Consider the following 60670-nt stretch of genomic DNA (forward strand, 5'->3'; position numbering starts at 1 on the left):
AAATAAAAAAAAAAACATTAAAAAAAAATGTAAATCAGTTTGCTTATCTTTTGGTATTTCAGAGCAGGTCCTCTGAAGACTTTTTCATCTACTGGGTCTGTGGTCTGTGTTTGAAGAAGTAAAGTTGAAGACTTTATTTTCGGTCTGAATTTGGTTTTATATCGTGTGCAACATTTACTTTTTCTTTTTTGCTGTTGTAAATTGAAAAAGTGAAAGAAATGAATAACTGGTTGGAAGCGTAATAGGAGTTTGTTCACTGTCTTTTGGTGAATCAGAAAATAAGATTGATATCACTCCTGTGTGTTTGTGTGAAGCCTGCAGCTGGAGGGGGGTGATTAGCCTAGCTTAGCACAAAGACTGGAAGCAGGGGGAAACAGCTAGCATGAATCTTTACAATGCTCACTCATTAAAACTTATCTTTAATCCATACATACATAGAAATGTAAAAACAGATGATTTTTGCGTTTTGAAGGGTAGTTGTGCTGTAACTATTTCCCAACAAACGTTATTCCTCCACCAAGCATTTCTGTGCTACTAAGTGTCTCAGAAAAACTGTTGTCAAGAAATTATGACATTGCATAACTCCCTTTAATTACACTTTTGTCAATGTGCGATTACAACATCATAAATAGTCCGATTTAGAGGTCCTAGCAGGCATGATTTTTAGAAAGAAGAAAACCAGGCTAGCTTTTTCCCTCTGCTTCCAGTATTTATGCTAAGCTATGCTAGTTAACTCCGCCCCCGCCCCCCCCCCCCCCCCCCTCCTTACACAGAAACAATAAGTGTGGCTTCAATCCTCTGATCTGACTCTTGGAAAGAAAGCAAATGAGGGTGGCTCACAATATGTAGACATACTAATGCTATAAGACGTATGAGGGCCAGAAAGGCGATAAAACTCACAAAATTAAAAATAATAATTAAAAAGTTCATTTTTCTTTCTACTATAGACAACTGTGATAACAGGGTGATAATGTTCAGGAGGGGTTTGGATTTTATGACACTCAAATAGTCATTTATATATCAGAATAAAAGGTTTTACAAAAAGGGAAACAATTTTTTTTTTTGTAAATCTGGGTGTTGTAATGAAATGCGACTGGCTTGCATTGAACTTCAATAAAAGCTTTTTTTGAAACAGTCTCTGCCTTGTCGGTGTCCTACTGTACTTCCAAAGCACAGCGCTATTGTTGCGCTGTGAAGGAAAGGGAGTGGTTTTTATTATTAATTCAAAACACATGTCGGCCCCTCCCACTAGATTTTTGAGGATGATTTGATAGTCTTTATATGCCCTGTTTTATTTAACATAGGTACCAAAAATGGGGTCTATAATTTACATTTTGCAGTTGATCGTGAAGAGTATGGATGCTAAATATCTCCTGGTTTGTGCTACAATAAAACAAACCATTTAAATGTAACTATTATTTTTAAACTATCAAGCAGACGTTGAGGAAAACAGATGAACGCCTCCCTGAAGACTGCGGTTGCCCTGATGTCCTGCTGAATGATGTTTTCACAGCACTTTTTTTTTTATTTTAGTGCATGTCAGACCTTGTGGGATGTTAAAGGAACCTGATCTCCAACAAAAACTTCCTTGCAAGAGTCCACCGAAATCCCTTATTCCTGCGGTCCCATAACTGTTAGTTCGGAACATTTGCTCTAAATCACTCGCTGTTTGCACCTCGGAAACTCGAAGAAAAGGCGTAAAATTTGCTGCTGTTTCTGATCTGTGAACCTGGAAAATATCAAATCCAGCATATATTCTCCCTTTAGAAATCCCTTCAAGATAACTCAAAACATTTCTCCTCTTTTTATTTTTTTTCAATCCATCTTGTGGTAGCGTGTGTGTGTGTGTGTGTGTGTGTGCGTGTGTGTGTGTGTGTGTGTGTGTGTGTGTGCGTGCGTGTGTGTGTGTGTGTGTGTGGTGGGGGGCCCTCCAGCAGACACATCGAAATGATTCCCACATGTGGAATCGTAAATCACCAACTCTGTTACTCAGCTGATGGGGGGGACGATGCACGGCGTAGTGATGCAGATGTCACCACAACTGGCCACAAACAGATACGGTGAGAAAGTTAAGAGACAGAACTGGTAGAAAGTGTGAAAAGATGAGGGAAAGTAAAGACCTAAAATCTACTGAGATATGTGGATATGATAATAATTGAGACTTTATTTGATCAGTACCTTTGACTCTTACCATTGTTCCAGTGCTTTTTTTTCAGTCTCAGCACCACCCAACCACCTTCACATCAGTTACAGTAACATGCAGCGCTTCATATTTCAGCTGCAGTCCCACTCAACCCGAGGTATTACTTTAGTAATACGGGAAAAAGTGGGCCGGGGAGCCACGGTCTGTTTAAACTGGCAGGAGTCACTTGTTAACTTTCGATTCGCCCTGTGCACCACACGCTTACTTTCCGGGTATCTGTGAGAAGTTTGGTCGAGGTCACCGGAGGGGGATTTTTGAAGGAGCTTAATTATTGTTCTCCGAACGTTATTATAGCGGCTCGACATATTTAATCATGGACTCCTGTAAACTGCAGTGGCAAAAAAAACAGCACAAAGGTTCATCAGGAGTTACAGTAAGATGAAAACCTCTGTTGTATTTTTGGCGGTTTAGTAAAGCAAACAGTGGTTTCATCTTGCTTTGAGTTTATAAAGTCGGTTTCAAAAAGGGTCTGTTTGGTCATGACCTCGGTTTTCTGTTCTTTTGTCTTTTCCTCGCTGCCACTCTTTCCTTCTCGTCCGCCACACCCACCTCACATGCTCTCCGTTCCCCATCGTACTCACCTGCAGCCAATTTGCTCATCAGAATTGCCGATTGTATTTCTCACCTTGCCCGTTGGACTCAGCCCCAGCTCACTCCTGGTTGTGTTTGGTTGGTTTTACAGTTGCCTGGCGTTACAGCAGTTCACGGAGAGGGCCCAAACCGGGAGGTTCATCGTGAACAAAAGCTTCACTCACAAGGTCAGGGACATGCAAAACAGGTGAAGGAAAATACCAAGATTTTCTGGGACTAAGTATAAAATTAGGTTCCAAAAAGGAAAACGAGACCAGTGATGGCGCTGACGACGAAAAAAAAAAAGGCAGCGTACGGTTGAATTGTGACGGTTTAACTGGATGTTTGTATAATTTTGTGAAACTACAACTCAAAAATCTTCAACAATCGTTTGCTGTGTGAAGGGAAAGAGACGTGCGAGAGGTGTGCGGTGTGCTATAGCTGAGCCACATGTGCTTTCCGAAACCTCTGACAAGTCTGAATTTACAGAGTGGAACAGACTTTTTCATAGAGAATAATTTTCTCCCCCGGCAGGCTGAAAGTGCTAACTTCATAATTGACATGTTTTTTTTTTTTTTTTAAAACACCTCTCTCCCTCTCTCAACATGAACACTTAGCGCCTGATTGGCTGCGATGTGCTGTAATAGAGTAATGGTTTGTTCCATAAAGCGCCCACAGGACCAATGCTTTCTGCTGACTCTGTGATGTGATGTCATGCCTGCTTAACTAAGAGCGCCGGCTCTTACTTCAGACTGTAAATAAGATTTCAGTAGGTTGTATGTTTAGATAGCGGTTCACTTACTCTGTGAAGTATGTCAACATTTTCTAAATTGTCCCGCAGTTTGCGCAGATATATTTATGTTATTTTAGAGGATGAATCATGCCGACTTTAGTGATTTCCTGACTTTTGTTCTAGTGCCACCATGAAGGCTTGTCAGAAAAGCAACAATCCCACATTTACACCTGCAACTAGTTCGCTGTGCCAACGTCAGAAAGTAAGTATAGTTTTTAAACTTCTGTTTTAGTTTTTTTTATTCTGTACACAACTGCTTCTGTCACCAAAACTAGTAGTTTTGTTTCAATGTGAAACTTTTCATGCGATGAGCAGTCAATGACGAACGCTGAATTTTGTTCTTGTCTGAATTAATGTACAGAACAGTTTACACATAAGAGACGAGTTCCAGTTGTAATGTGATGCAACTAAAAGCTCTGAAAACAGCCAGCAAAGGAACTTGACCGAAGCTTTCCAGAGTCAAGACTGAACTGGACTGAATTAACATTTACACAATGTCCCAGTTATGAACACTTTCTGTAGATGAGTAAAACAAACGAACAATAGATCTGTCACATCAAAGCCTTTTTCTGCCAATTTCACAGCCTCTCTCGAGTGATCTATTTTTAGCTGTAGGTAATTTTATTAAGACAGACAGCCCTTGAAACTAAACCATTTCGCTCTGTAATGTTGGTGTCATTCACTAATATAGCAGCTGTTTGATGCACATTATGTCCTTTTTATAGCTTTCCTCTTCTCTCTAAGATAAGATTCAAAATGACACGTTCCCGAACAGACATTATAAAGACTTTCAGAATAAAGTTTCACGCTCTCTCTCGGCCTGCTGCTGCTCTGAATCAGGTTGTGTAATTTCAGTTGTATTTATGTGAAAACTGCCAGAAGTGGGAGGTGTGCACAGAGAGACATTACCTAACCTGCGCCAACACACGCGCGCGCGCACGCACGCACACACACACACACACACACACACACACACACACACACACACACACACAACACACAACACAATTTGAGACGTTAGCTAACCGTTGAGTTGACAGGCCCCCAAAGAGCTCATTACGTAGACAGCTGTAAAAACATACTTGGCCTTTCACTCTGCCTCAGGTAACTCATATTCTGTGTGTGTGTGTGTGTGTGTGTGTGTGGACGGTGATCACACCTGCTGCAGAGTGTGTCGTGAATCAGCAAGTACCTCTGAAAATAAACCGATATTGACGTATGACTGAAACACGCAAAAGACTGAAAACGGGAGCCCCAGTTAGCGCGCAGTTCCTCCTCCAGTCACGCGTGCAGCCACTGCAGTCGTCTCTTTAGTGCCTCAAATTGTCCGCGAACAGAAAACTGCAGCCGACGCCTGAAATTTCCCATCTTGCCATCTGGTTTTCTGGAACGCCTATGTGACATGATCCTGTCCAGGAATATACAGTAAAAGTACAGCGCGTTGAATAATGAGATGTTTTTCGTTGACATTTGCTCCTCGTCCAGGATCTAATCTTGGGTTAGAAAACTTAATTCGGTTCGACTGAGAGCGCGGCGGGTCCACACCGCTGTCTGCTCTTTTCGTGCGAACGTAGACTCAGTGAAAACGTTGGAGAAACGGCGCGCAGAAGGTTTGTTTCGTCCCTCAGTAATCGCACATTTGAGTCAGCCAAGCAAGTTTTGTCAATCACCGGTCCGCCGAGACCAATTTTCCACAAAATTAAAATGATAACGTCGTCACAGTTATTGTTTACGTTGCGCAATCAGGAAGTTCTATTTAGAGCCTCAGCTCTCTAGTGTGCCCTCTGGTGGAAACCTCCAGTAACACACAAAGTGCACCGGGAAGGATGGAAGTCAATGTGAACAGAGGGTTAAAAAGCCAGCATGTCTTCAGACCTAAAGTCAGAAAATACACTTCTACAGCTGGTTGTAACACACTGTCTCATTGGTTAAACCCATAAACAGACTGGTAGAAATGACCATTTGTGTTTTTTTTACACAGAGTAATGTTGTGTTACATTTTCTTTTTAAGCAGCTGTTGAAAGCGGTGTTGTCAGGACGTTAACGCTGCAGCTCAGCCACTCTTAACTTTTTGCTTATTAAGAGATAGTTTCATCATTCAGGCTAATTCTTTCACAAACTGTTGCTTTTAACGTTTGGCTGCGTATGAATTAAACACACAAGATGCCATTAGTTCATTAGTGAGTGCAAACTAATGAACAATCTTCTCGGCTAACGTTCAGAGAGTCGGCAAAAAATGTCCGTTTCCTTCACACCTATTTGCTGTTGATGCGAAGTTGTATATCATTTTTGGAAGACAACTGTCGACCTTGACGCCACGGTGGTGAAACGCCTCCCTGCTGCTGCGATCAGGTCCGTTTGCTTTTGGCAGATTTCACAGGCCGAACGTCCTCATCGCTGGGTGGAAAGGTGGTGTTGATATGACGGAGAGCTGGTCAAAGAAAAAAACAACATAAATGCACGTGAGAAATCACACGAAAACACAGACTCGCAATTTCCATGTTACACACCTGTTTACCTTGAGCAGTGGCCGAGCTCCTTAATCCACTTCTAAGACTGCTCGAGTCCACCGAAGGAAAAACAACTGGCCTGCAAGAAAACAGGGCTTCCAGCAGACACGCTGGTCGAGTTATATCAATAACATTTCAAATTTAATCCAGAAACTAAATTAAAGCATTCTCTGTTTGTTTGCTTTGCATGGCAGCACAGAAAAAAATGAGGTTTTGTGTTATTATAACCATGTGTTTGGAGTTTGGAGTGAAGCTGCAGCCAAATGAGGAAGATTAGTCTGCACTCACCAGGCGGTAGAACATTTGATTTTCTTTTCCCATATTTTATTTTTGGCTCATTGACCCAGCGTGTCCCACTTTGGCTGTCATATGAAATTGTTTCGTTTTTTTTTAAATGCTTATTTTATTGACACTAATTCCAATAAAGTGCTTCTTCTCGGTTACTGAAGCCTGGCGAGAAATCACGAGTAATTCCTCAGAAGCATGAACCAAAACGTCATGTGGTTGACTGACAAGTAAAAATGTCTTCTGAACAACAGAAAAAATATATAACATAAATAATTCTCTCATAATCATATCCAGTTGTGGATTAATAACTACCTAAATACATTTCAGGGTAAATCAATGTAGAGTTTGGTTTATCTGCAGAAGGCCTGCTTTTCTGTAAACTCTTGGATTTATTTTTTTTGTCATTAAGGTACAATTTGGTTACTTGATCCCCCATTTTGCCATCTGAGATGTTTTGTTTATGAAACTTCACTCACCCTTTTTTGTTCTCCAGCTTTGTCAAACAACTAAATTGACTGTAATATCTAAAGCTCTTGGTCCTGGAGCTCATCACTGCAATTTAGCGGCAACCTGATTGTGGTGTAATTGTGGGTTGGTGGGTTTTCTCTCATTGCATTTCTTGTTTGGTTAAAAGCCGGCCATGTGCAGTACGAGGCCCACATGGCCGACAGCTGTGACGATGAGCCGTGACAGTTTCTGCACATTAAAAACCAGCAATTTGTTTATTGAAGTAAAAACATATTTCATTTTAACTTTGCCATAATTTATAGACGTCCCACATCGTCGCTAAACAGTTTGCAAACTGTCGTCAGTGAACAGTCAAAAGCAATTCAGTAAAGATTTGCCATACCTCAGGGATTTCTGGTCTTATTGTGATGGATGAAAGTAAACAGAACCATCATTTATCACCATAAAAATTCACTTTTCAGCAATTGAAATGCTCCCTTTGGTCCATGTTTGTTTACAAGTTTGTGTTTCCAAATTCTGTCAGTGTCACTGGAGATAATAATCATTTTAATAAGGCCGCCGCTGAAACTGCGGCAGCGTCTCCTTTTTATTTTACAGCTGATACTGTAGCTGAATCAGGAGCCATGACTTACCAACTAACATTATTCTTGACTTTAAAGCTGCATGTGTTTATATTCACAACGGATCAAATGCTTAGATTTAATGTGAAAGGGATCACTGACCCCATGTAACTCTCTCGTTTACCTTTTGCGTTACCTTGCAATGGGTTTTGCGTTTATCTCGCAATACTTTTGACACTTGAGGGGCTCCGTAGACTTTAATCTTTCTCTTATTTTATCTTATTGTACAAATTCAGCAACCTGTTCTCGTTCCCAGGTTTTAGTTAAAAGTCTGTCAGCTGCTTTTTGTACTAGTTGGAGCTTGTTCCGTGATCTCTAGTTTACAATTGTTAAAAGATCGTTGCAGTAAACCAGTCTGAGGAGACAAAGTTGTCCAACAAGATCTGTCTCTTTAAAACGTAAAACTGGTCAAGTCTTGAAAATGTTAAAAACAGGACCGGAGGGACTGATGTTTCCCACCACGGACACCAAGACAATGCTCGATCTGCACACACAGTTTTTCTGGACCAATGACAAGAACATCTCTCTGTTCAGAGTTCAACTGAACATCCAATCGTTCACATCTGCTACACATTTAACCAGACAGGACAGATCAGAGGTGTTATTGGGCTTTAAGGGGAGATATATTGGGGTATCATCTGCGTAACAATGAAAACCAAAACCCCGTCTACTTATAGTAAATGCCAGGGGGAAGCATAAAAAGTGCTTCCTCCCTGAAACGTGGTCTGTTTCTTTAAAACCTGAGCCCAACACATGACCTTGCACATACACACAGTCAGACCCTTGGTTAACCCTCATCCACTGTTTTTCAGAGGAGCTGCAATATATAATCCTCTCTTCATTTCCCTCCTTATGTTTGGAATAACAGAAATCCAGCTGCTCTGAATGGAAACTGCTGCTGACACTTTGCTCTGGTGTCTCTCCTCTGTTCTTTCCTCCCTGTTTTTATTTCAAGCGACGATCGAGCTCGTTGATTCAGTGCGGCGGCTGTGCCAGAGGAGGGAGGTTGGCCGTGGCACGTTTAAATAACCTCACTTCTGTGTTATGCGCCCACTGCCATACATCTTCCTACACTACCGCACGCAGTAAACAACACGCGTACGCATACAGTTTTCTGGGTTTCCTTTGCGCGTGTGTGAAATAAAGAAGACGTGAAAACGGAATTCGTAGGCCATTCATAATTTCACTCGCATTAACAATAAGAGGCTTTCAGAGGTAATTTGTCGAACACACTACCTGGACCGTGCAGGGATGTGCTCGTTCCTCGGGACCTCACCGCTAACATGGCTATGCACTTGCTGTCCTTCACCTAAATATGCTTTTGTATCTAAACATCCACCCAACGTGCTTCATCCTAACTAGTAAAAACTCACATTATATCGATGTCATCTGGGAAGTAATCATATTCAGTAATGGCAGATTCCTGTTATAGGGCTGGAGGTTTAACGTGAATTTTAAAATTTAAAAAAAAAAAAAATCACATTTACTGCCTGTTTGTGTTCAAAACAGGTCTGAAACAAATATTTATAATGCGGGATTTTATTCATTATGGTTGTCTTATTTGTCACACTAATGCGGAGTACCTTTTAGTTTTTGTGTTACGATTGCTGGTGCTGTTGTGGCAGAATGTCGTTTACTTGTCTGCTGTGACCATGTTTCACATAGGGTCCCATAGATTTCCCCACTGGGTATTCATGGAGTAAACTAATCAAATTCTGTGAAAATGAATCGACACTATGCTCAAACGTTGCAGTTGATGAAAGTTATGTCTTTTGCTTTTGAAAGATGCTGAACTTGTACACGCTTAGCGACCTACAGAGTAAACTGTAATCTAAAGTACAGAGGATGTGGTGTTTGCTGTAATTGAACAGCGTATAAATGTGCAGTGAATTTGAGTGGTGGTATTTAAAAAGAAAAACAACACAGTGACACAATGAAATCGGCTTCATCACAGATAATTATTTCCATGGGGAGCAGATCGTGGTGCACGTATAAACGTGACACGGCCTCAAGTGTCGTGACAGCGGTCATGCGACTGGGGGGGGGGGGGGGTGGGGGTGGGAGTCAGGGGGTCCCAGAGGCAATCAGAGATAATTATGCAATGTTTATAGTGTCATTGCCTGAAACCCACAAACATGAACACACACGCAGCCAACCACCCACATGATACATTCTCATGCACACACACACATTCATGTAAACACAGAAAGAAAAAAGAAAAAAGACACAAGATTGTCCTGTGGATGGAGTCAGAGCCCTCATATCTGGGAAATGGTTTTCAGGGTATTTAGACGCAAGTCTTCCAGGTTTTTAAAAGTTCAGAGTGTTTATACTCAGAAGACCCTTTAATTCTTCAGTATTGATGGATTTCCTCTGAATATCAAAGTGGGCATTTTTCTGCAGTTAATTCTTTGTGTTGCATTAAACGTTCCACTTTCCTGCCTTATATTGAAACCGCCTCGCCTTGCTGTTTAAAACATTCCTGACTCGCAGGAATCTCTGCTCCGTCAGGCGAGGTCCTGAGCCGACCTGGCTGGCTTCCATTAGCATTTGGAAGCCGCTCACATATTTGTTCCTGTAATTGATGAAAAGGGGCCTGCTTTCCAGGGAGAAGTCACGAGTTAAACTGCTGACACTTCCTCTACTCAAACTGATGCTCCGAGACGATTAAAGGCCCCCGTTTTTTGGCTCCAAGCTTCACGACGTAGTCAAGAAGATGCGGTAAATGAGTGATTGAGTGTAGATTTAGCCGTCACGTTGGAGGTGCACGATATTAACCGGCTGAGACAAACGCGTAGGAAATATCATTTGTGACAAGAAATCGACTTTTGTGCCTTTGTCCTGCCACTGCGGTGCATTTAAGCTCTGCAGCAAACATCAATTCTGCAAAAGGAAGCAGCAGATTTACAGTCAACATGTTGGATCTCCCACATGGTCTCCACATTTATTCATATTCAAGCATTTAATTCGACAACGAGGTAAATAAACGGGGGGGGGGGGGGGGGGGTTCGGGGAATTTCCAGCATCCTTACGGTAAATAGCCACATAATCATAAACATGTATTGCAGACGAACCCACACAAACACAAACGCCCGCCAGGTCGAGCAGCAGGAGGCCACATGCTCAAAAGAAAAGTGATCTCACTGAAGTTCACAGCGTAAGATCACCTGGTACGTGTTAGCGGCACGTACCCGATAAGTGAGTCATCACATAAACACAGGAACCGAAATAATTCAGACTAAATGTGGAGAAGAAAGTTCGAGCCACTGCAGTGAGGTGATTAACTTATTAGGATTAATTACTCTCCGAGGCGGCTTGACTTTGGGACGCTTTATTTCAGGTTATGTGGCGACATCTGCGTCTTGCAAGGGCGGTGAAGTTATTTTGTAGGAGGACAAAAATTCTACTTGTATTTCTGCCAAATCAAGAGAAAGTTAATGAGTCGTAGAGATAGACTTTTTAAATTATTGTATAATGGTGGGATTCAATAGGGATTTCACGAAGCGAGTACTATGGGCAAAATCATGTGTCCCTAGAAACTGAATTTAAATAATTTATATTTAAATTTGAATCGCCCAACTTGAATGATTCTATTAAAAACAAACTAAAAATCATCAATAGAAATGTATAAGTTTGGAATTGAATTACAATAAACTTGAAACTGAGTGTAATATAATGAGATTGGTTACATTTGCTCTGAAACTATATTTGACCCTCATTTAAAATTCAACCCTCTATACACACAATGAGTTCTCACAATCTGATTTCAGTTTACTGCGACAAGCATCCGGTTATTGAGGAAGAGCAATCGAGTGCAGATACATATTTCCTGTTTACGTTTTTGAAATTCACATTAAGTCTCCCCTCCATTGTTGTTTGGGCCACTCAGTGCTGAAAGTCAGCACATAAATTCATAATTTTTGAAGTCAGTCTAATAGTTTTGTCTCTTGATCCGTTGCTGCAATAATATCTACAGCGTATTGCAGTTATGGTTGCCGGGGTTACAGACCTTTAATCTGACTTGATGTGGACGGCACAACGTGGAAAACCGACAACACACACACACAGAGACATCATGTGAGTGGAAAACAAATGAGGTTTGACCTTTCAGACCTCTCATGGATGACTGGTTTGCACGCACAGTAAAGCATGCCTGTATGCACACACACACACACACACACACACACACACACACACACACACACACACACACACACACACACTTTACCAACAGCGGTGTTTGCTTTTGTTGGATAATGAAACTGAAAAGGCAACCCATGGCAGTGTGTGCTGGTATGTGTGTGTGTGTGTGTGTGTGTGTGTGTGTGTGTGTGTGTGTGTGTGTGTGTGTGTGAGGTCAATATGGTCAACACATGGTCTTGGGATGATTTACTAATATATTCATTACAGTGTGAAGACTAGATATGCAGGATTACTGGTGGTATCGATGGTGTTTATGTGTGTGTGTGTGTGTGTGTGTGTGTGTGTGTGTGTGTGTGTGTGTGTGTGTGTGTGTGTTTACCACAATGACAAATACTGAGATGGTCCGCTACACTTCCTCATCCAATCAGGGTAGGTGTGTGTGTGTGTGTGTGTGTGTGTGTGTGTGTGTGTGTGTGTGTGTGTGTGTGTGTGTGTGTGTGTGTGTGTGGTCCTTTTCTCCCATGTTTGACCACCAGCAGATGTTAGGGTGACCACCACGGGGGCATGCTATTTCCATCGTGTGGTGTGTGTGTGTGTGTGTGTGTGTGTGTGTGTGTGTGTGTGACCACCACAAGGGGTGGTAGAGGTTGTTGTGACTGGAAGCCTAGCAGATAAAACAACATGGCTGAGACCACCACATCCCTCACTCTGACTCTTCCCTGCAAATACACACACATAATTGTGTTTCCATCACTTCAGAGGACATTACATTGACTTACATTCATTTCAAAAGATTTACCCCAAATTTAAACCTGGTCTTCAAACTTAAACTCTACGATTTTTAAGTCGTGTTTTGTCCCCAAAAGGGAGGCGGGTCCCCACAATGTGATTATGTTAACAGATTTATGTCCCCACCAGTAACGGCAGTGCACACACACACACACAGACAAGCTGTGTGCAGACTACCGGGCACCATGGGTAATTTTACAGGAGTGGATTGAGAGGGGAAAAAAAAAAAGTTTCCTTTTTCTTATACAAAAAGTCCTCTGTGCCTCTCGTTTGTTGTAGGTGGAGAATGGAGAGGATGACAACATGTTTCCTTTACACAGGAGGACATACAGACACGCACAAACACACACACACACTGAAAAAAAAAAAAAAAAAAAAAAAACGGCCAAAAGGCTTCGTTTAAGGACGACAAGTTATTATCACTGAATCGAATACGAGGGTGACACTGCGGACGCCGCTGCAAATTCCACGAGTTTCTCGAATTAGCGTTGCTGACGAAAGTCCACCGAAACAAAGCTGAGAACGACATTTCGTATCCAAAAAAAAAAAAGAAAAAAAAAAAGGGGGGGGAAGCGCTGTGAAGGAAAAAGTGCCCGAAAAAGAGACGAGTTGAATATAACAGGCAATTTAAAAAGGTCAAGGGAAGAGGTCTTTCTTTCCACCTTTAATCTTCGGCGTTCCAGCCGACGCCCCGGCGCCGCAGAACGAAACCTACCTTTTCCGTCTGACGCTTGTTCAGGTGAACGTTCTCACTCGTCTGTTATTTCTGGCATCTGGCATTAAAGGTTTTCCACTGGAGAGCAGCCATTTGCGGCGGACCGGACAGTGACCTCTGGCTGCCAGCTGGGATAGGTGTCAGAGGCTGAACTTTCTCATTGTATATTTTCTATTCATTAAGGAGAAAGGGTGGGTGGGTGGGTGGGTGGGTGTGAGGTCATCTGTCAGCTTACCGAGTCGTAATGTAACGGAGCGTAGTTTATCATGAAAATCAAAAGGCGGGTGACATCCGTTACATCGCGGCCTTTACGTGTCGTGCGTCTGGGATTCAGAAGCGAGCGCAAAATTGGTTTGTGAGCTTCTGAAGCCTCGGGTTTGGATCCATGGCCGTCGCCATGTTGCTGTTTCGGAGCCAGAAGTGACCATATTTGGACGAGATGGGCGGCGGGGTGGGGGTTGTGAATGATGGGATTATTTTCAGTTCGGCCTCCAGAAAACTAATAAGAAGGAGCGACTGTAACGAACGACGCCGTAATGAAAACGGTTCAAGACTTTTATATTCTATGAGAAGTTGAATGGGAGTCTATGGAGACTCTGCGGTTTTGCAGTTTAGGCACTTTAGCATTAGCCTCACTTTTCAGACCCGGAAGCTACATCCACTTTAATATACAGCCTGTGGTTATACCTTCTTGGCATTATCATGTCAGCATTATTACGAGGAGCACGTTTGCATACTGATTTTGGGATTCGGCGCCACTGTGCCAGAGTACAGCCTCAAAAAGCACTGAGCGTTTTACCCTTGTTTACTTACAGCCCAGTATAACCAGATGAAAGAGTAGTAGTTGTGGCAATACAACAGATATGAAGTGGATGGGTAGTGAGTCTCATAAAGAGGTCATTTTCCCAGCATGCAATGGAGCATGTTATTTGCAAACTATTTTTTTTTTATTTTTTTACTTCAAGCCTGCCCCCAGTGCATAATGGGGAAAGAAAAAAATAAAATAAAACCTTAATAGGCAGGATAATATCCTTCTCTCACAGTAGTAAAACACTGGAAACGAGGACGGGGCTGGCTGACTTTTGGAGTGTAAGCTGCACCGTCCGCACATATACGCTGAACACATCACACGAGTTATGGGAAACGCGAGGAGTTTGGCAGAACAACTCGTCATTTCTCCCCATAAATATGAAATTAAACGCCAGTGACAGAGCTGGACCTGCTCACTGCAGGGGAAGTCCGTCCTAATATGCTTCTCCCGGACCGCTGTAGCTCCCACAGTGCCACCGCCAACACTTTCATTGTGGCTGATTGGGCACGACCCTTTCACCTCATGCTAATTATCACCTGTTTTTTTTTGTTTTTTTTTTACCCTTGTCACTTTTAATATTCAGTCCAAATGCCTGTGGCTTAATTTACTGCCCCTAAACACAAGAGTGCAATATTTCTGCACTCTTACCGCCTGGTTCTCAGCCTGCCTGTCGGTGTGTTCCCACCTTTTACCACCAGCAGTCCTCAACCTTCACGCGTGCTCCCCGATTCTCTCGTCTGCTTTGTCAACAAGTTTCCAATCGGGATTCAACAATGCAAGTGGACTTGAAGCTTCTCTAATCAGTATTTTGATTGAGAATTGTCCCTTGAATCTGCAGCTCTCCTCAGCTCAGTTTGAGATGTTTCAGCTCATTATTTTTGGCTCTTTGCCACATACTCACCGTTACCGCTCTGATTACGGGACAGGCAGCAAACAGTCGGCGGGGAACATAGTGGAGCGTTTATCAGCTGAAGAGCCAAGCATTTGCCTCAGCAGGTGGTCGGAAACCAAGACGGAGTTAAAAGGAGAGTGGATGTTCGCGAGGTGACCAGAATTCTGTTTGCCATAAATTAACATTATATATATATATATATAAGTTGCAGTTTACATCCATGTCCAGACTGATATAATATATATATATGTAGTGAAGACTAGAGATTAGTGTCGCCATTTCAGTGCTCAACAAAATGTGAAATATTGTCATCACCACCTAAAGTGCTGATGACCTGTGACTGTTTTTCCTCGTGTTTTCGTCCCTCTGTGGACTTTGGACTTTGTTCCATCATGCATCTGTAAGTCTTAAAGACTTGAGTTGTGCGTTCGGGTCCTTCCTCCTGCTCAGTTGTGACAGATTTATTTTTATATTCTGAAAGTAAGGCTGCAGACAGCCCCTCAACCACAAACTAACTACAAAGACAAACTGGTGTCTGCAGTTTGTCTTTGATAACCACAACAACTGGAGCGACACATTCCTACTTTATGAGACCGTTTACAACAATATCAGAACAAAGGCCTTCATTTTTCTTTCCCCACTGCCAGACTAATATATTCAGCGCAGCAAGGAGAAAACCCATACGTTTCAGAACATGAAACATGAGCACTGTCTTGTCTTTGGGTTGGATTTAGAAAAATAATCACTTTATTTCAAGTGCTTTTTTTTCTCTCTTCATACTGTGTGAAGTTTATAGAAAGACTCCTTGCGCCACCTAGTGTTGAAAAAGCAAACCTAGAAAAGATAACAGGACTGAAACCTGAGATTTCTTCAATGTTTTTTAATTTATTTATTTTTTGCAGGTGTTTAAGTTTTGTTTTTTATCAACCAAAATGCATTAATATATGCAGCATATATCAGGTTTACAGCATGGTATCTACTTTTACTTAAGATCTCGGTAATATTGGAAATATTATAGGTTTTTCCAGTCTGTACTCTCCTTAAATGTGATTTCTGGGAAGGATTAAGTTTCTTTTCAGCTGGAGTTTGTATACAATATTTATCACTTATGTAACTATAAAATACATTACATATATCCACAGAATTTCTTTTTTTTTTTAACAAGCATGTAATCAAAACGTTTTCATATTTATCATAAGCCAGTAACAACAATGCATCACTGCTTTAATTTTATGTCACGATATTAAATATTAAATCATAAAACTGGTATCAACAAACTTTGTTCATACCATACTTTCAAATGTCGTTGTTTGCTGTTGAACAGCTTGAAAACCTGCAGCTGGAGGTCAGATGTTGTCATTAGGGTTATATTTACTTCTGTTGACTCGTCTGTAAAAGATATTCAGCCTGCAAAAACAAAACACAATATACTTGTACAATTTGAACTGCTACTCCCTGATCTTCAGTGTATTATATAGTGGAGGGTCTGCTGTGTAAATACCAGAAAGTCGACAGGGTCGTCCGGTTTGATCTTGCAGCACTCGACCATGGCCTCCTGGAGCGGGGGCATCACGTACTTCATCAGGTAGTTCCTCAGAGGAAGAGAGCGAGCTTCCAGCAGCTCACCCTCCTGTCGCTTCACCTCCAGCAAATTCCTCTGCTAATAGAGCAAATAATTGTACTCACGGTTAGCGTGACCTCTGCTGGACCGAGTGTGAATGTTACGCTCGAGTCTTCCTCGCTCAGCTCACCCAGTCCTCATACTGAGCAACCATCTCAGCCAGCGCCGCCTCCTTCCTGTGTTTCCTCTCAGCGGCCTCTGCAGCCAGTGTCTGCTTCCTCTCCTCTTCTTTTCTCCGGTTCTCCTCTTCCCATTCTTCTTGATTCCGTCCGTAATTCTTGGGAACCCCCACCGTCTCTGCGATCTTCTCCAGAACGTCTGTGTACTCTGGATCATCTGTGGTGACCTCTGGGGAGGAACAAGTTGGACTTTAATGCAAAGAAACGGACAATAAATCTGCTGTATTGCACTGTAGCATAAATTCGGCGATCAAAAGGCAGAACAAAAGTAAAATGTGCAGCGCAAACAGATCTTTTATGATATACCACATACTGGAGGGAGTCATTTTTATCATTCTACTTATGACTTGCCATTTATGCATTTTTCTCACTGATGATTTGTTTTAGTAGGATTTTTTTTTTTTTAATCCATATTTGTGATTTTGTTCTTGACTTGTCTGACTCCTTGTATCCTAATATGTAACAATATGGCTTTGAGGGCTGTACCAATTTGTTCTGGGTGAATTTCAAGCTCATGAAAGTAGTCCAGCAGTGTTTCCTCAGCTTCACTGAGTTGTCTGTATGTCGCCAGGCGAGGGATGAATTCATTCTGGGTGTAGTGCATTTTCTCCGCCACGCTCTCTGGAAGTCCTTGTACTCGATTTGTCAGAAAATCATCGGATGCATTTATGGCAAAAATATGCCCTGAAAAACATATAAAAAATTTTTAATTGTTTGAGTGTTTTGCAAATAAGTTAATTCTGTTAGACTTTAGTGGTGATTTAATGTCAGATCGACAACCTGGAATGATGTTCTTGTTGCACGTTGGAATTTTGGTGATCGAATCCGATTCCTGGTTCTTGGCATCTTCATCTGAAACACGTGATACTCTTTAGCACAAAGAATTCAATTGAACTTAGCAACAACTAAATTCATAGATGAAACTCACCAGCAAAAATCACCTTTGCTTCCTCGTAAATTTTAGGGAAGCCATCAAGGACAAATCCCTGATTCTTACACGGCTTAGACTTCAGTTTTTCTTGTAAAATGCGAAAACCTGGACGGTCAACCACTTTACCTGATGGAGGAAAACGCTGGTTTAAACAAAAAGCGAGAAACTAAAGCACTCTGTTCAACAATACACTTAAAATACAGCCACGGAAACATCAAATCCAACAAGTTTCAGTAAAATAATCCTTTTCGAATGAGCACATCCCATAACAAACTGTGGATTTAACGACACAAGCGTCGACTCAAAGTGGTTTTGATAGTTCTTATTCACGGCTGTGTTTCTATGACCAACCGTCAGTTATTGCCATTCCTGTAAAAATATCTTCCAGTTGTTTCTGTGCAGCTTTCTGTTCCTCGTTGCCACCATTTTCAGTGTCAGCTTCAGCCACTATCTCCTTCTGCAGCACACAGAAAACGACATAATACATTAATGCTTAATGTTTATCATGTCATATGTCACTGCTGCCATAGAGGAGTGTCAAAGTCATAGATTTGACATAAAAGGTCAAAGTGACTCTAACTATTAATTTCCTCTTTAAGAACTTCCACAAGAGGGCAGTATATTTCCCATAGTTTCACTGGGGCAGTGAGAGACAAATGAAATCTGCCTTGAACACAAATGTAATTCTCTGCCTCCACTGACCAGTTGTGCGATCTTTTCCTCGATGATGACTTCGATCTTGATGTGACGTATTTGGTAACGATGGCAGAGCTTCTCTGCAATAGTGGTTTTCCCCACAGCTGGAGGTCCAACCAGGCAGATTCTTACTGGCTGCAAAATAAATGGAAAAGAAAGGAGTCACGGCCACATGCACGTACGACTGAGACATAAGTACATATTCTGGGATTTTGGGATACAAAGCATCAGTAGATGCTTTGAAGCCTTGTATAAACCGTATCCAGTACAAACTGGCCATATACAACTGCGAGTAATGATCGTAACTCTCTTATTTAAAGGACTTGTACACTCACAAACAGCCGCATGGTCTCTTTGTATTCCTCCACAATGCTCTCCATGTTATTAACCATCCCGACTTCAGACGTCCAGTGCATGTTGAAAGTGTCTTTGACAATAGAAGCGTCCAGGCGGAGGTTGATATTTAGGCACTCCAGTTCCTCTGGCTGAAATGGGAGACGAAAAAATGATTCACAATATGTTTAACACCAAATATTTCTGAGTGAAATACCGATGCAACAATGTACTGCAGAGGGGCAACATGATGCAGATGTTTATGAGAGGCACAAACAAACAAAAAATAATAACAACAATAATCACGGACTGCACCTTGAATGCCTTCATGTCGATGGCTTCCTGCATTGGTAAGTTGTGAGTTTGTTCTGGCCCAAGCACATCACTTATCATCTAACGAGATTGGAGGTCAGGACAGGTTGTTTTTGTGTTAATTTGAACAATTTTCTTTCTTTCATTGCCAAAAGATCAGAAACACATTCTACCACAGCCATGCGCTGCATGATTGTTTATTACAAAGATTACCTTTACGATATCCTCTAAAGTGTTCGTGGAATCATCGACGGCAAGAATGTACTTCAGCCTTGGCTTGATTTCGATGATGTTTTGTATCACTCTGTGAAACAAACACAGTCAGTTCAGCTCTGCATCGATTACCTCCAGATGTATGTAAGAGAACAGATGATTAAAATCACCCTCCGAGGTCGTATACGTGAATCATCGGAATACGATTTGTGCCCTCTCCAAAAATGGGAACTTTTGGAAGCTGCATCAACCAAGAAACCTGGAAGAAAATACAAAATTACACCGGCAGTATCAACAAAGACACGTAGTATAATGTGTCACCGAGGTTATTTTGTTAATATCTACCTTGAAAAAGTAGTGAAAGAGGTTCTCTCCCTTTCCGTACTGAAGACCGCTAGCCACAACATAACCTTTGAGTTTGGACTTTTTCTGGAAGAGTCAAATTCAGGACAGATGTTTTCATGAAAACAATTTGCACCGAATTGTTATGAAAGCATAATAAACTGCTACTGAAATGTTGTCATGTGTTTTGAAGAACATTGAGATTATCATCAGCATCTACGTACCGCTTGAGGCAAATTTAACACGAGTCTTTCCAGATCGTCGTGTTTTCTGAAACTGGGGTGAGGCCTTCTTCTTCGAAACTCTTTCTCTGATATCACACCATCTGTTTCATCCTTAGGAGGAGAAAAGAAAAGAAAAAATCACGTTTTGTTTCAGGAACCTGACAAGTCAACAGTTTGCCCCAAATCTTCCCCGTGCAGGCTCACCGCATTTCGAGGTTTGGTCATGGCCCACGTCATGACAGTGGAGACTAAGATGAATATTTTCCGAGAATTGAAGTTGTTCATCTCAGCCAAAAGTGCTGTTTGTAAAAAAAATATATATATTTTAAGAGATATGGATCTCATTAAGCCACCAAAACATAAGCCTGTATCTCAGTGCCCCACCTGTCAGTACCCACGTTGCTTCTTCAACCTGCTGCTGCGTTGCACTTTCTGAAACGTTGTACACGACCACGTCACACTCCAGCAGGTGCTGAAGGAGCTCATCCATGGTTGGTGACTACAAAAGGAGGTTGTGTTAGAATATTTTGGATGTTATTTGCAGAAATACAATTTAACTTCAAGATGTCCCTGTTTGGATACAATTTTTTTTTTAATCTCTTTTACAATTAATTCTTGCATTCAAATGTACTTAAATAAAAGTAAAAGAGCCAACAATGCAGAATGAACTACTCCTAAGGATCGTACCGAAGGATATCATACATGTGACATTATTATATTAACGACAAGTATTTGAATTTTGCAAAAAAAAAAAAAAGTGTATTAAAACTGTAGCAATTAATCAAATCATGTCCAAGTCGATCATATGCTTAAAATGAATTAACTTACACTTCCTTTCCACCACTGTGTAAAGCAACATGCATTTCTTTTAACAAAGAAAGAAAAAAAACAAAACAGCATTTAATATCCATTTTTTTTTAAATTATTATTTATTTATTATTTTATGCCTGACTTACCGTATACAGCTCCAGACAGCCTGACTCTTCATCCTCGGAGGAAGAGGAGGACACAGTTCCCACGACTTGGAAAACGGGTTCACCACGTGTAGCGGAATCCTCCTCGTCCTCGTCCTCAGACATCTCTTCCGCTACGTATGTTGATAAATACTGTCGAAATAGGTAAGAAACATTACTGGAGACTACCCGGTAGTGGGCTTTTTTTTTTTTCAACAACAATAAATACAGGCTTTCTCTTCTTCACCTTGGCGATGTGCTTGGAGGAATATCCGTCGACGTCGTTGATAAAAATTCGTTTGGGATGAGTTTCTTGCTTTCTGTCCTCCATGTTTTTCTTTTTCAAACTAAAAGTTTAAATGACTCGAATGACTAGATTTATTATTAGACTATTGACAACAGAAATAGCCAACATTTATGAGGGAAAAAATGTGCCATCTTCATTAAAAAAAAAAAAAAAACGTATAAGAAATGGCTTCCTTGTCGTCTTTACCGTTGCTAGGGACTCACTACGGTTGCTAAGGCTCAACTACCGGGACACTGGAACGTAAGATGGAAACGTAACGCGTCATTTCACGTAATCCACACTTATTGTCGTGAGTAAGGAACAGCTAAAAACCACAAACAAGGACGAGACCTGATTGGTGTTTTATTTCATATTCATCAACCATTCTTTACTTCTGTGAATTATATTTCTAAAAAAAAAACCATAATTTTCAAAGGGTACTATTCTGCAGAAGAAATGATGGTAGTACGCTATGTTAAAAAGTGCTCAAAATTAAACATGCGAGTACAAGCACAGTGAAGTGAGCATTTCATATTCATCCACCTCAATTATTTGGGTTTACTTAAACCATTTATTTAGAAATTGCAGATTTGTTTTTTTTGTTGTTTAGTTTTGGTAAAAGTAATTTCACGCTTGACTTTGCAGGGTTCAGGTGTGCCATTATTATCCAGTAGGCTGGTTACTTTTTAGTGTCTTACAATGATATCTATGATCATAGCAGCTGTGGCTTTGACGTGAATCCCAACAGCGTTATATTTATTTTTCTTATTGGCTTCAATTAAAAAAGTTAAAACATCCGAATCGTGAGTTACAATGAGGCCCCTACATACTGAAGATAAATAAAGATGTTTTATGATCCTGTTCAGATGTGGCACATATACTTGCCATATCGCTTGCACTTTTATGTACCTGGTGTCACTCTTTGAAAGGCACTGCAATCTTTCCTGCAGGGACCTCCTCACGGCTCAACATCCCACTACTGCACACTTACACACTATAACACACACACACACACACACATATACATGCACACACAAGTGGTCTTGTAGGTCCCCTCATGGCACAGGACAATGGAGCGCTGACATGGAAACTTTCAAAGCGCTCCATATATTTATAGAGCCGGCATTATCTGAGAAACCGCTGGCAGTCGATGGTGTCTGCTCTGCACTGCACTCACTGAAACGCACCTCGTCATGTACTGAAAGCACAGTGATAATGAAAGAGGGCTGCTCAGAGGATGATTGGTTGGTTTGCCATGTGTAGTGATACATAACATCTCATTTGAATTAACCACTTCTTTTTTTTTTTTCAATCGGTGTGCACACATAACCAACAATTACAGGACGTTACATGAGTGTGATAATAATTACTGAGTAAAACAGGGGGAAATAAAAGTTCAGTTTTCTGTAAAGAGGTGGATTATATATGAATTCCACACTTAAAAGGGAATATATATTGTTGCCAATGTATTTTCTGTCATTTGATTGATTGATTGATTGATTGACAGAAATTGAAATGAATCAGAAATTATTCATTGTTTATAGCATATCCACTATTGTTTACATGTTTATTCATACATATATTTGACAGTAGTTGTGCAGTCAGTTGAACATCATGGGACTGTTCACACAGTTGTTAGTTTATTTCTGTACATCGAGCTAAAACTAATAAATCCCTCCTTCATGAAGGTTCAGTTTTTGTGGAGACCGATTTAGATATCCCCTTGTGGGATTACTTTATTAATCCCACAAGGGGAAATTGTTTTAGCGAGCTGTTGATCATTTTTTGGCAAGACATGAGCTGCTGTTGAATTGTTTTGTGTCACTTTACTCGTGGAGAATGATTTACGATGACTAAATGTCTGCTGGTGTGATTGCGCTGATTAACATTTCAACCAACAAGCAGTTTGTCAAACGCCGCCGAGCCGTCAGCTGTTTGCAGCGAGCATGTGGCACATTACAATAACGGCTGTCGGTGCCAGGAGCAGAGCTGCAGGGCCGAGAAAAGAATACTGATCATTGTCGGGAGCTGCTTCCAAAATGTACTCCTCTGTAGGGACAGCGATAGTCTGCTGTTATGGAAATGTGCAAAACATCAGACGATCAGACAATGAACTCTTTTCTTTCTTTTCTTTTTTTTACTCAATCTGAAATACTTGCATTCATAGAAATTAAAAATATACACGTGAAACTGAATGTAACTGAAGGTCATCAGCTTGATTTCATCAAATCTTATAATCCTAAACTTCCAGCCGTCAAACACTGAAGAATTGGGAGTTTTTCTTTTCTTCAAATATATTGCTCAGGTGTCGCACAATGTTTTTTCTGAGTCAAATGGTAAACAAAACCCTGTCTACGTTAGAGACACTGGTCAGAAGCAGTTGTTACTAACAGCTGGTTAAGTGTGTGTGTGTGTGTGTGTGTTGGGAAGTGGGAGGGGGGGTGGGTGGGGTGAAGTGCAGGGTGGCGGCGGTGGTGGGGGGCAGCTGTCAAGACGGACAAACCGTGTGCTTCCTACGTTCCCTTATAAGGATGAATGTCCCTGAAAACCATGGCCCATTTCAGCCCTGATAAAGACTCCACTCTGCCAAAAAGTGCTTCTCCGACTTGAAGGGAGCTGTTGACAAAACACAGCAGCGGTTTCACCCAAAGACTTATGTGATGTCTCTACTTTTTTTTTTTTTTTTTTTTTAAACATGCAGCTCAGTTACAGAACAAGTTAGGTTGTGTTAAGCACACACTTGAAACATATATAGCAGAAATTAGTTCAATTGAACAGGTTTTATTGGTGTAAATCTTGTCAACTCATTCAGAATCCTACCACCGAGGTAATGATAATAATCTCACGTTGAACTGCTTTCTTTGTTGTCAATTTGTTTTATTCACCAGACAGTCAATGAAATTATAAATGATTGATGCTTTGCAATGAATTTGGACTGTCGTCGGTAGAAAATAATTAAATAGATTTACTCAAGTACTGCACTGGAGTACGGTTTTCAGGTACTTTTGAGTATTTCCATTTTAGAACTAAACTCCATGACAGAAAAAAAAAAAAAAAAAAAAAGACATATTGTACGTTTATCTCCACTTTATTGATTTCAGTTAGACTAACTGCTTAATTCTTATATTAAGACTTTGCAAACAACATGATGCATTGCTCTAGATTAAATGCAGAACGAGATGTGAAGCAGTTCGAATGAACTCAATCACAATAAGTTTAATATTAAAAGAACCACTTAAGTGTTACATTCTTCAATAATTTAAACCACTAATATAATATACCTTAAGACAGGAGCCACCCTGATACTTTTTTTTTTTTTTTTGATTTTTACAGTTCATCTTAAGGTAATGCATTGAAGTAAATATTTGAATGCTCTACTTTCTCTTCTCTTCATCCATAATATCTGATCTATGTGTGTGTGTTCATGATCTAAATGCTTCTTGCACTGCTGACTGTTGCTGCAGACCATCAGAGGGCAAAAAAAATACCTCCAGAAGCTCTGCGTTCACTGGCTCTCTCTCTCTCTCTCTCTGCTGCTGTAACATTTAAATATAGAAGAACATCATTGAGCTCAGATATGACCGCGTCTCGTACATTCAACGTCAACACGGGCCGAACATGCCTGTCGTGCTTGCTGATGTCATCCCAAATGACACTTTAACTGAGAGTTATTTCTCTTTTTTTGGGTGGATAATACTGAGATCGTTGGTCAGATATTTTACCCCCGTTACAACAAGACTCACAAAACTACACTCAAAAATAAGCCTAACTTGTACAGATTGTAGTGATTCACTTTACGCACGGTGTCATCAGATGCCCGAGACGCAAGATTTGAAGGTACCTGAGGTCTCCGTTATGAAAAAGCCTGGAATAGAAATAAACAAGTAGGTTAGTAGTGTCTCTTTTCTGAGGTACATCGCAGCACATGGCTACAAATGGAGTATTTCAGAGTGTTGATGGTGTGGAGGGTATTTACATTCTCATTGCACTCACAGGGGACCGGATAGGGCTGCAGCATGAGGTGACGAATCAGGAGCCCGAGCTGGCCTGCCGCTCTGTACCCCTCGGTGTGTGGCGACGTGCAGCCGCTGGCACCTGCTGCACTCCATTTCCCTAAAAGGAGACACTGGAGCCAATCAGAGCCGAGGACTGTTCCTAGACGCTCCCTGCACAGGCCGTCCGAGAGATCTGTCGTCTGTTGGAGGTCTGGGCACTGGCCTTCCCGAACCCCCCTTACAATATTGCCTCTCAGCTGTCTGGCATGTTTTTGGGCCCCCCCTTCCCCTCCCCTTTCCTCCATCCATCTTCACACATGCCACAACACTGGCAAACCGTCACCGGCAGTTTCCCTCAGACGGCTCCTTAACCAGATTGCTCAGGCGAGATCTCATATTACCATCACACCCGGCGATCGCGCACACGCACAGTGCCCCGTTGGAGCTTAGTCATATTAACACATCCTTAGGGACCTGAGGGGCAGCGCCACAAAGTATGAGTGGGAGAAAAGATGCTGCTACGTGTGAAGCAGGAATCTGAACTTATTACAGATGATATAGCTTTTAAATGTACTGATCTGCCTGCAGCTTTGAATTTGAAAGAATCCACATAAGTAATTTGCCACCTAAAGTAACATTAGATACAGTATTCTTGTGTTCAAATGAGTGTTTTTTTGTCTCAAAAGTTAATTTTGCCATTTAAATGTAACATAAAGGTCATCAGTCAAAGATAACATACATATATGACATCATTTATCACACATAACCTGTTCAAACTTTTCAGTCCTTATACAGAATCATCCATCTTCAATAGAAGTCCCACGTGCTGCTTTTTATTTCTTACTTCAGTCGGTGGCTTTTTCATCTCCAAGGCAACGTCTCTCCAGTTTGGTGGTGTCCCTGACACAGGATCCACTTTACTGAACCATTTTGCTGAGCAGCACTTAATTTGGGCTTGTGTGAACTCCCGAGCCCGCCCACCAGCCCCTGGCCTCAGGACGCTGAGACATATTTAAGGACCCCCTCGCACCCTCGCCCCTTTGTCCCAGTGGAAACTCCAGTCTTGTGGTTACAACTTGGTGAGTCCCCCTTTTTCAGTCTGCTTTCTGTGTTTCAGCTGTTTGGGGTCAGAGAAGATGAGTAGATGCTGCCACTAGGAGATATTACTGCCACATCATGGATATGCAGTATTTTATTTTACAGTTTGGAGTTGTTTTTGATTCTTGTTTGAGTCTTGTATGATTTGTTGTTAGCGAAGGATGAGAGCAGAGCAGGATGGGAGAAAAGTGGGGAGAATTTGGTGTTGAACGATTCAGAGACTGTTGCGGTATCTGGAGAATGTGAAAAAGGATGTGAGGTTAAGGATGCAGGATGTGAGATGCTTGCTATGGAGTCGCAGGCAAGCATCTCTAACTAAGGTCAGATACAACCTGAGAAAGCTTGAGGTTCAATTAGCGCTGATATACTTCTATAAATAGAATAGATAGATAACTTAAAATTGACTTCTTAAATACCAGAGGAGCTGAACAAATCAGTGTTTCACATGAGATGTAATCCATAGCAGGGAAAGTACTCCTCTGACATACTATTTATTGTGGGAACTTTATCAAATGGAAGTCTTATCTGCATTCAAATGATAAGAACTCTTTAAGCTCTTTACAGCTTAAAGTGAATGCTTTTCTTAAAAATTGAAAAAATGTGTTTTATCAAGTTGCACAATCTCATAATGACAATATTTAGTTATATGATGTCATAGGCACATTGAGGTAAAGTGTAATCCAATTTATTTTTATTATTTCATAAAAAATGCTTTTAAAGTTAAGTTTGATTGCAAGTTTTCTGTGTCTAACTCCTTTTATGGCACTAATTTGCAAAAATATACAAAAGTTAAACAATTTTAGCCTGAAATATCAGACTCAATCTTCTACACTCTACAGGAACATCAGGGGGGAGATTTTAGGCTGGATAGATAGAAGTGTGATCTCCAGGTATTGTCAATAGTGACATCATATTTTGCTCATGTAGACTTTTGGTCAAGCTGACAGAAAAACTGTCACTGTAACGATGCCTTCATCAAAGTTCTGCTTCATTAGTCTCATTTGCATTATGAGGCTGAATTCCATGAAAGCATTACAGTGAATACTACAGCAGCTATGAAACCGCTCTTCCAGTTGTGGATTTGAACGGGGAGGACTCCATGAAGGACGATGATGCTGCCACTTGGGAGGCAGGCTGAGGCCAGAGATCCTGGAAAGGATCAGAGCACATGGTCCGGATCTAAACAGAGGAGTCCACTATGTGGCGACAGCTGAGAGGACACACAGGCCTCCGCTGCCACTTGTCAAAAGACACACCGCCTCAGCTGTTAACCGGCTCTGGCTTAATGATGAGACACAGAGGAGGGGTTGTAGAGGCGGAGGAGGGGGGGCGACAAGAGTCCCGACGCTGAAAATAGACCCAAGAGTGTGTGTGGGGCTTTGGGCCATGTCCCGTTTTGGCTTTTCGGGCAGCTGTAAGAGTCGGAGATGAGATTAGAGCACTCAGAGGTGTTTTCACACTGAACATGGCGCTACATTGTTTCTCAGAGTTGCATGTTTTTTTGTTTTTGTTTTTGTTTTTGTGCGAAACGATCTTCCTTTTAGACTTTAAATGGAAATATTACACCTTTAAACATGATGGGGATCTTCTTTCCTGCTGAAAATAATCACTCTGTTCTTACTAAGAACCTTGAACTGTAATTCTGATCCAGACAAAATGAAGCATTTCTTTGAATCACATTGTTCCCGTCTCCATCCGTCTGTTGCAGAAGGCCAGCCAAAAACAGACCAAACATGTGTGACGACGACGAGACCACCGCCTTGGTGTGCGACAACGGCTCCGGCCTGGTCAAGGCTGGGTTTGCCGGTGATGACGCTCCCCGTGCTGTCTTCCCATCCATTGTTGGACGCCCCCGTCACCAGGTTAGACTAACGAAAGAGGACCCTAAGTTTCTGAAAGATCACATTTCTGCAGGTAGTTGTGGTGGTGTCCGTCTCGATCTTGAGTTTCTGAGATGCGTTTTCCTTCATTCGCAGGGTGTGATGGTGGGTATGGGTCAGAAGGACAGCTACGTGGGAGACGAGGCCCAGAGCAAGAGGGGTATCTTGACTCTGAAGTACCCCATCGAGCACGGCATCATCACCAACTGGGACGACATGGAGAAGGTGAGACGCGAGTGGCACTGATGTTTCTACATGGGTTACTTTACATGATTGGAAAATGAGTGGAGAAGTGCCACATCTGCTACAATTCCTCCTGCCTGTCCTTGTTTCACAGATCTGGCACCACACCTTCTACAACGAGCTCCGTGTGGCCCCAGAGGAGCACCCCACCCTGCTGACTGAGGCCCCCCTCAACCCCAAGGCCAACAGGGAGAAGATGACCCAGATCATGTTTGAGACCTTCAACGTCCCCGCCATGTACGTGGCCATCCAGGCTGTGCTGTCCCTGTACGCCTCCGGTCGTACCACCGGTGAGTCTCTGCCAAAGGTCTTTGACTCCTCAACATCGCAGAACAACTAAACTTCACACTTTATACGTTCTCCTCTGACAAACTGCGTCTTTCGTCGGACAGGTATCGTGCTGGACTCCGGTGATGGTGTGACCCACAACGTGCCCATCTATGAGGGTTACGCTCTGCCCCACGCCATCATGCGTCTGGATCTGGCCGGTCGCGACCTGACTGACTACCTGATGAAGATCCTGACTGAGCGTGGCTACTCCTTCGTCACCACTGGTAAGAAGGCTTCACAACCAGCAGTCTGAAACAATTGCCTGAAAACAAAAAAAAAAAACGGATTCAATTTAAGATTGAAATGTTTTCTAAAAGGTTATATTCAGTCACTTTTGTTCAACGATGGCACCTGAAATTCAATAGTAAAGTACTCAAATCTTTTACTGAAGTAAAAGTAATAATAATCCAAAGTAAAGTCACAATACCTCCAAGTCAAACCACTGCATTCAAATTTAACTCAGTAAAACATTACTATTGGTAAAATATTTTGCAGAATAGCCCTTTTCAGAGGTTATTTTATTTGGTTATATAGGCTATTTAACCATTATTATTATTCATTCATTTATGAGTAGGCAACGTTTGAATGCTGCAGTTGGTCGAGGTGGAGCTAATTTGGCTATTGTACATTCTATTGAGTAGGTTAGTTTTATTCATAACAATGCGATGTCAATTGTTTTGTATGTTAACTTTTGTGTAGTGCACAAAAGCAAAGTAATGTAACTAATTTACTTACAATTTCCTTAACTCCCCGCAACCAGGTACTGAAAATACAGGCTGAAACATAACAGAGGAATGAGTGAAGTCCAGGAACTGACTTCGTAACGTCCGTTAACCATAAGCTATTGGTCACATTAGGCCAAGTAGCAGCAAAAAGTAGTGCATATAATCATGAATATAAATGCCACTTTTCATTTATAAGAGAATGAATGAGCTGTTTTATACTTTGAAATCGTGACTGAAGGGGCATTTACTCATGAATTAATCTATTCATTTCTCAGAGTGTCTGGTTATTTGTCTTGAGAGACTGTTTGACTGAACTTTGACATTTTATTCTCCCTCCAGCTGAACGTGAGATTGTCCGCGACATCAAGGAGAAGCTGTGCTACGTGGCTCTGGACTTCGAGAACGAGATGGCCACCGCCGCCTCCTCCTCCTCCCTGGAGAAGAGCTACGAGCTGCCCGACGGTCAGGTCATCACCATCGGCAACGAGCGTTTCCGCTGCCCCGAGACCCTGTTCCAGCCTTCCTTCATCGGTGAGCCACCGCAAATACACACACAGTAATATTATAGTCATAATAATTGATTTCATAACGATAACAGGGTAGGAAAGTAATTTTTAACAATATCCAAAAAAATTGCTGATGATTTGGCCCAATAATCTGTGAAAAATAAAAAGTAGTAGCAGAAATCAATCACACTTTCCTTTAACATCCCTTATCTAGCATGTAGGCAGCATTTGATATTTAATATTAATAGTTTAAAACACACTTTAATGTAGTTGCAAGCAGATTGAAGCAAATAATAACAGGCAATATACAGTTGTTGTAATAATAGGAAATAGGAAAAGTTATAATTTATGACAAATACTGCATTGAATAACACATACATACAATGCTCATATATCTGCTTACAGTAACAGTATACTATGGTATAAAGTTGTTTGTTAAAGGTTTATAAAGTGCTTAAGCTAAATAGAAAAGACCTTCAGTTTCATATTTTGCCTTTTGATTTTTTTTCTTTTACTCCAAAACACTGCAAATAATATCAGGCTATGATCAGTATTTTGTTTTTTTTATTATTCCTGAGTTAGTACACACTTCATTATGAGGCGTTCAGGCGCTTACCTTTTCACATCTCACCTTCCCAGGTATGGAGTCTGCTGGTATCCATGAGACCGCGTACAACAGCATCATGAAGTGCGACATCGATATCCGTAAGGACCTGTACGCCAACAACGTGCTGTCCGGCGGTACCACCATGTACCCTGGTATTGCTGACCGTATGCAGAAGGAGATCACCGCCCTGGCCCCCAGCACCATGAAGATCAAGGTGAGCCCGACGGGTCAAAGCCTCCTGTGATGAAGAGGAAGTGGACGAGTTCAATATATATCACTATTGTGAATGTAATCTCGTACTCACCTCCACCTCACTTCCACCTCACCTCCACCTCTCCCCTTCCCTGCAGATCATCGCTCCCCCTGAGAGGAAATACTCCGTCTGGATCGGCGGCTCCATCCTGGCCTCCCTGTCCACCTTCCAGCAGATGTGGATCAGCAAGCAGGAGTACGATGAGGCAGGCCCCTCCATCGTCCACAGGAAGTGCTTCTAAATCTCCAACCAACACCAAAAACCCAGACACCGCCCACACCAGCTTTTCTTCCGTATCTATTTCTACTGTTCCTTTTGCTGTATATACATGTACTGTTGTAATAAAAATAGTTGCTTTTAACAGTATTCTGCAGAACTGGAGTCTGTCTCAACATGCAGGTGGCGAGCATTTCCATGACCCTATCCGATGATATATATATATCAGCTTGTTGAGAACAATATTTGGTTAAAATAGTGATCACACTCATCAGTATTTATTCTTTATGTTCAACTTCAACCAAATCCTGATGGACATTTTTTGAAAGCAGACATTAAACACACAAAAGGAGCAACAAGTTCAGGACAAAAAAAACAACCTGTAATTAAATTTAATTAATTACAAATAATTCTGAAAAATAGATACACCTACTGAAATGAAAAAAGAAATGGCAGCAGGTCAGGCCAACGATCAATGTGTTAAAATGTGGAATATTAGGACCAAATATAGAGTGGAAATCTTTTCCTAACCCGAGGCCAGAACTTTTAGCGTTATTTCAGAAAGACCTCAAGTCCAATTACAAAGAACATAAAAAAACCGGACAGAATTTGAAGCCTACATGGACACCCTAATTCATGACCAGTGATTCTCTGTCAATTTTGTAAGTTGTACCCCCACGATTTGAAACCGCAACCGAGCAAATGCAGAAGTAGGCCTACCATTTGGGGTACATTGAGTTAGACTGAATGTGCACAATAAATTCACACAAATGCTTTCACACTTGCATTTTCAGGGCTTGTTGTTAAGATCTCTTCACCCTGAACCACTGAAACGCGAGTAAAACTTATAAATCTCTCTGTTGTGTCAGACACTGTTTTCAGCAATTCTGCAAAAGTTTGCTGTTCAGAAGTGAAAAATACTAGTTTACTGTAGATAAAAGGCTAAAACAGAGATAAATGTGTGTTTATTTAATCATGCTTACAACATGACTACAAGTATTTCTTTAGTCGTGACTGAAAAATGGATCAATGGCCACCTAAGATCTGAATGGAGTTACGTTTGAAGCCAGAAAATCTCCTTTCTACCATCCTCCCCCATGTCACCTGAACGCACCACTCTTCCTTCACAGGTGATATTGATGAGCATAATAAAGTCCGGCTCCTTCAGTCGCAGGTGATTTTACCCTGTGAGTTAAAGGGATTATGGTGACTCAGTGAAACACTTTGAACTGCTTAGTTTTTTTAAGTTGTTCCGGTGAAATCATGGTTATCGACAGTAACGTGATTCGGTTTCACCTTCAAGTCCTGTACGGGATATCTGTGAAGACCTTAGAGAAGAAAAAAGACCGACTGTTAATCAGCGGTGAAAAGGTCTTTGGTGTTCCTCTGGGAAATTTGCCCCGGCGATACATTCCTGAGTTTGGCCTCGTGCCCTGGTGAGTGTAAAAACGGCAAGACTGGAAAGTTGGGTTTTTTTGGTATCATTTATAGGACAAAATATTAGACATAGACATTTTGAGAATGATTTGTGTCTCAGCTTTCTGGTGGATGCGTGCTCGTTTCTTGTGGAGCGTGCCGGGACTGTGGGCCTGTTCAGGAAACCAGGCGCTCTTCCACGCATTAGGACCCTCAGGGTAAGATTGTGACCTTTTTTGTTAGGTTAGAATAATTTAATCTTTGCTGGAGCAACAGCGACATCTGGTGGTTTCAGCAAATATTGGTTCTTTAATGACATCACAGTTGCCACCTTTTTAGGTACAATCACCTAAAACAAACTACAATACGACATTCCTGTTTTTGTTTTTTTGGTTTTTTTTAAACACTTGTAGATGTTGATTCAACTATGATCATACTGATGGCTATTTTAAATTTTATACCAAACTGGGCAGATTAAATAACAAAAGCATGTCTCTGAGTAGATGTAAATAAATTCAAAGTGCAGATATGAATTGTGATGTCTTTCCTGTCCGTTTTAGGCCAAGCTGAACTGTGGAGAGGGGTGTCTGTCCTCGGCCCCCCCCTACGACGTGGCCACTCTGGTCAAACAGTTTTGCAGGGAGCTGCCGGAGCTGCTGTTTCCCTCCGAGCTCCACCCAGCTCTGCTCAAAGCCCAGGCGCTGCCTGACCTGCACAGCAGGATGGTGGCCCTGCAGCTGCTGTCCTGCCTGCTGCCTGCCAGAAACTCCTCCTGTCTGCACTACCTGTTTGACTTCCTCTCCAAAATCTCCCGGAGGTAGGACACCACACAAATCATGAGGGGACGTTTTAAATCCTGAGACGTAAAATCAACTTCTGCAGTGAAGACTGGTTAACGGTTTACAGAGATAATTGTTTTAACACTAAATACTCACTTCAGAGGGACTGGTTGTATTTTTTTTCCGCACAATTTCAACTGGATTTTAAGTTGATTCGACTCCACAAGGATCAGACTGCTTCTTTTTTATTTTTTTTATTTTTTTTCTCTTTGCCTACTTATTCGGAGTCTACAAGTTTCCACACACTGCAAGGACACATTTATTTACAGTTAACGGACAATAATTATTAATTGTCTTGTGCTTTTATGTCGGCAGTGAACTGTTCGTACGATTTATCACATGAATTGTTATTTTTGGAGAGAAAATTTTGCATCACAAATTCCATAAAATAGTCTTTTCTAGGAAACTCTATTAGCTAACAAGATATTGGATTTTAAACCGTTTTATTCACACAAAAATGTCATAAAATACAATGCATAAGAAAAAATGCAGACTGATTTGTACCCGACTGTACATCTGTATCTTGACATACAAATGATGATTTCCGACTTTCAAATTAGAGGCACAGATACGGTTCGTCCCGCAGATACTTCGGATTACCTTAGAACGGTGTGTTTTCTTCACCATTGGTTGTGAACTGTCTCGTGACCCCTCAAATGAAGCAACGTCTACATGTTTACGCTGTAACCTCTCGTCCAGCTTATGGGCTTTAGAGTGGACATGAATTATGAGTAGATGATTTGATTTTACTTTCAGATATGTTCCATTTGTGTCGAGTACAAAATACGGAAAAGACAAAAATTGTAGTTATTTTGTCTTTTCCATCTGTGGACTGCTTGGATTAATCGCTGGGCCTCTTTTGAGAGCTACGACGAGCGCTGTAAAAACATCACGTTTTTCTCTTTCTTCACTCTGTGCTGACAGATGCTCCGAGAACTTAATGACCAGCTCGAACATCGCTACAGTCTTCGCTCCGTGTCTTTTACCGCCTCCAAACAAGGCGGAGATGTCTGAAGGACGACTTAAACTCAGGGTTCTGGTCTTGCGCACCTTCATTGAAAATCCTCATCTATTCGGTATATGGGACCAATTATTTAGTGTTCAATACTGTATTGTAAAAAAAAAAAAAGCACATTTTGATGGGCTTAATATCTGCAATGTTTTGATCCCAACATTTACTAGGTGTGATTCCTAAAGCTGTAATGGACAGTATGGAGTTTCTTGTGAACTTCCACTTTCAACACGTCTGCTCGAAGAAAGGAAACGGCAAGAGGCATAGTTTCCAAGGTAAAAGTCATTAAGCAAATCACTGTCGGCGGATTTAAGCCGGTAGTGTGTTCCTGACCTCCATCGTCTCCAATGTATGATAGTCATACGGTCTGTGAAGATGATACCCTGGATTCAGGGGAGGTCGAAGGTCAAGCGTCTGGTCTCGGAGCAGAACCAAAGGGCCAAATCAGAAGACAGACCAGCGCTGAGGAGAAGCCTCGGCCTGAAGATGTTCCCCAACGTCCAGCTGTTCAGGACCTGCGTGCCTTTTGCAGGTGAAGACAATAAGAGCAGTAAACGGCTGTAAACGGACGAGAATTTTCTATTTTGTGCAGTTTGTAATGATGTTAAAACTGTTTCTAGATCAAGGTTTCAGACCTGCAGCAGCTTTGTTGGAGGATTTTAATCCTGTTGACAAAGAGTCCTGCAAGACGCCACTTAACAGGTAAATTATGAAAGTAGTTTCATGGGATTTTTTTTTTTTAAATTGTCTCACACCAGTTAATCAGACAGCAAAACATTTCAAAGGCTCTTAAGCATGTGATTTCTACAAGAACTAAACAGAGGGGATTTTGTAGTCATGAATTCTTGTGACTTTTGGAAAAATGTCCGTTTTTATTCAAAGAGGACCATGTCTACGCATCTCTGCAGCGTCACAAACCATCATTCAGTTTTTAGAGGGAACACAGTCAAGTAATCAGCAAATATGAACTGTAGAAGCAACGTACAGTGAATCGTCACTGGCTGGTCTCGTGTCCCTGGTTGTTTTCAGAGATTCGGCGAGGTCGGCCAGAGGACACGCTGCAGACGGCTCTCCTGTGCTCGCTGCTGTGGGGAAACTGCAGCGCACACTTTGGAGAAAACGAACGTCACTATAATGTATCAAATATTGTTTTTTTTTTGTTTTTTTTTGCGCATCAGTTTAGGTTGTTACCTCTGATTAACAGGGCTACATTTATAAAGTGGCTCAGCGTAGTGACATATGACTATTTTAACAATCAACATTTTAATAAATTCATGTACTTCACCATGAAGGTGTGTTATGGGCAAAACGTTCCTCCTGTTAAGTGGTCAGGGTAAGGAAACATTAGTTTATCTGAAAAGCAAATCAAATAAATTACATTTTTAAAAAGAGCAGAGAGGCTCTGGCTTTGGGTGTCTCTGTTTCCTGTCTTATTCAGGCCTTATTAAATCCTGTGAGCTTTTGCAGAGTCCAGATAAAGGGATGGGGAAAAAAAAAAAAAAAGGGAATGAAACCATAAATACAGGCTAAGTAAAAGCACAGCACGGATATGCTTGTTTGTACGCTGATTTGTCGTGTCAGTGCTGAGCTGTTCTGGAGTAATTGGCACAAAGTAAGAGCCAATGAGGAGAGAGGATTTCTGGTTTCCTAGCAACTGCCTCTGAACCGTGTAGCGGAGCGGATCGCATCCTCCTGCAAGGTTGCATAATGGTCAGCTATGATGACACCGGAAGCCGAGGGTTTCCCTTCAAAATAAAACCGCAGACTAAGTCTAGAGCATTAAAAAGCGTGTTGATTTCGGCTCAATTGACTTGTAGTTAGATTGAATTTGGCTAAAACGTGCGAGACTCGCCTTCAGAAGCGTTTCTCGGTGTATTTGCGAAGTCAGATTTTAGTTTGGAAACCGGAAACGTAAGTTTCCGCTGAGGCTGGCTTGACAGGTGTCGCGCAGCAGGCAGGTCCCTCCTTCAGCGCGGACAAGGTAAGAACAAAATACACAGAAATCCCTTTTTGTTTTTAATCATTTGTGAAGCCTTTCTAACGGTAAAATCCTACATATGATGTATTAAATATAAATAAATACTCTATTTTTTTTTTAATGTGTTATGCTGTTTTTTTAGATAATGGGGGCTATTTATAGGTTATTTACATCGGCTTTAGTGGTTCTGTTTACTGAGTGAGTTGCGCACTTGAGCTTTTTCATTTTACAAACAATAGTCTGCCACCTTCCACGGTTTGTAATGACCTGTTACAACCGCTTCATATTGGTCCTTTTATTTAATTTTTTTTTTTTTTTTTTTTTTTTTTTATCTAATTAGCCCGTCACAGTCCGTCTCGTGCACATACGCGTTGTGTTTTTGTGCCCGCAGATGACAGAGATGTGCTCCGCGGCGCGGTTATCGTTGCTCGGCCTCCTGCTGTGCCTGCAGCTCGGCAGAGCTCCCGCCCGCAGCCCCCGCACGGCGGACCAGGTGTCCGAGGCCGACATCCAGCGGCTCCTGCACGGCGTCATGGAGCAGCTGGGCATCGCTCGACCCAGGGTGGAGTATCCGGCCCATCAGGCCACCAACATAGTCGGGCCTCAGAGCATTCAGGGTATGTGGCGTGGCTTTAGAAAAGACAGGCGAGAGTGGAGTTCACGTTAAGGAGCAGACAAGTGAAACAAAGAAACACGTCATCTGTCTTAATGTTGTAAGCTGCCGTTTTCCAACAGTTTAGCGTTTTATTTCCTCTTTAATCTTGTTCTGGTTAAATAACCTACTATTACAAATAACATCTAATACTGGGTTTTCTTTGGTTTATTACCATGGATACAAGGTAAATATTGCACATGTCCTGATTTGGCGCTGTAATGTGCCTTGTTTGTTGATATCTGTATTGGTTTCATGTGGATTTTTTTTATGTACCGTTTTCAGTTTTTTTCTGCATATAAATACTTATTTGTGATTATTATGTGTTCAACCATACAAAATGTGGTCCTGTAATTCTACTTTTGGGCCGTGTTTGTTTCCAGTGTTTTCTGTGACCTCATGTCGCAGTACAATGGTAATTCATTTACGTGGACCCAAGATTTCAGTGCATTAAGCATGTAATAATTTCTCAGAGGTTGTGTTAACACACAGTGACAGTAATTTTTTTTGTTTGAAATGGGGTTTCATTTTGTGCTCAATGCTTAAAGCAGAGGATGTAAACATAAAGCTATTTTTACAATGAAAATACTGTTAAATATGCCTGTTTTTCTGTGTTAAGGTTTTTCTGGCTGCTGTTGTTGTTTTATGTTGACTGCAGTGTGCCTTTTCTCCACCAGGTGGTGCTCACGAGGGGCTGCAGCATCTCGGCCCTTATGGGAACATCCCCAACATTGTGGCTGAGCTGACTGGCGACAATGTTCCCAAAGACTTCAGTGACGACCACGGCTACCCGGACCCTCCGAACCCCTGTCCCCAAGGAAAGACAGGTAGAAGCCCGGAGACATTATTTCTTACTCGTGTCTGGAGAGCCTGAAGGGTTAATGACTCCCTTTTGGGGAAATCATGGAGATTGCTGCTTTTTTCATTTTTCTCGGTGCTATTTTTAGCCTCCAAAAAACTAAAAATAGTGACACCAATACCTGCCAGCCTTCTCCAGGTCACACATATTGTAACTTTCCTGATGAACGGTAGAAGTGACGCCCTGTCTGTCTGCGCTGTCTGTGCCTGATTTGCATTCACAGCAGCAGACGGGTGTTTGGAAAACGCTCCTGACACCGCTGACTTTAGCAGAGAGTTCCAGAAACACCAGCACCTCTACGACCCGGAGCATGACTACCCAGCCCTGGCGAAGTGGGTGAGTACTCGGTTGGATTGCAGGTGTTGATAATTTGCATTCTTGTTTTTGTTTTTTTTACAATTTGTTTTGTCGATAAAATGTAGAAAAATCATCCCACCGAGCTTAAAATTACTTATTTTTTATGTAAACAAAAATCAGAAATGTTCAGTTGGTAATGCTTGAGATGGAGAAAAGCTGATAATCCTTAGAATTTATAAGTTTTTATAAAACTTGTCACAAATACCTTCCTGACACTGACTTCTCCAGTTATTTAACCTACAAATCAAATAAGTTTGCATTTAGCATTTGGAATACCTTAGTTACCATTTTATCTGAACACGTGCCAGTTAAAACATGTAGGGAACCACTCCTGCATTAATATTAACCTTATTTTACAAAACATTTGTTTTTGTTCAAAACAACTTACAGTAAGGTGTTTCATTTAAATGGATTGAGAGGGAGAAGCGTAGCCTTCCCAATCAAACTACTAAAACAGGATGTTCAGTGATATACAATTATTATTATTATTTCTTTAAAATATTTTAGACCTAGTGCCAGCATGGTGTTATGGTGGAGCAGTTTTATTTCAGGTGGACCTAATCTTACTCTGATTGTTGCAAACAGCGTTAAAGCAGCAGCACACAGAGCTTTGGTTTCTCACGCTTGTAACTGTTTAAATAAAATTTTTAAAAAAAGACTTTTGTAATTTGCATTGATCCACTTTTCAGCTCGTATCTCGGGTCTGGTCTGAGGAAGTTTGCCGCTGAGTGTATTTACTCACTGAAAACGGCATTCATACAATTTGTTGACTGTAATTCAGGAACAAAGCGTCTGGCTGCAAGACAACAGATATGTGATTTTATGTCTGAAATCTTTTTTCCTTTTTTTTGTTTTTTTTTGCTGTTTCCTTTCAGAACAAGGAGCTTTTGTACCAAAAACTGAAGGGAGGACCAAAGAGAAGAAAAAGGGTATAATCTTTCATGGTTGTCTTTTTTCATTTTTCTGTGGGTTTATGTCAGAGAAACCACACACATCACCAGCAGTGAGCTTTTACCCCTGAAGGGAAGCGCTCATAAACTCATTGATTTATTCTCTCAACATGGACGACTTCATGTACATGTTTACATTATGTATACAAACATTTGTATATCTCCGTCTGCAGAGTGCTAACCCATATTTGATGGGCCAGAGGTTGGACAATGTGGTCGCCAAGAAATCTGTTCCTCACTTCTCTGAGGAAGAGGAGGAAGAAGCACCGACTGACACCGCTGCCAGCAAATCCACGACCTAAACTCCCGCAACACTCACTGTAACGTTGACGTATACTCTCAGATAAACGTTTTTAACACTGCACATTTCAGCATTTTGATTAATAGGACTGTGACCGTGCAAGTATTGTATTTGTTAATGATTTATTTTGGTGTATTGCAACCATATTAATTGTCTTAGATCTCAGGCACTGATTAGACACAACATGGTCCTGTCTCTTTATTCCTAGTATCTAACATTATGATCCGAGAGCTCGGCCATGGACACAAAATTGTGACACTCAGCTGTCGTCTCGAAGGGCAAATTATGCCAAATTGCAGAGAAAACCTGACAAAAATAAATAAATGTCTTTGCCAACAGCCAGCACATTGGACCTTGTGTTTAATTTCTTTAGACAACTGCTATTCTGAAGTCTTAATATTGAACCTTAAAGCGCCAAAAACCGAACTGTCTCGGAGACCAAATTCATTCCCCTAAAATCTGTCAAAGGCTTTAAAGTGTGAAACTGAAACCGGAAAGGTGTGACCGACCTGCCGTACAGTAAAGGTTTCAAGCCAAATATGTTATACCTTGGATATTGGATTAGGTCAAAGTTCACTGATACCAGTTCCCTATAATCTAATTTTAAGACATGTATAAGTCACTTTGTCTGAGTTTAACAATTCAACCCAAAATACTAAAATATATGGTGTTAAATACTTGTGTACAGTATATCTACCACTGTATTATAATAAGTTGTATAAAGATATATTGATCTGGAGTAATGCTGAAACGGAGAGTTATTATTATTGATGACTGTACAGAGATCACTTTAATCACGGTTTGATTTTTGTATGTCGCAATATGAATTTCCTTCTAATCATATCCTCAACAGTAATTATAAATAGTAACAGTCTTGCTTTGTCATTTAAGGGATGATTGCGAAATACTTTACTGTAGCATGGCAAATATTTTAGAGCTTACTCGGATGTGTTCTCTTCGCTATACTGCAGGTATATTCATCTCTACAGGCAGCACTGACTTTGTTGTTACCTCATCTTGTCAGACATGGTTGTTTTCTGTTTTTGTTCTGTAATGTCAAATAAACGATTTATCTGCATTGACAAAGTTTGGGCGAAGCTTCTTTTTGTTTCCCTTGTCAGGAAGATAGAGAGAGGATAAGGGTTTCGAGGGGCGTGTTCTGTAAAAAGTAACTCGAGAGTTGGGAAAACCCCTCAATGTCATTCATAAAGCCACTGTTTAGGAAGCTGGCGCTCCAGAGGAAACGCATGCAAGTGTCTGACTGGAGAAAGTTTTCTTCAGAGGAGTTTAAAAAAAAAAAAAAACAACAACAACAGGTAACTCAACTTAATTATAATTGATTTTGTTTGTGAAACAGAACTCTTAAATTAGCATGTATTTGGTAAGAAAAAGAAAAAGAAAAAAAGTGTGCTGCTTGCTTGCTGCGTAATTCGTGTGTAAAGGTTGTGCGTAAAATCCTCACCATCAATAACTGACTTTTATGTTGTTTTCCTTTTAGCTTCCATCATGGAGACACACTCACTGCTCATCTTTTCAGTAGTTTTGCTACTCATCCCGCCGGGGAGTGCGAACGCTGGGACATTTCAAGGCGCGTTCCCATATCCCAATAAATACAACCCGAATGACTCGGAGAGGTGCCTACAGCCCCCCATCAGTGGACTAATTACCCGCGGGACGGGGCCCGTGACCTCAACCGACGAAGTGTTGGAGTCCAGCCAGGAAGCGCTGCACGTTACCGAGCGTCGGTACCTGCGGCTGGACTGGTGCAAGACGCAGCCACTCAAGCAGACCATCCACGAGGAGGGCTGCCTGAGCCGCACCATCATCAACCGCTTTTGCTACGGACAGTGCAACTCCTTCTACATCCCGAGGCACATGTACCAGGACGGGAACGCCTTTCAGTCCTGCTCCGCCTGCAAACCCAAAACCTTCAGCACCGTCACGTACACCCTGTTCTGCCCGGGACAGATGCCCAGCACCAGGAAGAAACGGGTCCAGCGCGTAAAGCAGTGCCGCTGCACAACTATTGAAACGGATTAGACCCAAACTAAGACATGCTGGTCGATAATATCTCCTCTGTAGAAAATTTTTAAAGGGAAAGAGTATTTAAAGGGAAAATAGGAAAGTGAAGAACTTGACTGAGCCTTTTTTTTTACTATGAGAGAAAATGTGCAACAATTAACCACCTTGTTTACTGGAAGACAGAAGATACAAGTTGTTAAATCAAATACCTGTGTTTCCTCTATGGTGATACTTTGTCCTGCAAGTGAAAATTTATGACCCTGACCAAATATCCTGTCTGTTATCAGTCATTGCTTCCATATAGTTTTTGTATACGTTAATGGATTTGCAAGATCTGTTGGAAAATGGTTTTAGATGCATTTGGGTGACCTTTTTACTCAGAGCTGGTGAGATTGGGTTTAAGCTAAAAGCAGAATGGTTTGCAACCATTCATAATGTCATATATGTTGCAAACATGCGGGCGAATGGACGTGTTAGACTTATGAGGACATGTGAGAAGGTGCATTGTTTCCACTGTGTGGGATGTGAAGCTGAAGACTTTTGTGATATAAAGATTTTGTATTAAAACCTGCACTACTAAATGCTACTTGGTTTTAATGGCTGTGTATAATTTGTGTATTGTAATGTTGCTTGTAAATAAAACGGCATTCAAGCTATTCCATGACATTGTTACTTATCTGATTGGTGATTTTATTTGTGGAAAAATATTGTACTTGACATGTAAGGATCAATGCAAAACATAGCTGCAATGTAAGAATCTATACAGAACTGAAGCTAGAGTTCAAATTTAAATACATTTTTGGTAGCAAGGTATACATAAAGCTGTCAATGGTTGAATAAAGTTACACAGAAGACACGTAAGAGTGAAAGACATGATAAATTTATCTTGTGTTCATCATGGAAAATGTTGCTTTGGTATCCTGGTCCACATCCAGTCTGATCCATCTCTGTGTGTGATTGTACATTTCAGAAGTTACTCTTTTTAGAGTCTCTTAGGTTGAAGACGTGTTGGCTTCCTTCTGTCGCAGTCGCTCTTTCTGTTGAGAGCAAGTTATGATTGAAGTTACAGAGACGAGGACACTGCAGAGAACTTTATACTAATTCTATCAGAGCAGCATGACATACAGATTTGCATGTTCAGTTTGGATTTGATAATATTCTCGATAAGTTATTTTGGTTGTTTAAATATCAAATCCAAAATTAATTTCTGCATTTTGATGCTTTCAACTGGATGCTCGCATACTGATCTAGTAAATATCTGCTCATTAATCTCTCTGCTTCCTCAGTAAATCGACTGAATCCAGACTCACCAGGCTGTTGCCGTTGATCTTTCTCGTCTCCACCTTCTTCTCTCCTGTGATCCTCTTCACTGACAGCTGGGCCTCTTTTAACCTGCGACATTTTTTCGAGGTAATTGGTTTGATTAAACTAAAGCAGCAAGTAAAAAAACATATCTCAGAGACAAGAGTTAGTCCATAAATTTGGGCCAAAATCAACTTCAATAAAGCTGATTTCAAGCTGACAGGGGCAATATTTCAAAATAATTAAACTTGCAGGTGTTTGTTACTGATGACTAAATGGGTACACGTGGGGAAAAGACAAGTTGACTGCAACCTTTAAAATTGGTTTTTTTTTTATTACGCCACTTGAGACGGTCCAGGGCATCTAATCAGGACTAATTCTTATCCCATTCTTCAGCACTTAACCCTGTTTTCAGCATTAAAACTGAGCACAACCAAATTAAAAAAAAGGGTGATTTAGACAAATACACACATATAAACAGAGTTTTTACTTAGTGTACCTCTCTTTCGAGATGTTCTTGTTCTCCTTCTTCCACCTGGCCTTGAAGTCGGCACAGAACTCAAACCAGAACATGAAGAAGTGACCCGTGGTCACCTCCTTCTCTCCCGTCCGGGGCTTCAGTCCGAAGTACAGAACCAAGTCCTGAAAACTGAAAGATAGCATAAACAAAGAGGAGAATAATTAATTAATTTGGGGTTTAATTTGCTTCTCAACAAGAAGAAGTGTGAGATCTTCTGCCACCAGCAGCTGGCTTCAGTTCATCATTACGTCGATCACAGTTTAACTGACATTGTTCCATCTGGCCATTTCGTCTGATTGATCGCTTACTCTGCAAACACTGACGGATATCTTTATCTGCTCTCCAGATGCCCTTGTTGGATCTCTGTCTCTAGGTACTCTTTAGTGATTATTGATTTGTGATTTGTCAATGTAATTTTACTTCGGGCAGTTTAATTGATGAGAAAACAGTGCTGCTGGCCATAGAAGCTGCCAGGAGCTAATGCGTTGCTGCTCATGCAATCCTCTATATAACTGTTACTGTCGGGATATTTGTGATGCATTTCACATTTTTCACTTTTACTGTTGTGGTAAATACATTTACTACATTAAATGATTGTGTGACTTGATGTTATTATTTCCCTGGCGATACTTTGTATTTGGCACGAGGAACAATGTCATATATTTGACTCTCTATACTCTTTAGTGGATCCAGCTTCAAAGAAGCAAAGTAAATGACCATAAAAAGCCTCAAAATGAACCAAATGAGATGCAAAACAATGTGTGCAAAAAGACCAGGAAATGACTGAAAGACGATACTAAAGGATCAAAAAGCTTTAAAACCACCGAGACGAGATGCAAAACAACTAGAGAGAACTGCAAAACAATTCAAAAGAGCCATGAAACGACCAAAAAGCGATCTATAAGTATCTTAAACTACTTACTAAAGGCAGAGTCCTGCTCAACCTTTTAACCGTTACAAGTGTATCTAACTAGGATTACTGCATGGCTGTGCATCGGCATGCATAACGAGGAAGGAGGAGGTTTATAAAGACATGACAATGAGCCTAAACTAAAACTAACAGGTGGATAAAAGTTGAATTTGATATCCTCATTTATAGTATCTAAAAGTTTTTCGAATATCAAGGACTGTTCTAAATATTTCTATCGATGTCTTTTTTTTGCTTGCTCGGGCTGATGCTGAACTTTATGACCATGTTTAGATCAAAGTCCGGTGTGTTGCACATAAAAGGACTGCACAGTTTAATTCTCCCACCTTCTTTGTGCAGTTGTCAGCTGGTAGGAAGCTTCTGCGTGCTCCTTTCGTGCTGCAGAGAAGAAGAACAGACAGGGAAATGGTTAATTTTACAGACCCCTTAAAAAAATAAAACACAGACTACATTTTGAAGAGTCATAATTCCTGTGGAGAGTGTTGATATAAATACTTGTAGGGACACAATGAGAACCTTTTGTATGATGATGACCTGGCCTAACGGTGCCAGACGACCATTTGGTCTCTTCAAAACAGCCATTACACGCTCATTCAACAATGGTGCCATTCTTGCTGCCACTTTCAAATTGCAACGCCATTATGACAAAATAACAGCTACGCTGCGTGTTATCTGTGTCCATCTCTCTGAAACCAGTCAGACCTCAGAAAAATATCCAAAACCACAAATTCTGAAGAAGGCAGATTTTTCCTCTTCTCTTTTATTATTTCACAACTTTAGACCCAGTAGAGAAAATGTTTTGGAATGCAGATGATTGTCTTAAAAAAAACACTTTAAATCTTGTTTTATTTCACATCTACAGCATTTTAAATGGAAGAAAATGTTTTAAATGAACTTCACATGTTCCAAATAACCAAAAAATGGCAGAAATCCTGCACAGAGTTCGCTTGTCTGTATTGGTTTCATACTGAGGAAAATAAATGGGATACGAGAGACAAAATATCCAACATCAATGGATACAAGGTCATCTGAGTAGACCAAAGTTGAACTGCTCTTTCAGAAACATTTTGGATTTTTATTTCAAAGCTTGGATGTGACAGCTTTCGAAAGGATGGAAACCGTGACGATGCTCAAAACAAGAAACCAATTTAGCACAATGAATGTTCACCATAGAGATGGATCAATATCAGAGTCTTTCTCAGCATGGGATGGCTGAGTAAGAAGGATGAATATTTTTGCGGTGACAGAGAGCCTGTGTGTCCCGGGCAGCCAGGAGTCGCTCCGCCATTGCCAAATCTGTCTGATCCCTATCTGAGTGTCTAGCCGTTACTCTCAATCCATCCTATCTCCCTCAAACACACACAGATACAAAAGACACTCTGTGAAAAAGGAACATTTTCAGGCCAGTAAAAGGATGGAAACTGAAGGTACGGAGGGGTTACTGAACAGGCCTGCTGGGCTTCTGGAAACATTTCCAAAAAGCGACAGGCTCACCTCGTAGAGACACAAAATGTGATGTATAATGACAACAAACATATGCAAAATGACCAGAAAGACATCTCTTTCTCTAATGTAGGAGGTGTGGGGGGCCTTCGATATGTCTGCACTCAGGGGCCCATTGTCTTATTATCTTTTTATGACTACAAATGATGAAATTATATATAAAAAAAAAAAAGGAGGAATCATGGTGACAGAAGGTCCAGAAGAGCAGACAGGTTGTTAAATGCAGGTTTGCTTTCATATATTCACTGCGGGGGAGGATGCTTGAGGATTTCAGGATATATACGGCGTGAACTAAGTTTGGATCGGTAAGTCCTTAAGAGGATTTCAAAATAAAACTCAAACATTCAATCGATTTTCAGAAGTTTTGCAGCTGTACAGAATGTAACCGTGGTTACTCACCACTGAGAACAAAAGCCTCCATCTTGTCCTTAAACGGCTGAAGATGTTCTTCAGGAGAGTCGCAGCAAACTCTCTGTACGTCTTTCTCACATCCTGGATGACAGAAACGACACAAAGACTTGGCAATTAGAAGAGAGAGGAGAGAAGTGCAGCTGTGGACAAACATGTAACACTCATCATGAACATGCAGGTGATGGATTTGTCTGTGGATTGTTGGCAATAATAAGAACAGGAAACATGAGCAGCGATGACGACCACATGAAGGACATCTCAAGAAACAGCCGGGGAAGATTTGGGGAACTTTGGAGCAAAATATACCTGCTGTCTCCTTCTCAATTATTCCTCATCAACACTGAATGGACAACAACCAACACTCTCTGAAGAAATGTGTTTACATGCAGTATAACTGGGGGGTCTTCAACATACTGACATCTTTCATGTTACATTACATCCTTAACTGCAAAATGCTTGAATGATACTTTGTCATTTCGGGCTGTAGATTTTTATTTATGTGTTTATATTTGACCATGAGCAAGTTTTGAGTTTGGGAGTATTGAAAGTTTTTTCTGTGTTGATGTGATGCCGAAAAAAAAATGTATGGTCGCAACTGTTAAGTTATTTTTGTAATTATTAGTGAAAAAGGCCAAGTTTAATGCTGCGTTACAGTGATTTTAAGTTGTGACTCTGAAGGTGCAGTTACTGAATTACGACACAAGGGGGAGCATCTGCTTCTGTGAGCGCGAGTTGTGGTGAAGCTGCGCGAGACTTCCGCTCCTCAGACGAAGAAGAAGGAACACGTCTGACGTCTCTTTTCTCTCGCTTCCCGTAACAAAACAGGTCAGTAATGATTGTTATATCATCACAATGTAATTGTAAGTAGTTTAAGAGTGTTTTCTGTGTTGTTTCAACAAGGTTTTCTGTCGAAAATAGTTGGTTTGGTCTGATTTAGAAACGTATCTGTCCACCACAGTGGAGTCCCGGTTAAACTGTGTTTTTCCGCGGGTTTGTACACAAGGCCTCCAGCTGTAACGTGTTAGCTGTGTGATTTTATTTTACCAGAGTTTGTTTAAATGAAAAGAGAGAAAACTGAGATAAAAAAAACAACAACTTCTGTTTCATAAAGACGGAGAACAGCCAAAACAGGACTTATCTTCTGCTTTTGCTGGCGACTCCTGTTTGAGGCCTGTAACATTTGAAACCAGTATTTAAGATGTAAATCGATAAGTCATCTTTTTTTTTTTTTTGCCTTGAATTGAAGAATTTCAAGAAATAACACGAGTACAGGGTTTCTGCAGGGTTCACAAAGTCAAATTTAAGACTCCTAAAGACCCTTTTAAAACCACGAAACAGGCAATTTTGTTTGTACTGGCGGTAAACCCAAAAATCGGAAGTAACTAAAACGATTTAATTAACACAACGCGGTCTCAGATAAGCCATTAAAAAAAAACAACAAGGAAGCTCCCATTTCAACAAGATAAAGACACTTTGTCCATCGCGAGCCGACGACGACAACCCGCAACCTACAACCGGCGTTGCCCTGGAGACGTTTGGAGACAATTCAAGGCGTTTTAGGACTTTTTCGGTTTCGGACCGACTCTGAACGAAACGCTTATCCGGACCGTTTCCCCGGTTAAACCAGCTCCACCTGCGCCCGAGCGGGGAGGTTATCGGCGCGGCTTCCTCTTTCGGCTATCACTTATTGAGATTCGCCCTGAGATGGCGGCTGTGAACTCGGCTCCCTCTCCGTCTCCGTCTCCCTCTCCGTCTCCGTCTCCCGTCCTGCCGCTCTGCGTCCAATCAGTGGATCAGAGGAGCCAGTCTGCGGAGCCAGTCATAATAGAGGCTGCGGAGGGAGCCGAGCCGCCCCCCCCTCCTGCCCCGATGCTCGATCAACATCTCCCAGATAAGATTACAAAAGAATACTGTTTTCATTGGGGGGGGGGGGATTTGTGTAAACTGTGGAGGCGGGTATCTCTCCCTCTGCATTGTGTGGGAAGCCTTTTTCTTTCTTTCTTTTTTCTTTTTTGTGCTCGTTTCAGACCGAAGAGGGGTTCGCCGAACCTTCGCGTAAACGCCAAGCCCGGCCGACGGCGAAGGGCGCGCTGCTTTCAGACGTGAGGGCTGCGATTACACAAACTGCGCCCGAGGCGACGTTTTTTTTTTTTGGGGGGGGGGGGGATAAACGCTCTTTCTTGAAGAAGAGGTTTTCTTAAGGGGTTTTACGATGATGCGTCTGGACGTCCGAAATCACGTCTTCCGTCAGACCCCACGGTAAACACGAATCCGTCGGGAGAAACCAAACACGGACTGCGGGACAAGAGGAAAAAGCAAGAACGTCTTCAGCAAAGAAACGCGACATCTTCGCAGCCCGTAACGCTCATTTAAAATAGCACAAAAGCAAAAATAAAGAAGGTCTTGATAATAAGAGACACGACACGCCAGCAGCTCTGCGAGGCTTTCTGCAGGGACGGAGGTACTGAAAGCTAAAAATAAATCGACTCAGCTCGGCGTTATTAGTTTCGCAGATATTTGCTCATAAAACCAAAATACTGGATGCCAATCCTCCCCGGAGGAACAGACACATCATTTGAGATGTTTCGCGACAGGAAAAGTTCAGGGGTGCCGGGAGGGTTCATCGCCTGGCGACCGTGACCATTTTTTTTGCAATATTTCCTGACGAAGCATCCACTCGCTGTCGAGATATTTCAGTGTGGACCCAAGAGGAGCGACACCGGAACGGAGCCGCAATGCGAACATGGCTAAAAACATAACGGATAAAGGATTTAGACGTTTGGAGCACGCTGCGCTTCTGGAAACTTTAACATTGCCGGTGACTATTTTAAAGCCCGTTGTATTGGGATTAAGGGAAACGTCTGAGAGACATTTATCTAAAAACGACTCGACACCTGAAGAGGCGAGTGAAAAATATTTTCTGCCGATTTTTCTTCTTCGGTGAATAAGCTCAGTATAATGTCATCTGGTCTCAACGTGGATGACTCGAGAGAGAGAAACTGAAGCTTCAATAAACAGAAACACGTCGGACGCAACCAAACCAAACGCGAAACACGGGGAGAGCGACGAACGACAAAAAGCCGAGCTCCGGAGGAGTCGTGAGGGCGGTTCAAACGGGGAAGAACAAAAGGAGCCTGCGACCCAGATTGCACGGTGGTTTGGGTAGACGGCCCGATAAGACAGAGCTGCGTTGAGAGCTAAAGAAAGCTATCTGCGGCACACATCTGGGTGGTGCGGGGGGGGGGGGGGGGGGGCACCACGCTGGAGGCCCAGGTGATACGGCCGAGCGGGTTAAGGATCCGTGCATCTCTGCAGAGATTCCCTGCCGATACCGCCGGGGTCTGGAGATTACGTAAGTGGGGGAGCTACGGAGTCCCTCCGCCGGCGACGGGGCCACAAAGGCACAACGATGGGAGATCTGATGGGCGGCAGGATTAGGAGCTGGATCTGGAAGGCGCCAGGCCAGTATCAGCAGCCAGCGAGACTCCTGCCGGTCTCCGAAACGCACGGACTCAAACATGCGCCGGGACACAACAATGAAACTCGCGCGCGGCGCAGCGCAGCGCCCCGGTGAGCGTCGAGCGGCTCCGCAGCCCACTGGCACGAGGTCATATGGGCACACTTAGGGAGCGAGAAGAGACGGCGAGAAGGATAAGAAAGGACGAGAGGAAATCTTTTGTTCTGGAGGTTTAGTTAACATGAATGCGGTCGAACAGGCAGGCCTGTAGCGCTGAGTATAAACAGCGACTCAATGGCTGGGGCCAGTGATGGGAAACCAGGGTGGTGAGTGTTTTTTTGGGAGGAGGTGGTGGTGGTGGTGGTGGGTGGGGGAGGGGGAGGAGGGCGTCTAGGGGAAAAGCGATGCCAGACTGGGCTGGAGGTTTTTGGTCTGTGGGAAAACCTCCGGAGAGCAGCGCAAAATCCCAGCGATAGAGTTACACAGGCTGGCTTCGGTTTTCAAACACACAAAAAAAAAAAACCACACAACAAAATGACCGCAAGTTGAGGCTGTTCCCAGTCAGCCGGTCGGACGGAGGCTGAGGCTCGCCGTCTGTCTGCTCGCAGTGGAAGTCGCGTCGTGGGGAATGTGTGCGAACCTTTGAATGTTGTCAACCGAGAAAAGGAGGAGGGGGGTGTGTTACTTTATCCTGGAGTTTATTTGAATATCCTCAGACTAAAGGAGGCGGTGCGGCGGGCGTCACCTACTTGTCAGATCTTGTCCGAGCTGTCTCACGTCCCTGGTGAGGTCATCGAACTTGACCTGCGCGGCCAGGAAGACGTCCTGAGGTTCAGGAAGGGGGAACGTGCTCTTGTCTGAACCGGCGTTCTGTCGAAATACAACAAAAGACAAGTGAAACATGTCCGGTGTCTAATCGATTTGAAATCCTCCTCAAACGACGACAAGCGTAAACCTTTTCTAGGTTTGTGTTTGTGTATTTTATGTCCATCTGGAGTCTGACGAAGACACAGTAGCGTGGACACGTTTGTCTGTTTTAAGGCTCGCGTTCATTTGGTGTCACAATTATCGGCTTTTAAAACGCACTCGCAGGTTGTTGTTCTTTCTCCTCGAACTTGATAAATAAATACCAATAACATTCAAATCCTCATGAGAAAACAATATAAATACGTCAGTTTCAAGTAAGATACAGAAAACGACAACAACAGCTTTGTGTTTTTTTGGATACCTTGTCCACATTGTGCAGGTAGTACGACACCACGAAGTCCACCAGGCTGATCCGATTGTCCTGACAAGACGACATCAGTAAGTTTGTACCTTCGTTAAAACCGTTTGATCAGATATATTTTCTCTAAAAGAAACTTCTCTTTTCATCAGACTGAATCTGAGGTGCAAAATGATTCAATTAAAGCTGCTGATGAGCTCATTTAGTTGACCTTTCTGTTAGTTGGTGTGTAACAACAAGCTGAAGTGGGCTCTTTTGCCCAGCGTTTTGTCTCTCAGGGGAGACACTGAAGCCCTGTGATTGGTGGAGGCTGTTGCAAAAAACTTCTGCCATCTACTCTGTAGATTTTTACTTACAAAATATGTAAAAAAAAAAAAAATCATGCAATTAGATTTATTATTCTCCTAAAAAAATAGATGTTGATGATGATGCATCAAAAAATATGGCAACGCAGCGCTCCTTTTTGATAATTTTTTTGGCATCAATAAACAAAACATTTTACATAGAAGTGATTATTTTTCTTTGATTTTCCCTGAGTATGGAAAGATCATTCATCATTCAGCCCTGAAACCAAACCTTTGCCCTCTTGCCCGTTATTACCACCATCACGGATAGAAAAAAAAAAAAAAAAAAAAAGACTAAATGACTTCTAAGTGAATAAATCAGTCCTGTCTGAATATTCTTGCGTTCCTCTCCACCTACACGGCATTAGTTTGTTATTTATTTGGGTTACGCTGCACCTGCTCTGCGTTCTCGCGTCCTTTTAAGTCCACCATCACGTCAGATTACATTTTCATGAGTGACAAAGCTTGCATGCTTCGCTGCTTCCCAAAGAAAAACGTCTGAATTGAATCGCGAAGTGCCGAAGTTGCGATGGAAGGCGGAGAACAGAGCGACAGCATCTCGTTGGGAACGGAGGCCGTACCCTGCTCTTCACGTCCTTCAGTTTGGGGAGGATTTCCAGGCCGAAGCCGTCGGCCTGGCCCCTGGTCCTGCTGCCTCCGTTCATGTGGTTGCCCAGAGCCAGCACCAGTCCCATCATCCGCCTGACGCTGTCGCCCTCCAGCAGAGCCTGAAAGCAGCGAACACAACACGCGCTTAACTGATTTTTTTTTTTATTCTTTTTTTTTTTTTTTTTTTTATAAGGCTGATATTCCCTCACATCTCGTGGATATCCCTCGATTTACATCCCCGGTACCTCGGAGACGGAGGAGACCGTGTTGAGCTTGCGTTGAATGGAGGCGATCCCATCGACGAAGGCCGACTGGAAGATGATGCAGCGCGCTCGGCCCGCGAAGTCCGGGATCTGAGACAGTTCGTACAGGAACCTGTTCACAGAGAGTCCGTAGACATATTATCATCCGTCCCTTTTAAAAGCGCTGCCGGCGGTGAAGTGTGACACTTCCTCCTATAAACTGAGACACTGACTGTTCGGGTTTGTCCAGCAGCTTAACGTCCTCTTCCTCCGACGTCTCGTAGTGTTTCTTGATCGTCTCCAGCTCCTCGGGCTGCGCTCTCTGACACGGAGACAATCAAATATTAATACGAGATTCATCATTGAATACTTGTTGTCATACTGCGGCAGAGTGAGCTGCAGTACCTACATTTTCATACAGAGCTTCGATGGTCTCCAGGTCCACCACGGAGTGACTCACCGTCAGGACGGCTCACGTTTGAACAACAGATTAAACAGTTAAAAGGGCGGCATGGTAAAAAAAAAAAAAAGCTGTGATTAATATACAAGCTGTTTTCATATTCACACTAGTTGGTTTTTATTTAGGTAGGATTTGACTGGAAATCGTAAACTGCTCAGAGACGTGAAAATCAATGTATGAATGGTCTAAACTGTCCAGCGGGCAACAAAATCCAGAACTGCTCACTCGGAGCAGTTTCAGAGACATTTCTCCCAACGATTGATCGCCTATTGCAGGAACAACTGTGACTGTGGCACTTTGATCAGTGTCAAAATATTTGTATTATGATACTTGTGATACTATATATATATATATATGACTTAAACTCGGCTGTCTTGGATTTGACGATGTAGTTCGGCTGTATTTTTATGTTTGAAATGAAAGATAAAGTACAAAATGTAAATGTTTCAAGAACACAGTGATCCTGTAACGTGGCCTGAAATCAGAGTCTCTTGTGTGGTAATAACCTAATGGGTTTTTTTTTTATTTTGACATGAGACCCACTATTCCCAATGTTGACCTATGCGGTTACCTAGCAACACATCTGAACGAACGGCGTGCCCTCACCTTGTTGAATGTCCTTCATCTCCAGGTGGAGGCTCGATATGAGGATGCCCACGGCCTGAGAGCGCTTTCCCTCCAGCAGCTTAATGATCTAAAACACACACACACACACACACACACACACACACACACACGGTTACCGTGGCGACGTCACCATTAGAAACCATTAGCGAGTCATTAGTGGAGAGTCTATTGTGAAAATGGAGCAAAACAAACAAAAGGTCATATTACGTTTGGTCTGAGTGCTTTTGATGTTGACATGTTGGAACGAACGAAATCTTCTGTCATTTTATTCTATTTGAATTTGACTTTAATTGTCCATTAAATGTTTTACAACAGTGAGTCTTATGCACATCACTGTCCAGCACGTTCTTCCATGCAGATACACTCGATAGCTTTGGCAACACAAATCCAATCTTGGTGAATAATTGCGGTTAGAGGACGTCGAAATTTCCGCATTAACAAGGAAACCGAGCGAAGGGAAAATATTCCTCTACTGTACGGAAAGTAAATAAATCACAACTGTGAGTTCAATATAGCACGTCTAAATTGACTAAAAAAAAAAAAAGAGAAATAAACAAAATGAAACACTGCGAAAAGGACATTAACTGAAACATGGAGGGATTTTGCTTTTCATAATTTTTTTTTTTTTTTTTTTTTTTAATCTCAGACTCCACCTGTAATTTTTAATGCTCCTTTAAGTCTGTAAAGATCAGCAGTCTGTAAACGGCATCAGCCCCCCCTAGTGGACGAATGACATTAAATTGATTATCTGCTCCAGAAGCTGAACTGTGTTTCACACGATGTTGAAATTCATTTCTCACCTTCCTGGCTTTTGCTTTCTTCTCGTAGGCCTCCGACAGCGGCTTCCTCTTGGTCTGTGTGCTGGTTTTGGCGAACAGATCCTCAAACTCTCGGGTGTTGATGATGTTTGGTTCTTCTAAGACGTTCCACAGTGTTTTGTTGCTAATGGAGAAAAAAAAATAGAACGTTTAACTAGTGTGTCACATTTACTGATAGATACACAGATAGTTAGATAGATAAATACTTTGGCCAGAGGTGATTGGTTTCTTGATATGATGCAAATATAGGCATTTTTCTATTAAAGCAGGAAGTTGCGAAGATTTTATTTAGTTGCGTTTGTGCCATTATGTTGGAGTCCAATGGAGAGTTTTAGTGCAACCAGTGATTCATCTGCACATTGTGCAAAATGTCATAACAGCAGTGTTTGATTTTAAATACGCTGCTGTGCTCTGGAGTGAATATTTTTTTGGGCGGTGAACCTACTTGGTGTCCTGGACCTGGATCCTGGTCCAGTACAGAGGCTTCATGGGGCAGGAGGGCTCCACTGCAGGTTTCCTGGGAGGTTTATCAACCATGAATCCCCCAAACAGAGGCGGAGGAGGTGGAGGGAGAGCGAAGCCTGGCATGGAAGGAGGAGGAGGAGGAGGAGGGGGTGGAGGTGGAGGGCCATTTGATGGCTGCATGTGGTTTACATTTGGTGGAGGAGGAGGAGGAGGAGGTGGAGGAGGAGGAGGGGAAAGAGAGTCTGGTTTGGCTGTCTGGGAGGAGGCTGATCGAGGGAGCGAGTCTCCAGCAGGAAGAGTTTGAAATGATGTCACAAGAGACGAGGAGGAAGAGGACGGATCGTTCCTCTGACCAGCCAGGCTGAGGCTGATGGAGGCCAGGTCCAGCTTCCTGGGCGTCACCTTCTGCAGCTGAGGGCTCGTGCAGGCGCTCCCCGTACCGTCACCATCCCCAGCAGCTTTGACGAAGGTCTGTCTGTCCGTCTGGATGCAGACGGTGCGGAAGGACTTGTGCGAAGAGTCGTCTGCCGTGGACACGGCAGCGTCTCGGAGCTGTCCTTGACAGCGCGTCCCGACCTGAGAGAGTTTGGCCTGCAGCTCGGCCAGAGTGAACTCCAGACGGGCGACATTGTCCCGGTTCTCCACCTTCAGTCTGGAGAGCTCCAGGCCATAGTCCTCCTGAAAACAATGTTGGTCAAAAGGTTTATCTCCCGTCTGTGTGCCCGATTTATTTGAATTGCATTTAAGTTGCCGAGCTAAGCATCTCTCTGAATAATAATGAAACGTGTGACTTCCCGAATCTTATCTTTCGCTGAGATTGCATTTGGGCATATTGCTGCCATGAAGATGTTTAGCAGGTATTTTCACCTGTCAGCTTGCTAACATAAATTAAAAAAAAAAAAAAATCCAGCTGTGGCTGATGATGTCATCAACTTTGCAGGTATTTGGTGGTAAATCAAAGTATTGTACGATCAAATTTGGAGCCACTGAAGGAAAACTAAAGATGTTTTCAGTCTTATTACAGTTCATCCTGTGAGGGGCCTGAATGTTTCAAATTCATGGAAATCCATCCGGATGTTTCAATCCCATCACAGATGTCACCCTCGTGGTGGCGCTAAAGGAAGATATCTCCAGTAGGATTCATCCTCTGAGGACCACAAATTTCACATTTTACGGCAATCCGTGCAAAAAAAAACCCAAACGTTATATATTCCCCTAAAAGTGTTACAAATACATGCCCTCAGAGGACCACGACTATCCGTACAAAAACTTCAATCCCTGTGCCGGTTGTTGAGGTATTTCTGGCACTTAGCAGTATTAATAAACAGCACATGTCACCGTACAGCGGTTCAGCACTTCACTTTCTTCCCACCGACCTGAAGCTTCTCCAGCTCCTCTTTGCATTCTCTCTTCAGCTGCAGGAGGGCCGCCTGGTGCTCTGAGAGGAAACGGAGCAGAACATCAACCAGACGGAAACCTTTTACGACAGCGTTGCGTTCTTCCCGGTACCGCAGCAGATGTTCGTGATCACCGCCGTGGTGCCCCAGCGTGTGTTTTTGTGCACCGAGTACATTGGCGACGTGGCGGGTTACAAGCCGCAGACGGAAAAAAAAAAAAAAAAATCCGAACCGCCACGAGACACTTGAGAACTGTGACTTATTTTGCATGACAAATTACCAAAAAAAAAAAAAATAATGTCGTCCTGCTGCTGGAGGCAGAGGGCTGTTTGAGGATGTCATTACTTTTTACATCAAAAAGAACGATTCGCGGTTTTACCAGGCGATGGCAGCAGAGCCTCGGATGTGACCTCGGATGTAACAAACCAGAGGTCAAAGGTTCTATTTGGCTGCCGTCTTGAGCAAACTGCTTAAGCAAACATTTATCTCCTAATGGATGACTGAAGGTACTGAACAGTCTGCGAGAAACGATATCGACTGTGACCTTTCTGCCCGTGTTTACAGGAAGTGTGTTTCCAGGGATGAGGGGTGTGTAGACACGAAGCGCACGGTTTTATCGCTGCTCAAACAACCTCGGATAATCCCACCGATTAACAGACGTCAACATTTTACAAGGAATGCTGGGACATTTTTATCAACCCGTCCGCTGAAATACCAACAGATGTTCACCGACCTAGTTTTAGTGCAAAGTTTAAATAAAAGTGCTGCTGACGACTGATTTCTCTGGATTATTACAGCCACAAATGTTTAGACGTCTGACGCACTGAATGTAAGTGAGTAAGAAGGGAAATAAACAGCAGTGGGGACGTCATCAAGTCAGCTGAGCTCCACAACAGTAAGAGGCCACGGCGGGTCTGCTTTTGTATCGTTACACTTTTATGTTTTGTTTTACCCAGAAAAATGTCAGTTTAATTGAATTTTCCATTTATTTTCTGCTGCCGAGGTGAGCGGTGTTTTTTTTTTGTACTTTAAATGACCAGGAATTCATGCAAAACTAGTCCTATTTCACATACTCAAAATGAAAAGTACAAATTTCATGCAGCGGATACATGTACATATCTCTCTGAAGTCTGACTTCTTCTTTGACATCTATTTGATCTTCTTGCAAACGCATCAAATATTAACAGGCGGCACTATAACTGCCAATAACACAAGGAAAGGCCTTTTATTACATTGGAATTTAAAGCTGCTATTTGCCAAATTGTTTTGTGATTTTTAGTGTAAATCATTGTGGTGGGAAAAGCTTTTGTTTCAGCATTTAATTGCCTGTTGGATGCAGTACAACCACTAGGTGGCACCGAAGCTGAAAAAGAAGAACGGCGTCACGTGTAAACTGCAGAGTGCAGTCGGGTAAACACTTCCACAGGTGGAGTCCCGCAGACTGTGGACACTGGACAGGGTGGAGCTGTGTTTACCTCGTGATGTCACAGAGCACACACCACCTCTCCGTATCCGTCAGGAATATTCACAGTGCAGTGTTGCACGCAATTATAGCATTTCTATGTGGATGTTTTAAGTTTCATCTTACAGGGAGAAGACGCAAGTCTTTCAGTGCATTTAGCAGATATACCCCGAATTTCTGCAATTTCTTTTTTTTAACTCTAAAGATCTGATTGGCATCCGAGAGCTAAAACAACATGAACAAATTTAACAAATTCATATTTTGTCTTTTTTTTTTTATATATACATATTTTAAACTGCATATTTTGGAAACTCACTAATTGATGTTTTACTTCGGTTTGCGGTTCTAAAACATGGTTAAATATAATTGATTTTCATATTCTTATAACTTTAATATTAATGTCTATTCATTAGTATAAATTACCTGCTTCAGTATACTTCAACCCAACTTCTTTTTCCTCCTTAAGAGGCGGCCAGACCGCTTGTAGACGACCAGGAGTTCGCTCCTCTCCGTCTCCTGCGGTGGACGCCTCGGACTGAGGGGACAGACATCGAGATTTTTAACATCATTAATATTACTTCTGCACATCCGGCCATCCACAGGACTCCAGGTGTGACTGTTCAACATAATAAAAAAAAAAAAACATGGCTCTGATTGGCTTCTGTCAATACTTTTTTATACGATTTGTGTGTAAAACACAGTAAACACGGCTCACAGATGGAACCAGTTTGATCAATACTCTTAGATTTGATGCTCCCTTATGATCATGTGATGCGTACTTGGTCATCAGGTGGTTCCTTCTGCTCTGGTGTCTTATTGGAGGTTCTCTCAAAAAGCAATGTCAGCACATCTTTGTCGGCTCGTATCCTCTTCCTGATTGCCTCCAGGTCGACCTTGTCCGCTGGATCCTTTTTCGAAGGCTTTGGGGTGAAGAAAGCCTTGAAGGCATCGAACGCTGCCTCGGCACTTGACACGGAAGATTTTGTGGACTTAAATGACTCTGAACCCTTTGCCTCTTCTTCCGTTCCAAACTCTTTCTTCTCACCCTCTTCCTTTCCATTCACTCTGCTTTCATCCTGGTTCCCCTCAGCATCGAACTCTTTCTTCTCACTTTCTTCATTTCCATTCACTCTGCTTTCATCCTGGTTCCCCTCAGCCTCGAACTCTTTCTTCTCACTTTCTTCATTTCCATTCACTCTGCTTTCATCCTGGTTCCCCTCAGCCTCGAACTCTTTCTTCTCACTTTCTTCATTTCCATTCACTCTGCTTTCATCCTGGTTCCCCTCAGCCTCAAACACCTTCTTCTCTTCCTTCTCATCTCCTCTCTTTTCCCGACTCAGAAACTGGGAGATCTGGTCCAGGAAGCTCCCCTGGACCTTAGCGTCCCCCTGCTTGTCGGTGAAAACCTCCCCCCTCGCTCCCTCAGTGGATGGTTTAATCTGGGCCACGGCGTTGTGCTCGGGCCCACAGACTCCCTTCCTCAGGACCCTCAGGCCGCTGAAGAGTGCCGGGAACTGGATCTGCTTATCGGAGGGGGAGCTGGGGAAGAAGGTGGATTTGGTGAAGGTGGATCCAGGTGGAGGATTCACAGCTCGGGCCACAGATGTTATGGTGATATTTGGTGAGGTGGCACTTGGGCTGGGACGATGGTTGGTTTCTGTGAGAGACTCTGGAAACACATCTCTTTTCTCCTCTTCTTCATCTTCATCCAGCGTTGGCTGCTCTTGGACAGCAGGTCCCGTCCAAGTCATAGTTATTACAACATGTTTGGTTTTGCTTTTTGGAGATTTCTCAGGCTCAAAACACGCCTCGGATTCCGTACCCGTGACAATGTCTTCCGGGCGGCGTGCACTTTCATCTCCGTTTCTTTCATCCTGGTCGGTTTCTTTCGTGTCGTCCTGCTCGATGCTGATTGGTGCAGCACAGTCACAGTCTGCCTTCGTGCAGTCAGTTGAAATGTGTTGACATTTTGGCTGCAGAGCTTCATTCAAGGCACATTCATCCAATGAGTCCTCTAAAATGTGACAACCCTCTTTGCTGTAGCCATTAACTTTGTGTTCATCTGGCATTTTATTCTGGTCATGATTTGTGGCAAAGCTCTGCTCCTCTTCAGAATTTACAGCCACGCTTTGCAGCTCTGTGAGGCTGAAAGTTTTCCTCTTCTCCTCTGTTGCGTCTGAGTAATTTCCTTCTTCCCTCAAACTTAAATGTTCTACTGACTTAGAGGTGTTTTTGCCCTCATGAGGTAATATAACATACGAAAAGGAATCTGTAGCGTGTTCAAGATTAAAGTTCAGATCCCCATTTTTCTTTGGCTCAACACTCAGTTCTTCCTGCATTATGTCCTCATTTTGTTCCTCTGGTAAAGTCCTGAAGAATTTCAGGATGGCTTTTGGCTGCTCCATTTTTGTTGCAAGTCAGAGGCGCTCATAAAGTAATCCAGAACGGAGTGAAAAGGAAGCTCTTGGAAAAACTTTCCCCACAATAATGTGGTTACGTCTCATATTTGAGAGTTAAGTGCAACATCGTGCTGTCTTGTATTAAAATAATGAGAGCGTAAATCATGTTAAATTATCCACACAGCAGGCATAAATGTCTCTAAGTGGTTCCAGTTTCATGCCGTAAACAAATGAAGTCAATAAAGTCTTATCATGTCCGAAAAAGTCCAACCTGTTTGAGCTCCAGTTTGTTGAAAAGAAACAGATTTTCTCCTTTCAGACTTTCACCGGTTCCCTCATGTCTTACCAGAGAGCTAATTTTCCAAACCTAGAACTGGAAGCAGCAGTTAGTTATTCAGAGCAGCCAATGACAGGAGAGAAATCCACAAAGTCATGGAAAAGTGAAGGTTTCCAAATCCAGCTGCTGTTGGCCGGAGTGACTCATCTCAGCCACAGTTAAAGTCACAGCCAAGTTGCAGCTTCAGCTTCTGATTCGTGGCTCCTTCTCCCTCCGGCTCCTCTCTACCTGCTGTAGTAGTTATCCGAGCAGCATCTTGTATGTCATCCTGCAGATTGTCACGAAGTAATTGGAAGCAGATGGCGTTCCCAGCCGCTGTTTCTGACAACTCCCTGACATCCGTGATCTTTAACGCCAAGGAAGCCACCCAGAACAGATGGAGGAGCGCCACACCCAAAGCTGAAGGAGGGTAAATAAAACTGCCAGGGATCACTTGCTAAACATTTGGCCTTTAAATCCACCGTCGCAGGGAGGTCTCTCGGCTCCACTGAAGGTACTGAGTGACGCCCGGCTAATCTGGCCGGTTTAGTGGATCCGACCCCACCTACACCGTTTAATCAGATCACACTGGATCTAATATACACCATCAATCAACACAGTGGATTGCTCAGATTATTAGGAAAATAACAGTTAAACTAGTGACATTGTTAGCGGCTTTAAGTTCATTTTCATTTGAATGTGTTTGGTGGAAGTAATTTGAATTGCCCTTCCGAGAATGAAACTTGCTCTGTTGTTGTGCATACAATGATTAAATAAACATATAAATAAATAACTTTTCAAAAATAAAGTTTTGAATCAAATAACATTCAAGTTGTTAATAAAAAAAAAAAGGAGGGAACATGTGGTCACAAAAATACTTTAAGTAAACCAAATCTATAAATAAATATACTGTGAAAAAAATGGGAATAAATAAATAAAAGAAAAATATTGAATATACATACAAATAAATTTTCTACTCAAACAAAAGACGAAGAAAAAAGATTTAAAAAAATGTCATCAAGCAACTTCACAGAGGAAAAAAATGAATAACCCC

At 42.1% G+C, this 60670-nt stretch overlaps 6 protein-coding genes across 9 annotated transcripts in view; 4 read left to right on the plus strand and 2 right to left on the minus strand.

The window, feature by feature from the left end:
- Positions 1 to 1137, plus strand: part of scara3 (scavenger receptor class A, member 3) — a 20491-nt gene extending 19354 nt beyond the window's left edge. Inside the window, exon 12 of the mRNA XM_069161792.1 lies at positions 1 to 1137. This exon is cut by the window's left edge and continues 1257 nt beyond it. The gene's annotated coding sequence lies outside the window, so the exon portion shown is untranslated.
- Positions 1138 to 15706: 14569 nt separating this feature from the next.
- On the minus strand, positions 15707 to 21084 carry LOC138205587 (adenylate kinase 7-like). Its single transcript, XM_069161656.1, has 18 exons — positions 20854 to 21084; positions 20610 to 20759; positions 20038 to 20152; positions 19858 to 19952; positions 19654 to 19764; positions 19433 to 19516; positions 19258 to 19346; positions 19088 to 19178; positions 18878 to 18955; positions 18565 to 18714; positions 18236 to 18364; positions 17885 to 17990; positions 17531 to 17659; positions 17383 to 17454; positions 17089 to 17286; positions 16554 to 16771; positions 16304 to 16462; positions 15707 to 16209 (listed from the first exon to the last, which is right to left on the minus strand). Exons 1-18 carry the CDS (start codon positions 20935 to 20937, stop codon positions 16174 to 16176), a joined length of 2094 nt encoding a protein of 697 aa, XP_069017757.1. The 5' UTR covers positions 20938 to 21084; the 3' UTR covers positions 15707 to 16173.
- actc1a (actin alpha cardiac muscle 1a) lies at positions 20652 to 30895 on the plus strand. 3 transcript variants are annotated; one of them, XM_069161659.1, is made up of 8 exons: positions 20652 to 20771; positions 27694 to 27847; positions 27962 to 28090; positions 28203 to 28398; positions 28501 to 28662; positions 29503 to 29694; positions 30309 to 30490; positions 30627 to 30895. In XM_069161659.1, the coding sequence occupies exons 2-8, from the start codon at positions 27719 to 27721 to the stop codon at positions 30768 to 30770; spliced, it is 1134 nt and encodes a 377-aa protein (XP_069017760.1). In that variant the 5' UTR covers positions 20652 to 20771; positions 27694 to 27718; the 3' UTR covers positions 30771 to 30895. The 3 variants fall into 3 exon arrangements, with proteins under 3 accessions (XP_069017760.1, XP_069017758.1, XP_069017759.1); XM_069161657.1 differs by lacking the exon at positions 20652 to 20771 and adding an exon at positions 25610 to 25966; XM_069161658.1 differs by lacking the exon at positions 20652 to 20771 and adding an exon at positions 27406 to 27433.
- A 4997-nt stretch (positions 30896 to 35892) lies between these two features.
- On the plus strand, positions 35893 to 40195 carry scg5 (secretogranin V). The gene is made up of 6 exons (XM_069161638.1): positions 35893 to 35993; positions 36382 to 36607; positions 37320 to 37469; positions 37725 to 37837; positions 38734 to 38787; positions 38982 to 40195. Exons 2-6 carry the CDS (start codon positions 36382 to 36384, stop codon positions 39108 to 39110), a joined length of 672 nt encoding a protein of 223 aa, XP_069017739.1. The 5' UTR covers positions 35893 to 35993; the 3' UTR covers positions 39111 to 40195.
- A 60-nt stretch (positions 40196 to 40255) lies between these two features.
- Positions 40256 to 41821, plus strand: grem1a (gremlin 1a, DAN family BMP antagonist). The gene is made up of 2 exons (XM_069161639.1): positions 40256 to 40425; positions 40608 to 41821. Exon 2 carries the CDS (start codon positions 40616 to 40618, stop codon positions 41147 to 41149), a length of 534 nt encoding a protein of 177 aa, XP_069017740.1. The 5' UTR covers positions 40256 to 40425; positions 40608 to 40615; the 3' UTR covers positions 41150 to 41821.
- A 259-nt stretch (positions 41822 to 42080) lies between these two features.
- fmn1 (formin 1) lies at positions 42081 to 59816 on the minus strand. Of its 2 annotated transcripts, XM_069161636.1 has the most exons (17): positions 57681 to 59816; positions 57325 to 57436; positions 55419 to 55480; positions 54023 to 54720; positions 53560 to 53701; positions 52739 to 52826; positions 52082 to 52143; positions 51906 to 51994; positions 51676 to 51805; positions 51403 to 51549; positions 50481 to 50540; positions 50002 to 50122; positions 45784 to 45876; positions 44208 to 44259; positions 42933 to 43082; positions 42442 to 42523; positions 42081 to 42168 (listed from the first exon to the last, which is right to left on the minus strand). In XM_069161636.1, the coding sequence occupies exons 1-17, from the start codon at positions 59304 to 59306 to the stop codon at positions 42124 to 42126; spliced, it is 3759 nt and encodes a 1252-aa protein (XP_069017737.1). In that variant the 5' UTR covers positions 59307 to 59816; the 3' UTR covers positions 42081 to 42123. The 2 variants fall into 2 exon arrangements, with proteins under 2 accessions (XP_069017737.1, XP_069017738.1); XM_069161637.1 differs by lacking the exons at positions 42081 to 42168; positions 42442 to 42523; positions 42933 to 43082; ... (2 more) ...; positions 50002 to 50122; positions 50481 to 50540 and having other exon boundaries at positions 51459 to 51549; positions 51640 to 51805.
- Positions 59817 to 60670: the final 854 nt, after the last annotated feature.

The sequence above is a fragment of the Embiotoca jacksoni genome, unplaced genomic scaffold (genome assembly GCF_022577435.1).
Source record: "Embiotoca jacksoni isolate LCO1_2020_lvr unplaced genomic scaffold, fEmbJac1.0.p SCAF_29, whole genome shotgun sequence".
NCBI lineage: Eukaryota > Metazoa > Chordata > Actinopteri > Embiotocidae > Embiotoca > Embiotoca jacksoni.

Bases quoted from the DNA above. Each gene is read 5' to 3' on its own strand.
- LOC138205587 (XM_069161656.1), bottom strand. From the start codon at position 20,937: ATGGAGGACAGAAAGCAAGAAACTCATCCCAAACGAATTTTTATCAAC. The intron at 17,660-17,884 runs GTTGGTCATAGA...TTCCTCCATCAG, and splicing joins AGGAATGGCAATAACTGACG to GTAAAGTGGTTGACCGTCCA. The intron at 16,210-16,303 runs GTATTTACACAG...TTGTTTTTGCAG, and splicing joins ACGACCCTGTCGACTTTCTG to GCTGAATATCTTTTACAGAC.
- actc1a (XM_069161659.1), top strand. From the start codon at position 27,719: ATGTGTGACGACGACGAGACCACCGCCTTGGTGTGCGACAACGGCTCC. The intron at 28,663-29,502 runs GTAAGAAGGCTT...TTCTCCCTCCAG, and splicing joins CTACTCCTTCGTCACCACTG to CTGAACGTGAGATTGTCCGC. The intron at 30,491-30,626 runs GTGAGCCCGACG...CCTTCCCTGCAG, and splicing joins CCAGCACCATGAAGATCAAG to ATCATCGCTCCCCCTGAGAG.
- scg5 (XM_069161638.1), top strand. From the start codon at position 36,382: ATGACAGAGATGTGCTCCGCGGCGCGGTTATCGTTGCTCGGCCTCCTG. The intron at 36,608-37,319 runs GTATGTGGCGTG...TTTCTCCACCAG, and splicing joins CGGGCCTCAGAGCATTCAGG to GTGGTGCTCACGAGGGGCTG. The intron at 37,470-37,724 runs GTAGAAGCCCGG...TTGCATTCACAG, and splicing joins CTGTCCCCAAGGAAAGACAG to CAGCAGACGGGTGTTTGGAA.
- grem1a (XM_069161639.1), top strand. From the start codon at position 40,616: ATGGAGACACACTCACTGCTCATCTTTTCAGTAGTTTTGCTACTCATC.
- fmn1 (XM_069161636.1), bottom strand. From the start codon at position 59,306: ATGGAGCAGCCAAAAGCCATCCTGAAATTCTTCAGGACTTTACCAGAG. The intron at 57,437-57,680 runs GTACGCATCACA...CTGTCCCCTCAG, and splicing joins AGGAACCACCTGATGACCAA to TCCGAGGCGTCCACCGCAGG. The intron at 43,083-44,207 runs GTGGGAGAATTA...GCTATCTTTCAG, and splicing joins CTGACAACTGCACAAAGAAG to TTTTCAGGACTTGGTTCTGT.